At 35.9% G+C, this 72,089-nt stretch overlaps 4 protein-coding genes and 3 long non-coding RNA genes across 11 annotated transcripts in view; 4 read left to right on the forward strand and 3 right to left on the reverse strand.

The window, feature by feature from the left end:
* The window catches only part of LOC120082949 (cation-chloride cotransporter 1), a 16,336-nt gene extending 16,039 nt beyond the window's left edge, over positions 1-297 (forward strand). For both annotated transcript variants that reach the window (XM_039038387.1, XM_039038388.1), the window contains one exon: positions 1-297. This exon is cut by the window's left edge and continues 1,052 nt beyond it. In XM_039038387.1, coding sequence (XP_038894315.1) covers positions 1-36 — 36 coding nt within the window. In that variant the 3' untranslated portion in view covers positions 37-297.
* A 13,095-nt stretch (positions 298-13,392) lies between these two features.
* Positions 13,393-36,849, forward strand: LOC120082842. 3 transcript variants are annotated; one of them, XR_005483297.1, is made up of 5 exons: positions 13,393-13,726; positions 13,794-13,857; positions 21,623-21,732; positions 27,737-27,831; positions 34,360-36,849. It is a non-coding gene; the product is annotated as an uncharacterized LOC120082842 (long non-coding RNA). The 3 variants fall into 3 exon arrangements; XR_005483296.1 differs by lacking the exon at positions 34,360-36,849 and adding an exon at positions 14,075-14,147 and having other exon boundaries at positions 27,737-27,975; XR_005483295.1 differs by lacking the exon at positions 34,360-36,849 and having other exon boundaries at positions 27,737-27,975.
* Positions 36,850-37,251: 402 nt separating this feature from the next.
* Positions 37,252-39,347, reverse strand: LOC120083793 (peptidyl-prolyl cis-trans isomerase CYP26-2, chloroplastic). The gene is made up of 2 exons (XM_039039669.1): positions 38,178-39,347; positions 37,252-37,564 (listed from the first exon to the last, which is right to left on the reverse strand). The coding sequence occupies exons 1-2, from the start codon at positions 39,035-39,037 to the stop codon at positions 37,459-37,461; spliced, it is 966 nt and encodes a 321-aa protein (XP_038895597.1). The 5' UTR covers positions 39,038-39,347; the 3' UTR covers positions 37,252-37,458.
* A 121-nt stretch (positions 39,348-39,468) lies between these two features.
* LOC120083794 (single-stranded DNA-binding protein, mitochondrial-like) lies at positions 39,469-41,927 on the reverse strand. 2 transcript variants are annotated; one of them, XM_039039671.1, is made up of 5 exons: positions 41,546-41,927; positions 41,226-41,452; positions 40,731-40,831; positions 40,190-40,303; positions 39,469-39,648 (listed from the first exon to the last, which is right to left on the reverse strand). In XM_039039671.1, exons 1-4 carry the CDS (start codon positions 41,831-41,833, stop codon positions 40,221-40,223), a joined length of 699 nt encoding a protein of 232 aa, XP_038895599.1. In that variant the 5' UTR covers positions 41,834-41,927; the 3' UTR covers positions 39,469-39,648; positions 40,190-40,220. The 2 variants fall into 2 exon arrangements, with proteins under 2 accessions (XP_038895599.1, XP_038895598.1); XM_039039670.1 differs by lacking the exon at positions 39,469-39,648 and having other exon boundaries at positions 40,020-40,303.
* An 846-nt stretch (positions 41,928-42,773) lies between these two features.
* Positions 42,774-44,021, forward strand: LOC120084251. The gene is made up of 3 exons (XR_005483617.1): positions 42,774-43,481; positions 43,561-43,709; positions 43,787-44,021. It is a non-coding gene; the product is annotated as an uncharacterized LOC120084251 (long non-coding RNA).
* A 239-nt stretch (positions 44,022-44,260) lies between these two features.
* On the forward strand, positions 44,261-45,995 carry LOC120083845. The gene is made up of 5 exons (XR_005483551.1): positions 44,261-44,458; positions 44,536-44,861; positions 44,943-45,236; positions 45,312-45,407; positions 45,498-45,995. It is a non-coding gene; the product is annotated as an uncharacterized LOC120083845 (long non-coding RNA).
* Positions 45,996-47,000: 1,005 nt separating this feature from the next.
* On the reverse strand, positions 47,001-47,564 carry LOC120084035. The gene has a single exon (XM_039039937.1). It carries the CDS (start codon positions 47,562-47,564, stop codon positions 47,001-47,003), a length of 564 nt encoding a protein of 187 aa, XP_038895865.1.
* Between the last annotated feature and the right edge of the window lie 24,525 nt (positions 47,565-72,089).

Here is a 72,089-nt window from a genome sequence, read left to right on the forward strand (position 1 = left end):
GGATACCGTCGAGACGTTGTAACTTTGTTCACCTAGATTTCAGTTTCTTGCTTCCTTCAGTGGTAATTCCTTGATTACTGTTCATATTGACATTCCATTTTTTTTTTCCTTCTTCAAAGTCTTGTAGCATTTTAGATTACAATCATTCTTTGACTATCCATCACTAGGTCCTCTTTTTTTCTGTTTTGTATTACCATAACAGTCTCAGAAATTTTGATATTAAATAGGCCATTATTGGGGTGCAATTCAACTTTGATTAGACTTTTATGGTATTAGACATTAGCCATTGAATTTGTATTCTATGGTCTACTCTTCATTTGAATTAAACATTTTCATTTCTTAAGTTTGTTGCTCTATTATCTCCTACCAAATCCCCAAATTCAATTCAGTACCGTACATTTTTTGAGTTTTAAGGGCAAATCTAGACTTTATTTTATGTTTTCAGTCAAGTTCAACTAATATGTGTTTGATAGACAATTTGGATTTCATTTTAAAAATTATTTTGGATTTTAGTGATTCAAATAGTGTAAATTCTTAAATTGTTACATGTAGATTTCAAATTTCAAAATTTAAAACGCATAATTATATTAAATAAAAGTAAAATATTTAAAAACACATTATGTCAGGTATCATGTTTTTAAAATTAATATATCTTTCATGTAATGTATTATAAAATATATAATATTACAAAATAATAATTATACAATTTTTGTTTAATATAAAACATGTTTATAAATAATTTAATCAAAATTTATTGTCAACTAATATTTACTGAATAAGAAAACCTAGTAAAATGATTAATAAATATAGTATCAAGTATGTTTTAAATAAATGTTTAAATTAGAATCTACTTTCTAAATCTTCTACCAAATACATATCTAAAATAGTTTAATAAAAAATTCATTGAAGCCCTTGTTTTCAAATTTTTATTTTCGGATTCTCTACCAAGTCTTGAGTTTATTTGGGAATGATTGATATAATCAGTTTACTCTATTATCTCATACGTTATACCCATTATTAATTCAATTACAATTTTAAAAAATGAAAATAAATAGGAAATTATCAAATTTAGCTTTGAGCTCACTTTTGATTTCGTCATATCGCAATTTAATCTTTATTAAGTTGTTAATTCAATAACAATTTTAAAAATGAAAAGAAATAGGAAACTGTCAAATTTAGCTTTGATCTCACTTTTAGTTTCATCAAATTGCAATTTAATCTTCGTTAAATATTGCAACTTTCACGGTTAATTTTAATAAAGTGTAGCGATTCATTTAAAAATACCATCCATGAAAATATATTCAAAAGCATTTAATGAAAATAAAACACATCAAATAAGGAATATTTGGCAAGAACTTGATTCTTATCGAAGTTTGTGAGTTTTGGATAATTCATTCAATTCTCGATCTTGTGCATTTGACTAGACTGATTATTATTATTATTATTTTTTTGGGGAAACTTTAACTTTGCTTTTTATTTAAATATGAGGTAAACTGAAACAATATATTAGATTAAAAACCAAATCTATACTATATTAAAAAGGAGAATGTGGGAAGAATTTTTATTTTTCTTTTTTCTCTTATGTCTCTTAAAAATCCTATTTTATCCTCATTTAATATTTTCTATCTTATGTATGATATCACACCTTTTGAATTCTCTTGCATCACTCCATACAGATACATACATTTACAAAATTGCATACATATTCCTTCACATTATAACTGCAAAATTTTCAAATAATAAATAACAACTTTTCTACTTTTTATCTGGTCAAGTTTTCGTTCTATATTTCATGATGATCTTGATCCTCCTTTGTATCTTGGTTGCATTGGTTGTTTTTTTCAGCGGGTTTCTATTGTCACCAATACCCAAGGCTCTCACAGTGAAGTCTTCTCTTGATCAAGGTGAGTTTCTTCGTCTTTTTTTTTTTTTTTTCCTTCTTCTTCTTCTTCTTCTGGAAAGTAAGAGAACAAGGGAGGATGTTTAGTAAAAAAAAGACTAAAAAAATAAAATACACCAATCAATTAATATCAAGAAGTCATAGAATAGGTGAAGAGAAGTGATAGAATTTTATTATGGTGGATTTGCTTTGAGATTTACTTGGCCATTGAGATATGATATTAATGTTTATACATATAAATGGTCAGAATAAATATACTTTACTAAATATATAAGTTGTGAGTCTCTAAAACACATGTATTTGGTTAGATAGTTTTTTAAATCTTTCTTGATTTTTTCTTATTTCTTTCCCTAATATTTTTTCTTCTCTTTGTTTTTTTTTATTCTCGATTCATTCACACCGGACACATTCAACCACATCGATCTCCTCTCTTCCACTGTCATGTTGATGTTGATTTTATCCGTACAAAATTAATTAATGTGAAGCAGAAGGAGTTGCAGTTTCAAATTTTTTTGTAAGTATTATGTATAAATTTATTATTTTTTTTCATTTAATTTTACATTATTTTTTATGTGAAATGATTACTATTTTTTTCATCCCTCCATTTTGAAAGTTTTAGAAAAACTATATCTTTATAGAAACATACTAGCAAATTAAATATCTCTTTTGCAACATTCATCCTCATGGTTCAAATTCTCCACTCCTATTTGTACTAAAAAAAATCTCTTCTGCAAGCAAGGTAATGACCAATTTCTATAATATTTTGTCTTTTTATATGAATTTTAAGGACACGACTCAGAGAAATTACAATAAGTTTTTTTTTTTCCTTTTCAATTTGCTAAATGAGTTTTCTCCAAATTGGCCTATTATTTAATTTATAAAGTATAATTTAGATTGAAAAAGAAGAAGAAAAAATAAACAAGAACGGAGTCTTCTGAGAAGAAATGAAAATGAGTTTGAAAGGAGAAAAGAGGTTGAATAAGAGATGTGAAAGTAAAGAATAAGATTCAAGAGGGAGTGTTAACAATGATGATATTTTGTATTCATGAATATAATAGTTCAGAATTGGCCTCAAAACAACACTGTAGATGTAAACTCTAGACCTTATTTTACTAAGTAAGTATGTTTAAGTTAATGTATTGATGTATGGTTAATTCCATTGTAGGTATGTTGTATGTAGAAAAGGGTTTAGGGGTTTTTGAAGGAAAAATATTCTAAGTATGGGAAGCTTAGGCTCTCGAGTAAAGGGGAGCAATATGACACTTAGAAGAATAAGAGAGCCTGAGGTTGGTTGTGTTTCTCCCAAGCGTTCAAGGTTACAAAGAGGAAAAATAGCTAAGTGTGAGGCTTGCGTTGAGGACCATGACGAACTTAGTGAAGGCTAAGACATGTGGGATGCGTGTAACCAAACTTGCCTAAGAGAGCATATGTGAGGCGCCAAAGCAAGGGCTAGGCGGGTCGCAAGGCACAAGGTATGCTTTGACCGAGGGGCAAAGAGGTTAGGTTGACAAGTGATCAAAGGCCTAGGCATGGGCTTGTGAGGTGATGGCCAAGAAAGAGAGGCCTATGCGGCGAATACCAGCTAGTGCATTGGCAGGCCAATGGGATAAGTATCAACCTACGCGCTGATAGACAATCGATGCATTGAAATAAGGTAGAGGTGCTCAGCTTAATTATCAAGACTAATGGTTCAGGTGGTGTGTTTAGGGCCTAAGAAAAACTTAGTGGCTTAGTTGTCACCCTAATAAGCTATTTGGACATGCTTGCACTAGTATAAAAGGGAAGTCAAATAGAAGAGATTGGCTCGGTGTTTTCACATGTGCTAAGAGAGGAAGGTTGCTATCGAATTGAGGTTTGATCAGTGCTGAAGAGGAGCTGGGGCTGCCAAGAAGAATTTCCTATGAATTCGAGTTGAAGCTTAAAGACTTTCCTAAGTGTTACAAGCTTCCAGATTTCTCGGGCAGGTGAAGAAGATTGAGAAATTTTAAGCATGATAGGAGAAATTAAAGGCTCAAATTGTAAGGTAAGAAAGTTAAAATGTTTATGACCAAGTTCTTAGAAGGAAATTATGTGAGATAATGTATGGAATTTAAGTTATTAAGGCTAGAAGTTGAATATGGAAATTTGATGTTTGAACAAGCAGGCAGCTGCATATGAAGGATAAGCACATAGCTGAGGGTGAGGCTATGTGCGGTTGAGCGCAAGTGCTGGCTGTGGTGTGTGTGTGCAAAGTGGGCGCAAGATTGCGAGGGAAATATAGACATTGGTCGAGCGCGCTAAGGGCAACATTGACAAACGTTTAACACATAGGCACCGTGGACATGTCCTAGAGCCTAAGTGAGTGTTGTGAGTGCATTGTAACTTACGGGCTGAGCAAAAGGTAAATTGTCCAAATATCGTGTTGTGATGAAGTATGCTATGCGAAGAAGTATAATATATGATGAAAGTTGTGAAGGTTAACTAAGGGTGATGTTAAACTTAAATAAGTAAGTTAAGCTCAAGAGGGAGCTATTAGTTTTAACCAAGGGTATTTACTGATGTTACAGGGCAAACAAAAATAGAAGAAGCCTATCATCCTTTAAAGAAGTAACCTAAGATAGTGAGTGACAAAGTTTATGAATGTTTTCTCGTATGTGTTTTCAACGCATGATTTACTATTGAGCTAGTTTTCAAGATGTTTTCCTAATAATGTACCACGCATGAGCTTTCAGCTTTGCGATGAATTTTCTGAGTAAAACATGATTTCTTAAGCACTATTCTGACGCATGCTTTAGTATGTGCGGACGCATAGTCCAATATTTTCTGAGCATTGAGATTTATGAAGCATGTGTTAACTGGCTTTCCTTAACTTATGTTAGTCTTTCATGATAAATGCATTTAAGACTTGTTTGATTGGAATGCTTGATGTTCAAAGGTTGAGTTTTCTTATCCAAAAGAAGAGTTACGATGATATAATGAGGAAACCCAATACTGAAAGTATGAAGGTATCTGGTGAAGGAACTCTTATACAAGAGTACCTCTGAGCGGAAGCGGCTCTTTCTAAAGACATTGTGATAGAATTACCACATTTATATTCAAACAAATAGATATGTATCAAACTATAAAATTACCGGCATGCTTTTAACAAATAACCAACAAGAGAACGAATACATACTAGTTGAAGACTCTTTCTTCATAGGAAAGCTCGTTCACTCCAAGCGAACAGGCTCCTTTCGCTCTTGCTGGAACGTCAAGCCAATCGTTCACCAACATTTGGTCGTCTACTGACGAACGGTCTCCACATGAATAGAACAAATATGGGGATGACACCACCACTTGAAACCCTTGGTATTCTCAGTGTGAGAATCTAAAGAGTGGGCTCTGTTGGAATTTGGTAGAGGGGAGGAGGATATGAAGATTGTATACAACGATCAAGCAAGTGGGAGAAGAGTAGGGTCTATCGTATAGACAAAATGCTTGGTCGTTTAGAAGAAGTACACGATCGTGTAGGAAAAAGGCTGTGATCATTTAATAAATGCTCGGGCACTAGATGATCGTTTAGTAAAACGTAGGCGATCTTTTAGAAAGACACGTGCTTGTATATTATCGTGTAGCAACTTAGAGCTATCGTATAGTCTCTCGGTTAGTTAAGCGATGGGCAGTATACTCTATGCTTGAGCGAAGTACGTGGTCTTATGCAAAATGAAAACAATTTTCATTTTATACTTCAGTTACGAAAATTGATTGGAACTTCCCACTAACACACGGTTACAGAGAAAACGACATGCACAATTATCTCATAATTGTCAAATTAAAATAATAAATATAATCATATAATATTCATTAACCTATAGTTTAGTATCACATATAAACAATAGTGTTTTCTCCTCTACTAGATATAAATCATATTTATATCCAATTTCCTCCAATTAATATATCTCATACATAAAGTCAATCATATCAAATATAATTAACCAGTTCAATCATATCATATATAATCGAACTCCCTCTCGTCAATTTGAACTTTTCAAACTGACCCAAAAACTAATTCTCAACTTGAATCCATTGAGCTACGAAGGGGATCTTATGGATCTATGGCTCGAAGCTCCAACGATATGTGAATAGTTGACTAAAGTCTTTAGCCACGAGATCTACCATCTGTTAACTGCCAGACATTCTACTAAAGATCGACAATGAATTCTCCTTTCCACAGATATATTTCTATGTCCACTGGATATAATCAATCAATAGTACGATAACCCTTCACAGATGCTCATAAGTACAGTTGGACCAATTTACCGTTTTGCCCCTGTAGTTACATCTAACTTCTTAAGTACCATTGATCCCTTTAATGAACAATACAACATAGTCCTACTATGTGTGGACACTTCTCGGGCCATGAGAAGGTGTGTGGCACCACATCGTTCAAGCCCAGGGGTCAACCAGGGAGCAATCTATCTACTTACCCTACTTCGGAGAAGGAGTGAATTCCATCTTGTGTAGTTGAGTTCCCAGCTCCCAAATCAGAAGAATTCCAAAAGTGGTAGGTTTGAGTCGGCGACCTGACCAGTCGCACCCATGCAAATAAAAAAACTTCCCTCAAAGGCAGGAGTTCCCAACTCACCCAGGATTGAGGTTATGTTACTTATGGTCATCCTAGTGAAGTGAAGTCTCTATCATGAATGGTATATAACGAGACGTTAACACTTTGTGGTCAGGTCTTATACAAACTCTTTGTATAGGACGCCCTACTCGCACATCCTCACATGAATGATCAGGATCAGACTATCTGTAGCAAGATACATCACTTAGAACCATTCCATAAAGTGAACCGCATCCGTAGCGTTACCAGGATAAGGTTTCCTTCCTATATCCATATACTACAGACCATTTTGGTTATCATTTAAGACATGATCCACTTGTATGTCACTACATACATGCTTAAGTTACATAATGACAACAAAGGATTTTAGTTTATTGGTTTGCGGTAAAGCAAATAAAACATCCAATGTTCAAAGACAAGTAGTGAAGAAAATATCACATATTATACATCACAAGCATTCATACAAAACTGTGTTTACAAACTATAGGACACGAGAGTTTAGGGTATCATCCTCAACATCTGGGTCCCCTGATACCTAAGGTATGATAGTATTCAGGATATTACCACCTGCACGTAGGTACTATACTATTGACGATGATTGTATCAAGATTACTCTACATCAGCTAAGGATTGACGTTGAGGGATTGAACAAAAGGGCTCTCTCAACAAAGTGTGAATGATGAGAATTTCCAATAGAAATGTTAATGTTTGAGTTTTCAGGGTTTGAATATTTTACATGTTTTAAATATATATGAGTATATTTGTTTTAAGCCCTGAAGCTTTTAAGGAAGTTGATGTTTATTTGATGCTCAATATGTATGCTTTAAGGTAGTCAATCACTGGGCTAGTAGCTCACTCTTTCCAATGTTTTCTTTTTCTTAAGTAGCGGTCAACACTCTAGAGGATAGTTGTTCTGCTAGTCTGCCACTTAGAGTACAATGGTTGAGGTGAAGTGAAACTTAGATTGCTAAGTTGTTTTGTTAACGGTTGTCCTTCATGTACTATTAGGGATCTGGAATAGTTTGGAATTGGGATCATAGTCTGTGTATGAGTTTGTTTACTATTTTCATGTATGAGCTTGACATCTATTTAAATTGTCTTGGTTATTTATTTTGAGGAGATAAAAGTTTATAACTGCTTATTAGATGCTTAAGATTCTGTTGAACGGGTTGAGAGTGAAGGCATAGGCAGTTGATGTCATAAGAGGATTGGCATCAACTGTCTTTACATCTTCTCTTAGGATACAAAGAGATTTTGGGAAGGGGTGTGGCAGTAGAAGACATGAAACCTAAAAGATGCCACAAATTTATTCCTTACTTTAATTTTCAAGTTTTCGAATGGATCTTCTCCTAATTGGTAAATTATTTAGTCTATTTTGATTTTTTCTTTTCTTTTGTTAGTGCACAATTATATGAGTATTCTTTTCAACCATAAGAAAGATTCATATATTTGTCTCATTTTTAAATTATAATTTTAATGTTGAGCATGTAGTCTTTGTTAGTTCGTGAAATTTTATATTATTGTTATTTTATTATTTTTAGCTAGATCTTTGATTAAATTTCTAATTTATTAAAATCTTAAATATCTTATTAATATGTTTGAGCCAAAATATTTATTTGGTTTTCATGTGTTTGAACATAACATTTTTTTTATTCATTATGTTAGGAGAACTACCTATGACAACAATAGAGAACAATATAATCAAATTTGATAGATTCAAAAAATCTAAAATAAATGTACTAGTACATATCTCTAACTTTTTATCTTACTTTATTCTCAAATTTACTCTAATATTAAGAGTTGTACTATTTTTGTAGGAAGAAAATAACTTCGGTTGAATCATACAAACATACTAGCAAAACCAACAATCATCAAAATTTATGTTTCAAGCGTTCTACATATCCAAAAAAACGTGCAACTCATTTTATATTGTCGTGAATAACCTAAAATAAGATATATATAGTTCTGCCCATTATTTTATTTCTCATGTTAGATATTTGTTATTTATACTTAATAAAATCTAAGTTAATTTGTTCTTGACATTTCATAAACAAAATTGATGTTCTAAAAATTTTTAGCCATGTGCATCGCACGTGTTTTATAGCTAGTTAGCTAAAGCGAGGCATTTTCAAGATGTTTACACAAAACAAAACAAGTCAATTCTATTATCTAATTTACCCTTAAAATTGAAATGAACTTAGGTCACATATACCAATCTATAATGAAAATTGATGTAATTGTAAATCTAATTGGATTATTTTTTTTAATCACGTTTACTTAAATTATAAACCCTGCAATATTTACCATTATCATTACCATTTAGGGTCGAACAATAACAGTATTGGTAACAGTAACAATAAATGTGATAGATTCATATTTCTCATACTGTAACATTGTTGGGGTTGATGTCCTAAATCTCATAGGTCTTGTGGTTTATAATTGTAATGTACAAAAAATTTTATTTATTTAATAAAATATGAGATGTTTTATTCGACATTTAGTAGTATTAACTCGACATTTAGTAGTATTAACCCACAAATCACTAACATCCAAGCTTATCATTTGTAGCTTAAACATATATGTAGAGACATAGAAGTGGATCATGTTTAAGTGATAATCTAAATGGTCTACATAGATAGATAAGTCTGGATACCTTATCCTGGTGGCACTATGAGTACAACCCGCTTTGTAGATGTTTTAGTTGTTGTAAAGTATTACAAATGATTTGATCTTGATCATTCATGTAGAAACATGCGAGCAGAGCTATTTCATACAAAGAAGTTTGTATAAGACCAGACCATGAAATGACTAGTCTCAGTATATAACGCCGTTAATAATAGAGACTTACATTTCACCAGGATGACCATAGGTAACATGACTTGAACCCTGAGTGAGTTGTGAACTCCTGCTTATGAAGACAATTCTTTGATTTGTATGGGTGAGAGTAGCTAGATCGCCGACTCAATAAGCCTACCATTTTGGGGATTCGTCTGATTGGGGAGCTGGGAACATAGCTACATAAGACGGAATTCATGCCTTCCTTAATGTCGAGATAAGTAGATAAATTGCTCTGTTAAAAGTTGATTTCGGGGCTTGAACAATGTGGCGCCACACCTCTCTTGGCCCGAGAGGGGTTTGGTTATAGTTGGACTATGACTTATTGTTTATTAGAGGGATTAGTGGTACTTAAAAAGTTAGATGCAACTATAGGGACAAAACGATAATTTTGGCACAACTGTACTTAGGAGCAATTTGTGAAGGGTCAACACACTGTTGACTGTTATAGCCGATGGACACAGAAATATATCTGTAGTGCGAAGAGTGCAACTGTTGGTCTTTAATGAAGTGACTGACAGTTAATGAATGTTGAATAATTTAATTAAAATTTAATTAAAGGAGTTTAATTAATTATTCAAGTACCAATGGAGTTTCAATCTATAGGTTCATAAGATTCCAACAAGAATTATCGAGAATTAATTTTGGACTATTTTGAATTGTTCAAATTAATTGAGGGAATTAATTATATATGATATAATTAATATAATGTATTTGATACATTGTAATATAAAGAATCTCTTCCTCTCTCAAACTCTCTCCCGCTTCCCAAAATACACAGAGCCCACATCTCTTGTGATTCTCTTCCCCTACAAAGAATACAGAGGAAACTCTTGTGGTGGTGACTATTTTGGTTTGCTGCATTTTTTTTGGAGATCGTGTTTCTAAGAAGGTTTGTGACTATTTCGAGGGAATCTGTGAAGAAATTGTTCTTCAAGGGTGAGTCACCGTCCCATCCCTATTTCTCCTCTTTTTCTAAGCATGCTGTATTTTTGTGTTTATGCATAATCTTTATGTTCTATAAAGTTTTTTATTCTGTGTAAATCTAAAAATTGGGACGATTCCGCTTCCCCTGCAGAACTTCACAGCTCCTTCAACACATTACACTAACAGTAACAATAACTTAATTTTGAAATGCAAACAGACCGATCAACCTCGACTCATCAATTAGTTTGCATTTTTTTTTATTACAGATTGGACAGTGTGTCCCACATGTCAATAGAAGTACAGAACACAAGGAAAACAACAATAAAGGTAATTTGTTGGGATCACTTTTTATATTACCATTCATGTATTACTTTTACCCCAGAGTAAACATGGCTTTAATGATAATAAACACCTTTCAAAATTTGGAACTTGTAGTTTAAGACTCAATTTTTGATAAATTATTTTTTGCATAAATAATTATTTCAAACCAATTTACATAAAATTTATATTATTGACTTCGAGTTCATCAGTTCGATTTTCGCACTCGGTAAAAGGGTAATTCCACAAATGGATCAAAGTTTATGTATGGTGTCTTATTGACTGCTACTAGTTCTCTCTTAGGAAACTGCTGGCTGGTGTCTTATTGTTATTATTGTATGTATATCTCTTTGATTATTGCTATAATTCTTATCTGTTTTTTACATTAGGAAAAAAAAAAAGTGAACAATTTATTGCAGGTTGCTATTATTGTCAACATTGCCAGTGTTGATTTTCCAAACTTAAACAGTAAAATTCATGTGCAATACTAATTTTTCATGTATGGAAGTTAAAGGGTAATTCCACAAATGGATCAAAGTTTATGTATGATTTATCAAAAATGTCTACAATAACATTAATTTACAAATTTGTTGGCCAGTCCCAGATTACTAGTAGTTTCATTTTCCATTTTAAATAAAAGTTAAGGTTGGCCTTCACTCGTTAATTTCTACAACCGTTAATGTTAGAATTTTAAATGAGATAATAATTTTTTTAAAATGTTAAACGAAATTGTTTTAATATTGCATTAAAAAAACGAGTTTCCATAAAATGACGGTTAAACTTCTAATTTGGTGTGAATATTAAATATTCTTTCAAATATTTTTTTTTTCTAAACAATTTAAAGAAATCGGCTTTGAAAAAATTCCATGCATTGGCATCACTTTTATTTCATCATATCTATTTTCTTCATTTTCCACATTTTATTAACTTAGTTCATTTTGACATTAGATTTTAAAAAATGTGTTTGTTCTCATTTGGATGTTATTCATTATTTATTATTTTTTTAAAAAAATATCAATTTATATCCATAAACTTTAACAGTTCTATTAATTTAAATCATAAACTAATAATTATATCGATTTAATCCCTAAATTTTTGTAACCGTATCAATTTACTCTTACATTTCCTTTGGAAAAACCTAGTATGAAACATAATATTGTACCAATACTTTCATAAATGAATCAATTTAGACTTTTAAATATAATAGGCTATGAAAATGGTCTATGCATTTACTCTATATCCATTTGCTTAAACCGACATTTAAAGAAGTCTACACATATTTGAAAATTAATGCAGGAGTGATTTCAAAAGTAATTATAATGAAGGATCTAAATTGATTAACTTATGAAAATTTAGGGGTTTAATTAACTTAATTATTAGTTTCACACGATGTTGGTCGATCGAAATTTGAAGGATGGTGTAAATTGATGCACTTATGAAAGTTTAGGATTTAAATTGATATAGATTCATAATTTTAATTAACATGTAAACTGATATTTGTCCTTCATTATTTTTTGGGTCGTTTTTAGATATAGAAAAACAATTACAATCTAAAAAAAGTGAAATTGTTTAATAGTCCTAATTCTCTTGGAGTGACGAATCCCTTTAATTAAAATAAATAAGAATTAACTTTGAATTTATAAGAGTTTTTCTTGTCTTTGTATCGTTCCATTTAGTCTTTTAGGTCCCTATTTCACTTGATGGATATGCCACGATGTCTTTAAAACCTATATACAATAGATAGACTTTTAATCATGACATATTTGCTTATTTAAACATAATTTCATTTCTTTCCAAAAGAAAAATGAATGATTAATAACTAGACTTATTTTATGATTTAAAAATATTCTATCTAAGATATTTTTATTAACTTTATAAAATCGTGATCAATCTCTAAATTTGCTATATTTTTTTTGGATAAATATCAATTTACACCACTGAACTTTAAAGGTTGTATCAATTTAAATTTTAAATAATTGTATCAATTTAAACCCTCAATTTTAATAATTGTATCAATTTAAATCTCAAATTAAAATTGTATTAATTTATACCTATTAATCACAAATACTTCATGCGAGACAAAAAAATCCAAATCAGATTCATATCATATACCAATACTCCCAGATATTTTCCAGATACGCGATTTGACTTATCTTTTTTAGCGTTCATTTTTTTAAAGAAAAAAATAAAGGCAACTCATCTAATCTTTCTCAACCCAAAATTAACAACCTATTTAATAAGCTCGCTACCTTAGTCCAAAACTAAAATAAAAAAAATCAAACACTAGAATCATCTGATCTTAGTCCTCACGTTCGAGTTTCCCACAAAGTTCTACAAAATATAACCTACTTGAATATCTTTAACAATTTAATAAAAAAGTTCTTCCTTCCTCTTCAAACTTCTCACTCTAATCTTCTTCTTCTCTGATCAATCGAGTCCATTTTCTATTGCATTCAATTGACTATTATACTTCAATATCTCTAATATTGCTTTTTTGTATTGTATTTTGTACTATTGTCATTAACTTGACATTTTATGATTCATGGATTTTGTAACATCCCTGGATCTAGATAAATTTAAATTAGTTCATGAATTATTGGATTTTCTTTTTTATTCAAGACCAAAGCTTAGGCAGTTAAATGACTTGTTTGGTTCAATTTAAATTGGTCGTTGCTTTGAGAAGTTTTGTTAAAAGAAGATTTGGTGGTTTGAGTTTCGTTTTGGAAGAAGGAAAATAAGGGATAAAATATATATATATATATATATATATATATATATATATATTATGTATTTATATTTTTTATATAAAAGAAATTTGGGTTTAAGAGTTTTGTTTATTTAAATGTGAAGTCTCAGTCTGTGTGAAGTAAAGAAAAAAAAAAGGGAATTTAGAACAAAAAGGGACTTTTTCTCGTTCGTCGGCCGTTCGAGTCGCGCCCCAGTAGGTCATTCGCGCCGTGCACCGCTCTCGTCGCATCCCAATCACTCGCTCGCCCAACCGTCACCTAGTGTCACGCGTTTCTTGCCGAGTTTTCCAGTCATCGCGCCACCAGCCTAGGCCAAGCACCCGTTCACCGATCTGACGCGGACAGCCCCGTCTGTCGCTGGATCGTGGTCACTTTCCGTCAGATTCTGCTGTTTGGGGTAGATTTGGAACATTTTAGGTTTGTCCCTGGTTGTCTCGTTGTTGCCTAATAAATTCTCAGCCTGATTCTTGGTGTTATGTGTTAGATTCGAGTTGTGGAGATCGTGGGTTTGTTGTCCAGCAGTTGGAGGTTGCTTCAGAGGAGTTTTGGTGAGTATTAATCCTTGGAAGCTTCTTGGTAACGATGTTGGTTGATGGAATTGGGGTCTTTAATCCTTGGAATTAAATATTACTTAAGGATAGGTCTATTTTGACATTTGGTGGTTTTGGGGGTCGCTTTACGTTTTGGGTAGATGACTTGAGGAAATCGAAAAATAATTTTAAGTATGGATTTAAGCCTAATAGGTTCAATTGATTTTTGGTTCAGATAGTAGTGGTTGATTTAGGATCTCTCAAAGCTAAAAGGAGAAATTAAATTGCTTACGCTGGTTTAATTTGAGGTAAGTGATCTATTACCAGTTCGCCCACAAACCCAAGTATGTGTTAAGTTGTGGTTCTTGCGTTAACTTGGAATATTTTGATATCTTGTTAGTCAGTTGGAAACTTTTGAAAGTTTACGTTTATGACATGGAATTTCGATATTATGCGCCGTTGCGGTGTTCAGTGGATGGATTATTTGTAAACTGTTTTGAAACCTAAGCATGATTTAAGACTTTGATTGTATGTTTAAGGCTATATGAGACTAATAGTAACTGTTAGTACTTTTATCGGGCTATGCACATCGCATGTTGTGAACCTTCAGATCCACATCTTATGCTTATGTATAGTATTTCCTTGGGATCACCACCTATGTTTATGATTGTGCCCTTCGGGTTCACTACTTATAAAAGCACACCTTTGGGCTCACCCCTTATGCTTATGCTTATGCCTATGCCTACGATGTGGTTGTGCACTCGAGTCTCGACGGAAGGACTAATAATTCACCTAGTGGGCCCAGTAGTGGTTCGCTTACTGAGTATACTTATACACTCATCCTTTTCCTTTCATATTTTTCAAGTAAAGGTAGAGATAGACCGGTAAATGACTAGAGGGATTCGTGACCTCAACCATTTGGACATGTTGTCGCTTTGGCATTTAGGTTTCATCTGATAAGGTCTGATCTAGGAGTTTAGTATTTTAAAATTTATGGATATTCCTTTATCTCATTTGTTAAATTTTTTGATTGATATTTATTTAAGTTTTGGGTCAGGGGTACCCTAAACGGTGTTTTCAGGATTTATCTATTATTTAAGTTTATCTAATGAAATCAAAGTTTTAATTCTTTTATTTATTTTACTTCAAGGATTTCATTGTCAAACCTATGCATGCATTTAGTAGTGTCCTAAAAACATAATAGAAATTTGGGTTGTTATCGTTGGTATCAGAGCCTAAGTTTTAGGTTCTGTAAACTGACTTATATCGTGAGTCCAAAATGTTCCTATGGTCATAAATGGATCTCTCGTTATCGCTAGGTATGTCCCTTAAGTCCTCTAGGGAATTATGCATGAAACTTTTCCTATTGTATAGTCGTATTTGACGAGTTTCCCGACAAGCGTTTTGTTAAAGCGTTCCATGTGGTTATCAAGTATGGCACCACGAACTAGAGGAAGGGGCAGTTGAGGTAAGAATGTTATTGGGGAGCAGGACCCTGACGTATAAGACTCTGTGGTGCAAAGCCAAGAAATGCGAGACCTCCGGCCTCTTGAACCTTCTAGGTCAACTTGGCAAAAGGTTAGAGCAAGAAGCGGGCCTTAAAATTCGACCGTGCCTTTGTCAGGACATCAACCTCAGAGATTCCGGCAGAGTACACTGCCATGGTTGCAACTATTGGGAATGTCATCATGTGGTAGGGCAACTAAGGGATATTATGGCCGAGCATATAGCTCAACACGCACAGTCGCAGCAGGTGCCACCCCTACCGGTCCCAACACCACAAGTTCATAATCAAGATAGCGTACCGAATCAAACTATGGCAGGCCCTTCCTTGGAGGCCGAATATCTACGGGACTTCAAGAAGTATGACCCTTCGACGTTTAATGGGTTGCTGAAAGACCCCACTAAAGTAGAGTTGTGGTTGTCAATTGTGGAAGAGATTTTTCAGTACATGAAGTGCCCAGAAGAGTAGAAGTTGCAGTGTGTTGCCTTTGTTCTCGTTGATAATGCGAAGTACTGGTGGCGTTCAGCTGAAAGAATGATTGAAGCTAGTGGGGCCCAAGCGACGTGAGACCAATTCAAATAGCAGTTATATGAGAAATACTTCGTTGCTCACATAAGGTATAACAAGCAGGTTGAGTTTATGAATCTGAAGTAGGGGACCATGATAGTAGAGGAGTACGAAGAGGATTTTGATAGATTGTCTTGCTTCGCATCTGATCTAGTGTCTACTGAAGCAAATGAGGGCTGAAAGATTTGTGCAGGGACTTTGGGACGGGGTGCGAGGTATTGTGCAAGCTCTTGAGCCTTCCATCTTTGTAGCAGCATTGCAAGCGGCAACACGAGTGGGTTGTCCCTCAAGGATAGAGTTCCTGAAATCCTTGACGGAAGAACCTGCCCCAGGTCAGAAGAGGAAAGCTGAACAGAAAGCATCGGGACCTCCTTAGAAGGTTTAGAGCACAGACAGATCGCTAGGGCACATCAAACAGTAAGCTACTATTTTAGGAGGGGTCTGGATGGATAGGCTGATGTGTAAGTCATGTGGGAAGCATCATTGGGGACATTGTCTGATTGGCACATGGACTTGCTTCAGATGTAAGCAGGCAGGACACACGATTGACCAATGCCCTAGTAGTGGTTTTGAGACTGTAGGGGGTCAGCCCCTGAGTTCACATCAAGGCAGTTTAAGCCGACCACAGAAAAACAATCGGGTCTATGCCACCAACCGTCGAGAAGCTGAGCACTCGGGAACAGTAGTAATAGATACACTCCCAATCTTGGGGCACTATGTTTTGGTGTTATTTGACTCTGAATCATCCCATTCTTTCATTTCGTCATTGTTTGTAAAGCATGCTATGCTAGCTTTAGAGCCTTTGGGTTATGTTTTGTCAGTGTTGACTCCGTCAGGAGAAATTTTGATAGCAAGCGAAAGGATAAAAGCATGCCAGCTAGAAATAGCGAACCACACCCTTGATGTGATTCTGATAGTGTTTGATATGTGGGACTTTAATGTAATTTTAAGCATGGATTGGTTGGTTGCCAATCATGCCAGCATAGATTGTTCACGTAAGGAGGTGATTTTTAACCCTTATAGGGAAGCTAGTTTTAAGTTCAAAGGGGTCAGGACTATGGTCTTCCCCAAGGTGATTTCAGCTGTGAAGCCCAAGAGGTTGTTTAACCAAGGTACCTGGAGCATCTTGACTAGCGTAATTAACACCAGAGAAACTGAGGTTACCTTAACCACAGAACCAGTTGTGAGAGAATACCCAAATGTGTTTCCAGAGGAACTTCCAGGTTTGCCTCCACCCAGGGAGATTGATTTTGCGATCGAGTTAGAGCTAGACACTATTCCCATATCCAAAGCTCCATACAAAATGGCTCTGGCCGAATTGAAAGAACTTAAGGTCCAGTTACAAGAACTACTTGATAAAGGGTACATACGAACCAGTGTATCCCCTTGGGGTGCACCAGTATTGTTTGTAAAGAAAAATGATGGATCTTTACGCTTAGGCATAGACTACAGGGAGTTGAATAAAGTAACCATCAAGAATAAGTATCCGTTCCCAGGGATCGATCATCTGTTTGATCAGTTACAGGGAGCTACTGTATTTTCCAAGATTGACCTATGGTCAGGTTACCACCAACTGAGGATAAGGGATAAGGATATCCCGAAGACAACATTTCGATTTAGATACGAACATTACGAATTCATCGTAATGTCGTTTGGTTTGACCAATGCTCCGGCAGTGTTCATGGATTTGATGAACATAGTGTTCAAAAATTTCTTTGACACCTTTGTAATTGTTTTCATTGATGACATCTTGGTCTATTCTAAAATAGAGGCCGAACATGAGGAACATATTCGGAAAGTCCTAGGAATAAGCTATATGCAAAATTTTCAAATTGTGAATTCTAGCTACGTAAGGTGTTTTTTCTTGGGCACGTGGTGTCGAAGGATGAGGTTTCGATGGATCAAACAAAGATTGAAGCCATTATAAATTGGCCCCACCCCACAATAGTCAGCGAGGTGCACAGTTTCCTGAGGTTGGCCGGATATTATCGCAGGTTTGCAGAGAAATTCTTTAGCATAGCCTCACAGTTGACCCAGTTAACCAGAAAAAAGCTTCATTTATTTAGAGCAAAACTTGTGGGATAGTTTTCAAAACCTCAAGTAGAAGTTGGTTTCAGCACTGGTTCTTACAGTACCTGATGGCTTTGGGAGTTTTGTGATCTACAGTGATGCTTCTAAGAAGGGTTTGGGTTGTGTGCTTATGTAGCATGGTAGAGTGGTTGCCTACGCCTACTCATGACTTGGAACTGGCAACGGTGGTTTCCGCCCTGAAGATTTGGAGGCACTATTTGTATGGGGAAAGGATCCAAATTTTTACCGACCAGAAGAGTTTGAAATACTTCTTCACCCAGAAGGAGTTAAACATGAGACAACGCAGGTAGCTTGAGTTAGTAAAAGATATGATTATGAGATTTTCTACCACCTGAGGAAGGCAAATGTGGTGTCTGATGCTCTTAGTAGGAAGACTGCTCATTCAGCTGCCTTGATCATTAAGCAAGTTCGTCATGTGATGATTTGGAACAAGCAGAAATTGCAATGGCAGTGGGGAAAGTCACCTTGCAGCTAGCCCAGTTGATTATACAACCAACTTTGAGGTAGAGGAACATTGATGCGTAGTAGGATGATTTAGACCTTGTTCAGAAATTTCGTCAGGTTGAGTCAAACCAAGTTAGTGAATTTTCAATATCTGTGGACCAGGGCCTTCTGTATTAGGGACGGTTATGCGTACCTGCAGGTAATGGCCTGAAGGGCAAATTATTGGTAGAAGCTCACAATTCCCCATTCTTGATACATCTAGGCAATACCAAAATGTACCAAGATTTGAAGTGGTAATATGAAAAGGGAGATGGCCGACTATATCAGCAAATGTTTAGTTTGTCAATAGGTGAAGGCCCCAAGGCAGAAGCCAGCGGGCTTACTATAGCCATTGAATATGCCAGAATGGATGTGAGAGAGTGTATCCATGGATTTCATTGTGGGCTTCCCCAGTACGACACGAGGCTTCTCAGTAATATGGGTTGTAGTGGAAAGGCTCACTAAGGTGGCACATTTTGTTCCAGGGAAGTCCACGTATTTGGTGAGTAAGTGAGCTCAGTTGTACATGAAAGAGATAGTAAGGTTGCATGGCATGCCAGTGTCAATTGTGTCCAACAGGGACCCTCGTTTTACCGCCAGTTTTTGGAAAAGCCTCTAGGCAGCATTAGAAACACAGTCAAATTTTAGTACAGCCTTCCACCCTCAGGCTGACGGACAAATAGAACGCTTGAATCAGACGTTGGAGGATATGTTGCGCACTTGTGCATTGGAGTTTTCTGGGAGTTGGGACTCCCACTTGTATTTAGCAGAGTTTTTCTATAACAATAGTTATCATGCTACCATTGGCATGTCTCTATTTGAAGCTCTGTACGGTAGGGTTGCAGGTCTCCAGTTTTCTGGAGTGAAGTTGGTGAAAGAAAGTTGGTCGGAACTGAGTTAGTGAAGATGACGAATGAAGCCATGTAGAAGATTAGAACTCGAATGTTAGCAGCGCAGAGTAGACAAAAAAGTTACGTTGATGTTAGACGTAAAGATCTTGAATTCGAGGCAGAAGATAAAGTGTTCTTGAAATTAGCACCTATGAAAGGTGTTCTGAGGTTTGGGAGGAAGGGAAAGCTAAATCTGCGTTTCATTGGGCCATTCGAGATCTTAGATCGAGTGGGCCCTGTGGCTTATCGTTTGGCCTTGCCACATCTCTCTTTGTGGTCCATAAGGTCTTTCATGTTTCCATGCTGAGGAAGTACATAACGGACCCATCTCATGTGGTGGATTTTGAACCCTTGTAGCTGAATGAAAACTTAAGTTATGAAGAGAAGCCTGTACATATTATTGCAAGGGAAGTGAAAGTTTTACACAACAGAGAAGTGCCATTAGTGAAAGTTCTGTGGCAGAATCATTAGTTTGAAGAAGCAACTTGGGAGCGGGAGGACGAGATGAGAACACTGTATCCAAAGCTCTTCCAGGACTAGAACTTTCGAGGACGAAAGTTTCTTAAGGAGGAAAGATTGTAACATATCGGGATCTAGGTAAATTTAAATTAGTTCATGAAATTATTGGATTTTCTTTTTTATTCAAGGCCAAATTTTAAGCAATTAAATGATTTGTTTGGTTCAGTTTTAAATTGGTCATTGCTTGGAGAAGATTTGTTAAAATAAGATTTGATGGTTTTAGTTTTGTTTTGGAAAAAGGAAAATGGGGGATAGAATATATATATATATATTTATATAAAAGAATTTAGGGTTTAGGGGCTTTGTTTATTTAAATGGGGAGTCTCAGTTTACGTGAAGTAAAGAAAAAAAAAGGAATTTAGAAGAAAAAGGGCCTTCTTCTCGTGTGTCTTCGTCGTCTCCCTTCTCTCCCTCCTCTCACCGTCTGTGTGCACCGTCAAGTCCACACCGGAGGTGAAGCCGCACCACATTCGTTGGCTGTTCAAGTTGTGCCCCAGTAGGTCATCTGTGCCGTGCCGCTGCTTCCTCGTCGTGTCTCAGTCACTCGCTCGCCCAGCCGTTGCCCAGCGCCACGCGTTCCTTGTCGAGTTCACCAGTCATTCGCGCCGCCGCTCCCTCATCCATACGTTTTTGCTGTACCGCCAGCCTAGCCCAAGCGCCCATTCACCGATCTGACGTGGATAGCCTCATCTATCACTGAATCGTGGTCAGTTTTCGTCAGATTCTGTTGTTTGGGGTAAGAATTGGAACATTTTAGGTCTGTCCCTGGTTGTTTCATTATTGCCCAATAAATTCTCAGCCTGATTCTTGGTGTTATGTTGTTAGATTCGAGTTGTGGAGATCAGGGGCTTATTTTCCAGCTGTTGGAGATTGCTCCAAAGGAGTTTTGATGAGTAGTAATCCTTGGAGGCCTCTTGGTAACGATGTTGGTTGATGGAATTGGGATCTTTAATCCTTGAAATTAAATATCACCGAAGGATAGGTATTTTGACATTTGGTGGTTTTTGGGGGTCACTTTACGTTTTGGGTAGATGACTTGAGGACGTTTAAGATAATTTTAAGTATGGATTTAAGCCTAATAAGTTCAATTGGATTTTGGTTCAGGTATTAATGGTTGATTTAGGGTCTCTCAAAACTAAAAGAAGAAATTAAATTGCTTATGCTGGTTTAATTTTAGGTAAGTGATGTATTACCGGTTCGCCCATGAACCCAAGTATGTGTTAAGTTGTGGTTCCTGCATTAACTTAGAATATTTTGATATTTTGTTAGTCAGTTGGAAGTTTTTGAAAGTTTACGTTTATTACATGGAATTTCAATATTATGCGCCATTGTGGTGTTCGATGGATGGATTATTTATGAAACTGTTTTGAAACCTAAGCATGATTTACGACTTTGATTATATGTTTATGGCTATGTGAGATTAATAGTGACTGTTAGCACTTTTATTTGGCTATACACATTGCATGTTGTGAGCCTTCGGACCCATATTTTATGCTTATGTATGGTGTTTCCTTGGGATACTTTTGTTTATGATTGTGCCCTCCAGGGTCACTACTTATGAAAATGCGCCTTCGGGTTCGCCCCTTCTGCTTATGCCTATGCCTATGCCTACGATGCGGTTGTGCACTCTAGTCCTAATGGGAGGGCTAATAGTTCATCTAATGGGCCTAGTAATGGGCCGCTTACTGAGTATACTTATATATTCATCATTTTCCTTTCATGTTTTCAGGTAAAGGTAGAGATAGACCGGTGAATGACAAGAGGGATCCATGACCTCGGCCATTTGGACACGTTGTCGCTTCCACACTTAGGTTTCATCTGATAGGGTCTGATCTAGAGGTATAGTATTTTTGAAATTTATGGATATTCCTTTATCTCATTTGTTAAATTGTTTAATTGATATTTATTTAAGTTTTGGGTCAGGGGTACCTCGAACGGTGTTTTCAAGATTTATCTATTATTTAAGTTTATCTAATGAAATCAATGTTTTAATTCTTTTATTTAATTTTACTTCGAGGATTTCATCATCAAACTCATGCATGCACCTAGTAGCGTCCTAAAAACATAATAGAAATTTTGGTTGTTACAGATTTAGTGGATTATATTTGTTGAAAAAGCAGCTTGTAACCCTAGAGGTTTTTTAGTAATTATGTGTACCCTAGGGCTTCCCACTAGTCTATTTATTTGGCTTATTCTCTTGTACTTTGTGTATCAGAATTAATAATAAAAATCAGTTTCTATCTTGGTTTTTCTCCTTGTACTAGGGTAACTGTGTTGTTATTCTCTTCCATACTCTTTTATTTTTAACATGGTATAAGAGCAAGGGGACGAAACGCTAGTCATTATGGAAGAGAACCATCCACAGTCCCCTTCAGCTGGTGGATCTTCTAGTTTTGATATGAAAATTGCTATTCGAGCCGCGGTAAAGGAGTGTTTTCAAGCTGCCTTACCGGAATTAATTTCTGTCGTCTAGTTGCAGTCAACAGAAAGCCGCGTCAATAGGAGCCGTACATGGACAAATCTGAAGAACACACAAATAGAGCCGATCTACCTCGTCTCGCGTCGTCGTCGGTTGATCCCTCAGGTACGGCTCTGATCAGGTACGATCGTAGCAACCTCTCAGACCCATTGATCCCTCAGGTACGGCTCCGATCAGGTACGATCGCAGCAACCTCTCAGACCCATCGCGAGGTGGACCAGATCTGGCTCTGATCGGGGACGTTCGCATCCGCAGCAACCCTTCAGCAGACAGAGTTTCTTCCGATCGTGCCTTCGACCTGCAGCTTCCGATCGACGAACAGGGTGGGCTTTCGATCGCGCTTCAGACCTTCGACAGCTTCCGATTGCGCCTAGGGCTTCGGCTTTGACCTGCAAAAAACTCAACTGCGTTGGCGTATCCTAGGGTTTTCGCGTCAGATCCGGCGAACCCACTCGTCCGGAAAAGAGAACAAGACCTCTCCGATTTCTGCCCTAGGCACATTCGACCCAAACACAGGCCGAAAACCGCCTCTAGCCGGTGACTACCTTCCAGCCGTTAGTGGCTGCCCCGTTTCGAATCGGTTGGGGCTCGACCCAATACCCAGATGAAAGTCCGGTAAATTCTTTCCCTATTTTACCTACTACAAATTATCTTGCCTATGTTTCCCTCAGTTAACAGTACAACCAGCCTGAGTACGGTTGGAATCAGTACCATCGCCCAGTCAAGCAATATACAGTCTTTTGGTCTTATTAGTGTGAACGGTAAAAAACTTTGGATTGTTGACTCAGGGGCAACAGATCATCTTACTGGTACCTCTGATCAGTTTCTCTCATATTATCCAAGTGCTGGTAACGAACAAATTAGGATTGCAGATGGGTCGTTCGCACCTGTTGCAGGAAAAGGGGATTTATCTCCGTTTGAGGGTTTGGTTTTTGCTGGACGTTTTGCATGTTCCTAAAATTCATATAATTTGTTATCCATCAGTAAGATTATAAGATATTTGAATTTCAGACAGTTTTTTCACCCTACTCTATTTTATTTCAGGATCTAAGCTCGGGGACGACAATTGGCAACTGCTCGCACGATGGGGGACTCTACTTCCTAATTGATGTTGTTTCCTTCTAGAACGATTATAGGTCTAGCCTTGTCTCCTTAAATTTTCTATCTCTGAGAATGATTTTCTGTTATGGCATTACCGCTTAGGACATCCGAACTTTCAGTACATGAAACACTATTTCCGCATTTATTTCGCAGTATTAATGTGTCTTCTTTAAAGTGTGAAGTGTGTATTCGTGCCAAAACAGAGTCGTGTCTCCTTTCACTCCCAGTTTATAAACCATCCAAATCTTCACCTTAGTCCACAATGATGTTTGGGTCCCTCACCAACCACAATCTCCAGGGAAAGCTGGTTTGTCACTTTTTATAGACGACCACAACTCGGCTTACTTGGGTCTTTCTTCTCACTGATAAGTCTGAGGTGTTATCTGTATTCCAGCAATTTTATGCCGCTGTGGAAACCCAGTTTAATGCCAGGATTGGTATTTTGAGAAGTGACAATGGGCGGAAATTCTGTAACGCTTCCTTCCAGAGGTTTCTTACTTCCAAGGGGATTATCCACCAGAGTTCGTGTGCCTAGACTTCCCAACAAAATGGGGTAGCAGAGAGGAAAAATGTCATTTGGTGGAAAGTTGCTAGTCCTTAATGCTATCCACATCACTCCCATCTTACCTATGGGGTGATGCCATCCTTACTGCTGCTCACTTAATCAACTGAATGCCTTCCTGGGTCCTCAATTTTGCCCCGTAGACTGTTTAAAAGAGTCATACCCTACGACTTGTTTAGTCTTCGATGTACCACTTCGAGTTTTTGGGTGTGTTGCCTTTGTTCACTCCCATGGTCCAAATCGCACGAAATTTACCCCCCGTGTTCAAAAGTGTGTTTTTGTTGAATATCCACTCCATCAGCGCGGGTATAAATGTTACCACCTATCCTCTCGCAAATATTTTGTTTCTATGGATATTACCTTCCTTGAGGATCAGGCCTTCTTTCCTGTTAGCCATCTTCAGGGGGAGACCTCTAGTGAAGAGACTAATTGGTCCACATATACAATTCCCTTGGAGTCTGCCCTTATTCCCGAACATGTTGGTTCTGTCCTTCCTACCAATCAAGTCCCATGGATAACATACTATAGGAAAAATCTCAGGAAGAAAACAACGTCACCTGTTGCATCTCCGGCTCTGGTCCATGAGTCAAACCCGACATCAGGTACATGTATTCCTGAAATTAATGAGATTGATACTTGTACTAACGAGTGTAGAGAGGAAAAAGGAGGGAAAGGTGTTGATAGCACCACTATAGCAGATGGGAAGATGACAGTGAATGACGATTCAGACACAACTCTAGAAAATGTGAGTGATACTAAAGATAATGGTGAAAAAGGTGTGATTTCTGAAGATGAGAAACAGGAAGAGGAGACTAGTGATCACAATGGAAATTCTGACAGTTTGAAGGAATATGATGCTTCTCTTGATCTTCCAATAGCCCTGAGGAAAAGCATTCGGTCATGTACAAGGTCCCCATGCATAGTTACATGACATACAGTAACTTGTCATCAGAATTTAGGGCCTTTACTACTAGTTTAGATGCAGGGGTGATACCGAGTAACATACAGGAAGCAATGGGAATTAAAGTTTGGAAAGCTGCTGTTATAGAGGAGATGAGAGCTCTGGAGAAAAATGGAATGTGGGACCAGGTGATCCTACCTAAAGGGCATAAGACGGTTAGGTGCAAATGGGTTTTCACTATAAAGTACAAGTCAGATGGGACCGTTGATCGATACAAAGCCAGGTTAGTTGCCAAAGGGTTTACTCAAACCTTTGGGGTAGATTACTCCGAGACTTTCTCTCCTCTAGCTAAACTCAATACTATCTGAGTATTGCTATCAGTTGCAGTTAACAAAGATTGACCTTTGCATCAACTGGATGTAAACAATGTCTTTCTCAATGGAGAACTTGAGGAGGAAGTCTACATGAATCCTCCTTCCAGATTTGAAGATCAGTTCAAACAGCGAGTCTGTCGACTGAGAAAGCCGTTATATGGGTTGAAACAGTCTCCGAGAGCCTGTTTGACAGATTTGCCACTTTGTCAAAGGACAAGGGTATACCCAAAGGCACTCAGATCATACACTTTTTACAAAGAAGTCAACTTCAGGGAAGGTAGCAGTTCTCATTGTGTACGTTGACGATATTATGCTCTCCGGTGATGATGATGTTGAAATTGTGAAACTCAAAGCAAAAATGGCCAAAGAGTTGGAAATTAAAGACCTTGGTAAGTTAAGATACTTTCTCAGAATGGAAGTAGCCCAATCTAGGGACGGAATCTCAGTATCTCAATGGAAATACACGATTGATCTTCTAACGGAAACGGGAAAGACTGGGTGCAAACCTGTTGACACCCCAGTTGAATATAATTCACAGCTCAGCAATACTAGTAACGGTGTTCCAGTCAATAAAGAAAGGTATCGGCGGTTAGTTGGGAAATTGATATACTTATCTCATACGAGACCTGATATTTCATATGCAGTGAGTGTCGTCAGTCAGTTTATGCAGGCTCCTTATGAAGAACATATGATAGTAGTTGAATGCATCCTTTGATATCTGAAAGGTACACCAGGTAAGGGGTTAATGTTCAAGAAGTCTGATAAATGCTGCATTGAAGCCTACACTGATTTTGATTGGGCAGGGTCTGTTGTTGATAGAAAATCAACATCAGGGTATTGCACATTTGTTTGGGGTAATCTTGTGACCTGGAGGAGCAAGAAACAAGGAGTTGTGGCCAGAAGTAGTGCAGAAGCTGAGTATCGGGCCATGAGTTTAGGGATATGTGAAGAGATTTGATTGATGAAAGTGTTGTCAGATCTTCATCAAGACAATGAGCTCCCAATGAAATTGTTTTGTGATAATAAGGCAACAATAAGTATTGCAAATAATCCTGTTCAGCATGACAGAACAAAACACGTTGAGATCGACCGACACTTCATCAAGGAAAGACTTGACAACGGAAGTATATGCATTCCTTATGTTCCCTTAAATCAGCAAATTGCAGATGTGCTCACAAAAGGATTACTGAGACAAAGCTTTGATTACTGTGTCAGCAAGTTGGGTCTTATTGATATTTACGCCCCAACTTGAGGGGAGTGTCGAAAAACAGCTTATAACCCTAGGGTCTTTTTAGTAATTATGTGTACCCTAGGGCTTCCCACTAGTCTATTTATTTAGCCTATTCTCTTGTACTTTGTGTATCAGAATTAATAATAAAAATCAGTGTCTATCGTGGTTTTTCTCCTTGTACTAGGTTTCCACGTAACTGTGTTGTTATTCCTATCGTGGTTTTTCTCCCTGTACTAGGTTTCCACGTAACTGTGTTGTTATTCTCTTCCCCACTCTTTTATTTTTAACAATATTTAGTATTTTTATGTTAAAATTACCTATATCCTAGATTTTTTTGAAAGAAAAAATGTATCTTTAATGTATCAGTATCCTAATTTTTTAGAAATTAAGGTATCGTCGTATCCTATCGTATTCTATTACATTTCTGTATCTATGCCTATACTTCATAGATTTAAACCTTGAACATTCATAAGTATAATAGTTAAAACCCTTAAGTTTCATAAATGTATTAATTTAAACCCTCCATTATGTTTTATTTGGATATGCTTATGAAAGTTTAGGGTTTAAATTGATATACTTATGAAAGTTCAAGGTTTAATTGATATATTTATTAAAGTTTGAGGTTTAAATTGATACAATTATTAGTTTGAGGTTTAAATTAATACTATCCCTAATATTCAGGGTTTAAATTAAGATAACTATTAGTTTAAGGTTTAAATTGATATTTGTCCCTTTTTTTCAAGGGTAGATTTGCCTATAAAACATATATTTGAAAACAATCAGAAGGAATAAAAAATATAAGATAATTCTCTTGCCTTCAAATTTATATTGTGAGACCATCAACCAAAGCCACTCTCCAGTTCTTGTTTGCCAGTTTTGAAAATACTTTTTCCTAAAATAATTATTATTACTTTTTCATTTTAGAAAAAAAAGGGGGACAACTACTTAGTGTGGCAAAATTTTCCTACCTCTGATCTTTGCCACTAAGAAAATCAACAAAAAGGGAATTTTGAGAGCTGAAAGTACTGAATTTTGCAAACCAACTTTGAATATATTTTCCAATTTTAATGTGGCATTAAATGTTGGTGAGAAGAATATATCTAAATCAAATTATGTGTGTGTTTAAATACTATTTTAGTATTTGGAAAAAAAATACTTTAGTTTTTTTATTCATTTTAATTTCTATATTTTCAAGGAAAGAAGCAGGTTCAAAGTACGATCTAAACCCGTGCGTCGCAAACTGAAACAAAGAGTTTAGTTAAGATGTGGTTGACTGGCCATTCTTTTAAGGTAAATTCATCACAATGCCAATTTTTGTTTCTTGTACTTCTTAAAAAAATGCCATTTTAATCTTCATTTTTATTTTCGTTTCTAGGAGAAAAAATAATCACTACTTAAAAGTATGTGGATAAAAATGAATGAAAGTTAAAAGGATATGGACGGAAATCAATATTTAGAGAATACATGCATCAACAAATGAACCTTTTGAAAGTAGAACAAGATGAACAAAAATCGAAAGTATTTAAAGTACTTATATATATATATATATAACCGAAGCCAACATTCACACCTGTGAGTTTGAAATACCCAAAGGAACATTCTTCATACTCTTTGTTGAATGGTTTCAAATTTTTAGTAATAAAATCCCTTCATCATGAAAAAAAGAAAAAAAATAAAGCAATGAGTAGAAAAATCATTATTAAAAAAAAGATTATCATTTCTTAACCAATGTGCTTTTACCACCTTTTGAGAGATGAAATAAATTTAAATATCAATTGACGTGCATGTTTTAGTGGTTCTTCAAAAGAATTAGTTCCTCATTTATGTCCTTAAATCTAAAACGTTTCAATTTAGTTTTATATGTTTTTAACAATATTTAGTTACATCTTATCGTTGGAAAATATTAAAATTGACTTATGGTATACATAAAAATTAGGCCATCTACGCAAGAAAATTTTCTAATTCATAGTCCAAGATTTTGAAAAGTTTGGTGAAAATTTTAATAGAAACGTACTTTTTCCTCCAAATTTCTACCTATAATTATTATGTCATTTTTTTTTATGACAAGCCAATTTAAACTATTTTTAATGGTAACAAAAAATTTTTTTTAAAACATAAACAAGTACGATTCACATTTTATAACTCAAGTTCAACTAACATAAAATATATATTCTTGACCAAACAGTGTGATATTCAAAAGACCAATATATATTGAATTAGAAAATTTTGACAAGACTAAATTGAAAAAAAGACAAGTTACAAAAACTATCCTTAAAGTATAGTGGTAGTTGTGCACTATCGAACTTTCAATTGTAAAAAATGGGTTCACAAACTTCTATAAACGTTAAAATTGGATCTCATTAAACTAAAAAATGATGAATATTAAACTCTCAAACATATACAATTATTTTAATTTCTACGATTATGTAAGTTTGAGGGTCCATTTTAACACTTAAATATATTTGTAGACTCAACTTTTACCATTAAAAATTTGAGGGTATAATTACCGCTATCACCAAATTTAGAGATGATTTTTGTAATTTACCCTTAAAAAATTATCTAATTATTAAATATATATTTACCCTAGATGTTGTTAATATAAACTATAAAAAATTCACTTAATATATATGCGTGTGTTAGATTTCCACACCATTGACTTCTAATGAATATCCTTGTTTATTACTTATTAGAAGATGACAATTTTTTTTCTGATTGTTGTATGAAAAAAAAAAAATCAGTAGTACTTATTATCATACAAGAAATTTTAACCTTTTTTTTAAAAAAATAAAATAAAATAAAAGAAGTAAGACTTGCTTTTGTATGAGATCAAAAGAAATATCTTTAATTAACCATTTATTTCTACATCCAATATATTAAATGAGAATGAGATATGAGATATGATCAAAGTATTTACTAATAATTGTGTCAATTTAAATCTTGAACTATTATAAATATATCAATTTAAATCCTAAACTTTCATAATTTATCAACTTAAATCCTCCATTATGTTTTATTTAGATACACTTATGAAAGTTCATGATTTAAATTGATATACTTATGAAAGTTAAAGGTTTAAATTGATACAATTATTAGTTTGGGGTTTAAATTGATACAATTTTGAAAGTTTAAGGTTTAAATTGATACAACTTTCAAAGTTTAAGGTTTAAATTGATACAATCATTAGTTTAAAGTACAAAATGATATTTTTCCAAAAAATTAAAGCAAGTCGAAGTGGACCTTGGAATGGTGAAGCTATTGGGTATCATTCTAGAAATCTTAAATGAAAATGAGGTAATACTTAGAAAGAAATTAGAGTGTTAATGCTTTCTAAAATAAAAAAGAAATGGAGTGTTAATTCATTACTTGTTTCCATATTATTAATTTTTTTGTCTAACATGTCAATATTTTCATCGATATTTTACATTTTCATGAATTCGACATTAATATGAGGGGTGAATAAATATTTTCATTACATTGTATACAAATCCACGAAACATAAAAATAAGTAACAAAATATCACTGGTGTAAATATATTATAAATGATAGACATGTTAACTTATTTAAAAATCATCAAATAATTATTTATTAAATTAAATTTATTTCCTAAAAATTTTTCTTTGTTTTTATAGCTTTCCAGAAATGTTGATTAACACGAATCGACATTTTGTTGATATTTCTATCAATATTTCTATGAAATTAAACCTTTGGAAATTTTGTCGAGATCGACATTTCAAATTTTGCTTTATTTTTATTTTCATTATTATTAACCTATTACTTATTTTCCATATATAAAGAATTTATATTTCAACTTCACATCTTTGTTCCAAATAAATTTACCAAAGAGAGTAAAGTCTTAAATTGATTGAAATTTTAATTAATGTGATCCAAAATTTAATGATATAACAAATTTGTGGGGAAGAGTTAGAGAGAATATATGGACCTAGGGTTTTCTCTTCTCGAGTAGGCGACTGATGATCATTGCATGTAGACTTCCTTTGTCGTTTAGTCTGGACGTTTTGGTTGTGTGCTTGTTTTGTTTGGTTGTCTTGGGAGCTCGACAACATCTACGTTTAGGGGAGGCGTGGTGGCGGCAAACGTGGGCGTGAAGATGAATCAGAAAGATGCCTTTGAACCGGTGCTAAACCGGGTGCTTGTTGAGAACCGGGAATGGGGTGGACCGACGTCTGGGTTTGGGGAAGGGCCTGGGCCTGAGGATATGCTGGAGAGTGTTGGGTCTTGTAGGCCTTCTGGGTTTGAGGCCCAACTGGAGGAGGTGGTTGGTTTAAATGTGTTTGGGCTGAGTGGGCTGAGTGGGCAGTGTCAGTTGAGTGGGGTTGAGGGACCTCGATATGGGGATGGGTCAAAAGCTAGGCTTGGGCTTTTTGATGGGGAGGAAGGTGAGGCTCGCTTGGATGGTCGCGTGGGGGGACATGTGGAGCGGGTCATGCATGGAGTTTGGGTCTGAGAGAACGCAGGGCTCTGAGTTGGTTGTGTTAAACTGGGTTTTTGGGCCTGCAGATGGTTCGATTCAAGCGATGGAGGAGGTCGGACCTGGATCATCTGAAATGGCCGGCCGGTTAGGTTGTATAATAGCCATTTCTAGTGGACCGAATCGCGGTTCGTTGGGGGAAAAAATCGTGGAATGCACTATTTGGATCAAATTTGAAGGAAAGTTTGGAGTTTACCCCTCAATTGGTTGAGAATGATAGAGTTATTATTCAACTATGTGAGGAGGTACTTGATGCGAGTATTAGTATGTGGGAAAAGTGCCTGGGGTCAGTTTGTGGATGCGAAGCTCCCTTACTTGGTGATTTCTCGGCTTGTCTAAAGGATATGGGGTCGTGTGGAGATGCCTACTATTACACTTTTGGAGAATGACTTGATTACTTTTAAGTTCCCCAAAACGGAATCGTGTGACTGGGTATTAAATAATGGTCTGTGGCACCCGGGTGGTAAGCCTATATTACTTCGACAATGGTCTTCAGGTATTGTTCCTGAAACTTTTATTTTTGATTCTGTACCGGTATGGATTAAATTATAACGTGTACCACTGAAGTTGTGGATGGATAGGGGATTGGCAGTGGTTGCTAGTGTAGTAGGTAGACCTATATCTCTTGATGCTGTAACCCGAAAGAGGCGTCTTTTATCGTATGCTAGAGTTTTTTTGGAGGTGGATGGTGATTCGATGATACCACCTACGGTTACAGTTAGAATGCGAGGCCAAGAATTTATTGTTCCAATATTGTATGAGTGAAAACCTCGTAAGTGTGGTTATTGCAGTTCGTTTGGACATACTACTGTTATGTGTGAGAATCAGAATATGTTGAAGGTTAATGATTTTAGTATAGTGGTGGCTAGTGATGGTTGTTCTGAGGAGATGGGTGTTGATGAGGGTGGCTGTGCACCTGAGTGTGTAGGGGGTGGTGTAGGGAGGGTTGTTTATGATGTTAGCCCAATTTGTTTGAGTGGTAGGGTAGGATGTGCTGATGAGTTCACATTGGTTAGTCGTTGCCTACGTGATAGGGTGGTTAGTGGAGGTCCAGTTGTCATTAGAAGTGTTCTTCGGTCCCTAGGATCTTGCCTCCAGGTAGTAGAATAGTTTGTGGATCCCCAGGTATTTTGGGGTTTGTGAAGCATGTTGATGAGTATAATTAGTTGCTGGTTTTAGTGCAGGCTGACCCTGATCCGTTGCTTGTTATAGGAATGGATGTTGGGAGTTTAGGTAACAGGCTTGTGGGGGGTAGTAGAAGAGACTTCTTATTAGTATCATGATCTGGTGTTCATGGAATGTCCGGGGTTTGAATGACCCTGTTAAATGTAGAGCGGTGGCGGATTTTCTTTGTTCTTCTGCAGTAAGTTTTTGTTGTTTGCTTGAGACCAGGGTGCGTGCGGAGAATTTTGATTTGGTGTTTCGAATATTAGGAGAGTCTTGGACCTGTGTGTGTAGTTATATCCCTGGGGGCTATGAAGCACAGATACAGATACGACTACACGATATGGATACGATCAAATACAGTGATTTGTCAATTTCTAAAAAACTAAGATACGGATACGTCTAAGGATACGTCATCTTTTTATTAATTTTTAATATATATATAATTCAAAAAACGAGGATACTAATACATTGAAGACATTTTTAAAGAATCTAGGATATAGATAAATTTAGCATACAAGTTAATAACAATATCACAAAATAGAATACAAACACTGAAATTTCAATACAAAAAAACAACATTTAAGATGTTGAAGTACAATAGTTAATAAAATGTAATACAAGAGTGACTTATATTGCAAAGAAAAAGAAGAAGACTAGAGGGAGAAGTATGAAGATAAACAAAGAACTTCTTCATTGAATTGATGAAGATACCTAAATGGTTTATATTTTGGTAGACTTTATGAGGACTCAAATGTGAAGATGAAGATTAGATGATTCTAAGGTTTGGTATTTTATTTATTTTTTCCTTTTTAGTTTTGGTCTCGAGTAGTGAGATTTTTAAATAGATTGTTAGTTTTAGATTGGGAAAGATTAGATGAGTTGCTTGTCTTTTTTCTTTAAAAAAAAGTATGCGTAAAAATAGATGCGTTAAATCGAATGTCAGATACGTATCTGGGAAGTATCTGGAAATATCTGTATCTGATACGTGTCTGATATTGATTCTTTGCCTCACATAAAGTATCTATGTTTCATAGCCTGGGGGTGTGGGGCGTATCTGGGTTATGTGGAAGAAGAATCTGTATGACTTTTCTCCTTCGATTTTTGATGGTCAGTGTATTGTAGGTGTCTCAGAGAGTTGAGTTCTTCTGCTACTGTGAATGTCGCTGCTGTTTATGCTTCCAATAATGTGATTGAGAGGCGTGGCCTTTGGCGATCATTGGTTGATATTTGTTCTACTTGGAAAATCAGAGATGCAGTTATGGGTGATTTTAATGATATTCGTAATCCTTCATAGGCTTTTGGGGGGTAATCCCTGTAGGGGGAGATGGAGGATTTTGATAAAGTTATTTTTTAGGCTGATCTGGTGGAGTTGGAGGTTTAAGGAATTGGTTTATGTGGACGAGTAAGGTTAAGGGTGCTAGTATATTGTGCCGTTTAGATAGGTTCCTAGTGAATGAGTTGTGGACAACTTCGAGTCCATATACTGAGGTTAGAGTGAGGCCGTGGGGGATTTTTTACCATAGCCCCATTTTGGTTAACATTGATGTTTGTGTTGATCGTCTGGTTCCCATGTTTCGGTATTTTAATCATTGGGTTGATTTTGCTGATTTCTTGAGCATTGTTGTCTCTGTTTGGAAATCCTATCCCGGTGTGTTCTCTTTGGTTAGTTTGATGAGAAGTTTGAAGGCCTTAAAACCGGTATTGCATACTACTTTTAGTAAGCGTATTGAGGGTTTGAGGTGCTTGACGTGAGAGGCTAGAAGTAGGATGGAGTCAGCTCAGGTTGCTGCGGAGTATAACCCTTCTTTTGAGATTTTGATTGGGGAGGTTGCCTTATTGACTGATGATTTTTGAAGGTTAGCGATATTGGAGGAGGCTTCCCTTCGTCAGAAGTCTCATGTTCGGTGGTTGGAGTTGGGAGATCAAAACACATTGTTCTTTCATCGGTCTGTGCAGACGCGTTTAGTTAGGAATGGTTTTTTCTCGATGATTAATTCTGATGACATTTGTTAATCGACTTATAGTAGGGTGGCAAATATGGCTGTTAATTACTTTAGTGGGAGTTTGGGGTCGTAGAATATGGGATATTGAGACCTTACAACCTAGATAAATGATATTGTGCAGTTTCAGTGACCTAATGAATGTATTTGGGACTTTTGCAGACCTGATGCTAGGGATGAGGTGCGTAATGCCCTGTTATCTATGAAATCGGGTAAAGTTCCTGGTCCGGATGGTTTTCCAGTGGAGTTTTAGAAATCTTCTTGGAGTGTGGTGGGGGAATATTTCTACTCTGCCGTTCGTCACTTCTTTGATACATGTTATCTTCCCTATGGGGTAAATGCCACGACTCTTACCTTGATTCTTAAAAGATTTGGTGCTGATCGTATGGAGGATTTTCGCTCCATTGTTTGCTGTAATGTGGTGTATAAGTGTATCTCTAAGGTGATTGCTGACAGACTCCGTGTGTGTTTGCCTTGGTTTATTAGTGAGAATCAATAGGGGTTTATGTAAGGGTGGTGTATCACGGATAACATTTTATTGTGCCAAGAGCTTATTGAGGGTTATCAGCTTAATAAGGGTAAGCCTTGTTGTGTGTTAAAGGTGGATCTTTGAAAGGCTTATGACTCAGTTAATTGGGACTTTTTGTTTGGTGTTCTTTTGGCCATTGGAACTCCTTTGAAGTTTGTGAGCTGGATCTATGCTTGTGTTACTTCTCCTTTTTTCTCTATAATGATCAATGGCTCTCTTGGGGGTTACTTTCTATATAGGAAAGGGCTAAGGCAGGGGGATCCTTTGTCCTATTTTCTGTTTGTGATGGTCATGGAAGTATTATCTCGATTGTTGAATAGGCCTCCTCCCTTCTTTGTGTTTCATCATAGGTGTGAAAAGGTGAGATTGACTCACCTGTTGTTTGCTGATGACCTTATGATTTTTTGTGGGGTGGATTGTAGTTCGTTGAGTTTTGTGAGGCAGGTGTCACGTCAGTTTGTGAAGCTGTCTGGGCTGGTGGCTAATGTTAGTAAAAGTTCTATGTTTGTTATTGGTGTTTCTTCTAATGTGGCAAGGGATCTGGCTACTAGTATGGGATTTGTTCTCGGGTCTTTGCCTATTCGTTATCTTGGACTTCCTCTGTTGTTGGGTAAGCTAAAAGCTATTGATTGTGCCCCATTGATTCAGAAGATTACAGCTCGGGTTCGGAGTTGGGTTACAAGATCCCTCTCTTTTGCGGGACGCTTGCAATTAGTTAGGTCAGTGTTGTAGAGCTTCTAGGTGTTTTGGTCTAGTGTGTTTGTGTTGCCTACTTCTGTTGGCCATGAGGTTGATCGTATTCTACGGGTTTTTTTGTGGAGGGGATGGGTTGATGGCAAGGGGGTGTGTGTGTTGCTCGGGACGAGGTTTGTTTGAAGTTATTTGAAGGGAGTTTGGGTATCCATCACACTTCTTTCTGGAATGAGGCAACAATCTTGAAATTGTTATAGTTATTATTGGTGCGGTCTGGTTCCTTATGGTTACTTGGATGGAGGAGTATGTTCTTAGAGGATGGTCTTTATGGGTGGTTCGTGTCGAGGTTGGGCGATCGTGGTGTTTGAGGGCAATTTTATGCTGTCGAGATAGGATTAGGCCGTTGGTTAGGTTGCAGGTTGGTAATGGTAGGAGATGTTTTGTTTGATAGGATCCGTGGCTGCTTGTGGGGTCTATCTTGGAGAATTATGGGGAGCATGTGATTTTTGATGCTGATAGTTGTCGTGAGACTAGACTGTCAGGCTTCTTATTTATTGATGGTTATTGGCATTGGCCTTCGGTTTCTTGGGAACTTCTTGAATAATGGGGTTTGGTTTAGGGAGTGGTGCTGAAAGTGAGTGTGAAGGATAGTTGGGTTTGGGTTCTAAGTGGTAATGGTCTCTTCTCTATTGCTAATGCGTGGGAGAGTTTGCGTCCTAGGCGTCCTAAAGTGTCTTGGACTCGTCTGGTTTGGTCTGGGGGTAATGTCCCAAGGCATTCTTTTTGTGTCTGGCTTGCAGTGAAGGATAGATTAGGTACTCGGGATTGGTTGAGGAGGTGGAATCTCTGTCTGCTTTGTGTGGATAGGTAGAGTCTCGGAATCATTTGTTTTTTTACTATGTGTTTAGGAGGGAGATTTAGGAGGGTGTGGTGCGTCTGCTGAGTTCGTCTTATCGAGTTGTTGGGTGAGATGTAGAGTTGAGTTGGGTGTGTCGGATGGGGGCTGGTAAGGGTGTGCAAAGTCAGTTATTTCGAGTTTTCTGGTGTGCGTCAATTTACTTTATTTGGCAGGAGAGGAATCGTCGGCTGCATGGAGGGCGTCCGAGAATGGCGTATACCTTGTTTCAGTTTATCGTCTCTATGGTTTGTGCGCGTTCTACTTCTTGGCAGATTGATTTTCATGACTTTCTCTAGCTTCTTTCTCTTCGTTGCTTTTAGTTTTCTCTTGGTTACTTTGGTTTTTGTGTGCTCCCCGGCTTGTGGGATTTCTCTTCTGGTTGGTTTTGTTTGTTTTTCCTTTGGGAAGTCTTTTGATTATAGTTATGCTTGTGCGATGTTTATATAGGTGGCTTGAATGTTGTGGTGTCTTGATCCCAGGTTATGAGATCCCACTTATTGTTGTATAATAATATTACCTATTCAAAAATAAATAAATGATATAAATTCATTTTTATGTTTTTATCGACCATGAGATTTTCGTTTTGTCAAATTCTGTAAAACGAAATCACACAATCTTAATTTAGTCCTTAAAAAATAAAAGAAAATTCCCACACTTAAATTACAACCAACTTTTTATAATCATTTAAGGTGTATTTAGAATGCATTTTGAAATAATTTAAAAAATAAGTCTATTTTGAAAAAAGTTGGAGCATTTGGCAAACCCAATTTCCATGTTCCACAATTCTAACTTCATAGAGAGGAAACCAGAATATAACAATTCTTCATTAACCATATGCGTAGAATGAAATCACATGTTAAGTATGTGTTAGAAATTGTAATATACATCACAAACAAGGGGTCGAGGGATGCGGCAGGGAATTGAATCTATGAACTATAACAAGAAATACCATACAAGGTTATTATCCGATAAATTAAATTCAGAAGAATTTTTATATTAAAATATTGATATAGAATACCTCATTCATTTATAAGGATATAGTTACATTTAAACAATTCGACAAAACTGGGAGCATAATCATCTCATCTTAGTTAAAATAAGCATAATTCAATTGATGTAAAGATTGAAAAAAGAAGAAGTGTCATTGTTCTAGCAACCCACAGTTTGTGACGATCACTTTTGAATAAGGACGGTTGAATCCTCTTTCTGCAACAACAGCTCTTTTATCGCCTATTAGCTTTGCAACCCTGCTCATCAATCCAAACCTCATTGTCAATTCCTAATTCATTGACATACTCTAACTAAATCAATTATTAATAGGAAAATTAGATCAATCTTGATTCCAAACTTGTCAAGTTTAGAAAGATTGAGTGTTGGAATCTTAGCGCTAAACTCTAAAAGGACTCTAATCTTCTAATAAGTTTTCGTTTTAAATATCATTGAAAAAAGTTCAGCACTCAAAAGAATTATAAAACATAAGTATAAATATTTTGTTGAAATTATATGAGTTTTCGTAAAATTGTTCAATAGTTTGTGCAGTCCACTAATTTTTTTTTAGTTCTTTTTACTATATACTTAAAGAAAATGCATGAAGAATCAAGTATTACTCATAGTTAAATTTGTGCAGTTCCATTGAAAGTAGTGAGTTTAAGATGTTTACAATATTTTCTATTTAAATTAGTAGCCGAATTAACGAAAATTAAGTCGAGAGTAAAAATTGCAACATTTATTAAATTTTAGAGTTTGGACGAAAGTGAAAGTTTATGATTCAAATTGGTATAATCTAATTTGACGTTTGTTCCTAAATAACATGCTGTCATTAACCCATAATTTTATCTTAGAAAAAAACATAAACTTTACCTGAAGTAAGGAGAAGTAGTATTATCTTTCACAGTCTTCACTTGTGCAATCCTCTCCACAACTTCCATTCCTTCCAAAACTGTTCCAATCACCAGAGCTGAATCATCCAGCTCCGGCGAATCTTTAATGGATATCGTGAACTCCGTTCCGTTCGGGTCAGTACCGACCTGTTCCTGGTCAACCTCCAGCTTCCCTTTCCTAGCTACCAACTTCAACTTAGGAGGTGGTTTTAAAGGATCTCTCACAATGATTCCCACAGTTCCAGCCAAGTTCTTAGTCCCAGAACATTGCTCGTTCAGTCTCTCCCATTCATCCTTAAGAGTTTCAGATACTAATTCATTCCCATTCCTCTTTGCAAGCTCAAAATCCACACCATAAGATCTAACTCCACTGTGTTGGACATAATTTGAAGTGATCTTTACAAAATCTTTTCTTCTGTAAGAAATCCCAGCAGCTCCACTTACAAGATTACTAAATCTTGCAACTCCTGCAGGGGAATCATTGCCATAAAGGCCAATGATAATGCGACCGGCAGGCTCTCCATCAATGGAGATATCAAGAAATGCTCGCTTGGTGGGGCTCTTCCCTGTGCACAAAGGTCCGTCATCTTTGGTACTCCGTAATTCTTCTTCTTCAACCTCTGCTTTTGAGGACATGAAAAATGGGTCTTGAAGCTGAGAACCAAAGAGAAGAAGTAAGAGGGAATTGGTTCCCATGGTGAGATTCCGGCGAGAGATTGTGGAACATTGTTTGATGAGTGGAAATTTTGGGGAAATGGGGATGTTTTGCTTTTGAGTTTGAGAGGTTGAAGAAGGGTGTGGATAGTTTGGGGAATGAAGAAATTTGGGGCTTCGCAACATGTCCTGATTTGCAGTGTTGTTTTCTTGATTTGTTGATTTTCAATGGGAAATTCAAGTCTTTTGGGGAAGGAGATTTTGTGGATAAGTAATGTAGAAAATGATAACCACAGAAGATAGAATGCAGATTTTCTTGTGGTATATGAACATGTTTTATTATTTGCCTACCAATCGTCAGATTCGTAACAGAGTAATGTGGGCCAAACAATGTACACCGAACACAAAGCTAATCACTGTGTGGTTTCAACTTCAAGTTTGTATCCATTAATAATGATTTTGTTCTCCTGTTTTAAATTATAATTTTTTATTTTTTTTTGGTCTTAACTTCGGTTTAAGTGGAATTCTAAAAACAAAAACTTTCTTTTTAGTTTTTAAAATTTCACGGGATTTTTTTGAAAACGTTAGTAGAAGGTATATATCCAAAAAAAAAAAAAAAAAAAAACTCAAGAAGTATTATTTATAAATTTAATTTTCAGAATAAAAAATTCTCATCAAAGGCAAAGTTACTTTTTATAATCTAATCTAAAAGAGTTATGACACGCAACTTCGCTCGAGCAATCATCCTGGTCGCTATCCCATTGCTATATGTAGATTTATCACTTTTTTGTCCCTTTCTGCACCATTACAACGAAAGGCAACCTTGGCTTAAAACTCTGTTTTACTAGAAAATTCCACTTGAATTCATTATCGATTATTGAAAATACATGGCATCAATATACGAAAACCTATCATTCCCAATTAAGGCATATTTTATTTTATGTTATCAGTTATCACGTATTCATACTCATACATTATGTGGCTCCATTACTTATACATCTGCCTCTAGGTTTGAAAAATACTGATATTGTTTCACAGAAAGCCAGCATTCACTCTGTCTAACCGGAACTATGCCCATGACCACTGCAACTATACAGGCAAGCATAGAAAAAGCATCACAAAAGAACCAGTAAGTCGCAATAAGTTGCGATGAGAAAGCAAAATGAACTTGGGATTCCAATTCTCTCTCTCAATCAAATTCATTTGAATCATATAAATATCAAAGATATTTGTCACTTAACAAAGGGTGGGGGAAAAGGGAACTATCACAGAATGCCTTGTTACAACTAATTTGAAGTGAAATCACAGCATTTATAGAGATAAGTGGGTGATTCAGACCTTCAGATGACAAAACTGCAAACATCATCTCTTAGTAATAGCCAACACCTTTGAATTCTGATGGAGTGGACTGCTGACCATTAACTTCTCCCTTCCCCAAAAATACAAGGCGGCCTACATGATAACCAAACTTTATCAATGGAGATCATATGTGATCTTAGGGGCATTTAATTTCAACATGCATGAATGCCAAGTCGCACAAAAGCAATCAAATTCATTATAATCCCTCGGGTTTACAGAGGAACAGGCCATGAAAAGCCACGAAACAAGAAAAGGGAAATGGAAAAATCAGGAACCCAATATTAGTATTTGACCACCAGTCAAAACACAAGAAAATTAAATCTGTTTGTTTTAGTTAAAATACATATCACGTCCAAGAAAGGACATTTACATCGTAATGAGGCTGTACCTTCATCACAGTTGAAAACAAAATTTACCGAATATTTTTTATTAAACATGACACTGATGGTATGTAGTTTAAGTAGCAAGAATACATGAGGACCTATATGTTCATAAAACAGGGTGAGTGAAAAAAGTGTACCATTGCGACGAATTGCAACTTCTCTAATACTTCGAACGAGACCAGTGGTTGGATCAGTGAAGATTTTGGTCTCCAAATTCCCCTCCAAATACAAAATTGAACTGAAAAAGATAAATTTACACAGTAGATATGAAGCTGCAACAAAGAAATGAGGAAACTAAGACTAGTGAAATATCTTTTGTGAGCAACAGGATAACATGAACCCCTTTGTCGCTCCGATTCGTCCCTCAAACAAAAAAAAAAAAAAAAAAAAAAAAAAAAAAAAAAAAAAAAAAAAAAACAGGATAACATGAACCAGAAAACAAGATAACTACAAAGTCAATAACAGGGACAGTTTGGAATCGAATTTTAACTAAATGGAGCTTCGCACCACTTTATAATGTAACATAAGCTCGCAATTAAGAAACTCACGGCAATTGATGGCAGACTACAAACAAATTTCTATGGTATTATCTCCGTGCACCTCAGGTAAATGATCAAGACCGAAATGCTTACCCAGGCACAACATGCTTCATGACAATATTGCCCAGTCTCTGAGGATAAACCGAAACCCGATGCCATTGAACTGCGCACCGATTTGCATACTCTCTGGGTTCCTCGTTAGCCAAGGGTCTCCGATTATTACGAATACCGCCCGTTCCAACTGATAACAGCGTCACTGTTATCCCACTCTTCAGCCGCTTCTGCAGTGGACTTTGCCCCACCTGACCCACCAATATAGCCTTCACGCAAACAAGAAATGTCATTAAGATGAAAATGTAAGTAACCAAACATCGAGAACAAAAAGTCCCAAAACCCTCGTACTTCCAACCTACCTTATAAACACCAGCATCGAGGCCATTTTCCAGAGGTCGATTGTAGATCGTTCTCGACTGGGTAGATGATTGAGACGAGGAAGGTGAGAGAGAAGGTGGATTAGTTACTGAATGTGAGTCCGAGTCCAAGTCCGATTCAATACTGGACTCAGTGATGTCTGATACCGAGCGGAAGGAAAGGTTATTAGTGCAAGAGGTTACGGGGAGGATGTTATGGTGATGAGAAGCTTTTGAATTCGACAGGAGAGAGCGGCAAAGCCTTCTTGACAGTGCAGCCATGGAGGTCATCGTCTTGTGATTGACAATATACAGAGAGATTCAGAAATTCAGTGAATGGCTTAAACCCTAGAAAGCATGACCCGATTCCGAATTTGGACAGTGTTTCGGGGTTGGGTTTCGGTGGGAAATTTGTACGCATGATCAAAAAAATTAGGTCCAAAATGTCAAATGACTCATTTTTTAAAAATAATGTCAATTGATCCTCTACTGATATTTCGCCATACCAAATTACGTAAAATGCCCTTACTTCTTCGTTTTCTTACATTTTTACTGAGAACCCACCTTCTAAACTATTCTTCATTCAAATTTTCCAAGGCTAACGAATTCGTATCGCTCATAAACGAAAAAACTATTTTCGGCTTGCAAACGATTCTACTGTCGCCGGTAAATCGAATCTGATCGGTAAATCTTTCTATATGTGCCTGAAAATGTCTTACACTGATTGGTAATGGGGCTTTGTGGGTCGTTCTGGGTTTAGAAATACACTCATATGGTTTTTTTTGTTTGTTTTTTTGGCGATGTGTTCTGTGATTGAAGACGAGTAAAAAGAGTTTGTGAGCGAGATAAGTAAGAGTGAAATCGATAGAGCGACACCGGAGAGAGTGAATGTGAGCGAGATAAATGAACCTATGGTTTTTTTGTTTGTTTTTCTGGTTTTCGATGTGTTATGTGGTTGAAGACGAGTAAAAAGAGAGAATGTGAGGGAGATAAGTGAGAGCGACACCAGAGAGAGCAATACCAGAGAGAGCGATATCGAAGAGAGCGACATCGGAGAAAGCGATACTGGAGAGAGCGATACTTGAGAGAGCGATACTAGAGAGAGCGACACCAGCGAGAGTGATGCCAGCGAGAGCGAATCCAGCGAGATTTAAACAGAATGTTGTTTTACATTTTTTTTTTCTGAAGGAGTTTACTGATTGATTTTTTATTTCATGCAGGAGTGATTTAAGATGGCTACACATTTCAGAATAGCCAAAGCCGACCGATTTTCCGGTCAAGTAACCAGCTTGGCCCACATTGCTAATGCAAACAAGATTGTTAAAGAGAAGCTCACGCCAACGCAGTTGGACATGTTCAAGAGAACAGTTTTTGGGCCATTTGTAGATGTTGACATGGTGTTTAACAGCCCAATTGTCCATCACATGTTGCTTAGAGAAGTGAAGACTCAATGTCATTCTCTGTTTGTGGGAAGATTGTCACTTTTTCGAAGGATGACTTTTTGGTGATGATTGGTTTGTGGCAATCCCCAACACGAGTTGATCTGAACCAACAGTCCTCATATGAACTTGCTATCAAGTATTTTGGTAATTGAGTGACGAAGGACAGTTTACACCTCCGTCAACTTGAAGAGAAATACAAGGACTTAGAGTTTGAAAATGATGATGATGCTGTGAAGATCAACCTAGTTTACTATACTGAGGTCACAGTGATGGGGAAAAACAAACAGAAAAATGCAATCGACCTCAAACATTTCAAGGACGTTCAAAACTTGGAGTACTACAATAGTCTTGATTGGGATACCATTATTTGGGAGAGGACATTGGATGCTCTAAAGACCGCGTTGAATGATAAGAGCAGTTTGTACAAGACGAGGGTCAAAGCAAATAAAAACTACATTGTGAAGTACTCTTTATGTGGATTTCCACAAGCGTTCCAGGTAAATTTGATTAGCATAATAATCGTGTTGTTTGATCTAATATTACTATTGTTCTTAATATATTTTAATTTTTATTTAGGTATGGATGTACAAGATCCTAACTTCATCGATAGTTAGGAACATTATGGAGCGAAAGAGTAAGGTGGCTTTGCCCCGCATATTATGATGGTCATGCTCCCACTCAGTGTCCTTCAAGTACTCGAGAGAGAGATATTCGAGTCTAACAATGTACGTTTACTCTATGCATAATATGTTTATCTGGTTGTTAAATTGACACTAACCAGTTTACTGGGTTGTTAATGCAGATAAAGGTTAAAAAGGGCACTGTCATGTCAGATGCTGAAAGGGAGTTTCGGGATACCCCAGTGGAACGACAACCTATATTTGAGCTAGGTGCGGATGATCATAGTTCTGAAAGTGGCAATAGGTCGACGAGTGAGGGGGGTAGTCCTGAAAGTGAAAGTGACGATGATGATCATCGTGGAGATGACAATGATGAGGTTGTCAGGGTGGAGGGAGGGGAAAAACCCGAGCATTCTGAGCACGAGGATGTTGAATATGGAAGGGTGGAAGGAGGGACATACACACCTAGTGATGATATGCTGTCTCTTATACACATCTAGATGTGTATAAGAGACAGGTGCTGCATGCCGCAGGGAGGGAGCCAATCCCGACGAGTCTATTTATTCGTACCTGCGGACCATTGACAACTCACTATCGAGGCTGTCTCTTATACACATCTAGATGTGTATAAGAGACAGGATGAGGAGTGTCCTGAGTGTGCTGCCCGCCGCAGGGAGGGAGCCAATGCCGACGAGTCTATTTATTCGTACCTACGGTCCATTGACAACTCACTATCGAGGTTGGATGGCTGTATATCGGGTTTAGATAGTTGTGTATCCAGTATGGAGGAAAACATGACTGACATGAAAGGGCAATTGTCGGCCATCCTGTCATTGTTGCAGTCTATGTGCAAGGTTTGCATCATTTTATGTCTTTATATGTTTAGTTTTTACGTGTTTGTGAACTCACCATTTTACTTTACTAATTGAAGGGTTCCACGGTGAATGAGGAGATGACCAGGTCACTCATCTCATCTCGGGATCCCGATACGACTACGACTGCCTCTGACACTCCCATCCTCATCCCCCCTTTACAGCCCGATACCACCACTTCACCTACTCCTACCCCCCTGTACAGCCCGATACCACCACTGCCATGACATCACCAATTGACGTCAAACCTATACAGGCCGACGTCTCACAAACAAAGTCCGACATGTCTACCTTACTCACCATGCCACATACAGAGGCTGACATGTCTGGCATCCCAGAGGCCGATGCTTCTGGGATTGTTACGACCACAGAAGAAGTTCCACTGGTGAGTAATTTATTGATCAGTAATCTTTGTTTATATTTTTATATTTCTTGATGAGTAACCTTTTGTTATCTGTTTATGTAGAAATCTCGAAGAATTAGTCATAAGAGAAAACTGGTTGGTAAATATACACCCCCAGCCCAAATAAAGAAGAAAAGTGTGGTTGAACATCCTTTCCCAGGTGTAGCTACGTCAATATCCAGATCGATCGTCACATATAACGTAGCACACGATGTTCCACACAATATCCTGATAGAAATGATGGGATGGATCTCGAACGACAATACAGACAACGAGGTTTGAGAGAACTCCTTTAAACCACTCGCGAAGCAATTCTTTAAGGAATTGATTACCCCGAATTCGTTGGTCGAGTGCGATGTAAGTATCCTAGTCTTTACGTCTTTACATGTTGGCTATCTTGTACTTTTATTAACATATTAATTTTTCATGCAGACCATAAATACTTTATTTTATTTTATGAAAGATAAATTTTATACCCGACCCGACATATGCATGCACAAGTTCACCATTTTGCCAATTGGTGTAACGGTAATTTTTGATATTTTGTTTCTTAACTTCTCATTTCATTAAGTTTCCTGATCTTTACTTCTTTACTTAACTTCTCATTTTATTTAACAGAGTCACCTTAATGCTCATGGCGGGGTATTTAAATGAATAAAGAATAAGTCACTTCTGGAGGCTGCCCTATTATAGGAAGATAAAGACACGTATAAGGACTACGTCACTGGTAAATTCGATGTCAAATGGGCAGATGTGGATTTTGTTTATACGGCGATGAATATCAGTGACCACTGGATGGTCCTTGCAATGGACATTAACAGAGGCCACATTCGTGTTCGATTCACTTCTGTCATACACACCAATGACAAAGCTGGTGAATTGGCTGGAGCCATTGATGGTCCCTACTTCACTAATGTGATGTGGATCGATCGAAGCCGGACCTGTCCACAGCCCCTTGGAAAATCTCGTGACCTATGGACATCGACAAACAACACGGGTCGCTTGATTGTGGCATCTTCGCAATCAAACTATTGGAACACCTGGTGACTGGTGCTGATCCATCCTAATCACTCAGGAGAAGATAAATGAATATAGGATGCAATTAGCGTGTCAACTATGAGCAAACACTCCATAATTTTTATATGTATAGAACATGTATTTTTTATTGTATTTTTTATGTATGTAAAAACATTCATTTATTTTTTATGTATGTAAAAATATTCATTGTATAATTGAACATATATTTTTTATGAAAGTTCAAAGTTCAAAGTTAAATATCAGAATTTTATCAGAACATGCATTTTTTTTATGTATAATGGAGCTACTGCTCTTTTCATTGTATAATTGAACATGTATTTTTTATGTAAGTTCAAAGTTCAAAGTTCAATATCATAATTTTATCAGAACATGCATAATTGAGCTTAGAACATTATATGGTTCAAGGTTCAAAGTTCAAAGATTGACAAAGCGAGATGTTGAGAGAGAGCGAGATTATGCATGAAGATTGAACGAGATTATCCATTTTTGTTGCAAGTATGAAGATTGAGAGAGTATGAAGTTATTGTTTTTTGTTACAAGTATGAAGATTGAGAGAGTATGAAGTTATTCATTTTTGTTACAAGTATGAAGACTGAGAGAGGTAATGAAGATGAGAGAGTATGAAGATTGAGAGAGTATGAAATTGGGCTATTATATAAATACTCCAGCTTGTTATTGTTTTTTGTTTACAAGATGAAAGTATGAAGTATGAAGTGTTACAAGTATGAAGTATGAAAAAGTATGAAGTATGTTACAAGTATGAAAAAGTATGACGCATGTTACAAGTATACAAAAGTATGAAGTATGTTACAAGTATGACGTATGAAAAAATGATCAATGGTATTTATAACTAAATTGGATGAGGGGCGTTTGTGTCTCGGTCTCTGGAATTTTTGGCACGTCGTACGGTTGTAAGCGGTCCAATACAATTTTGGTCGTTATGTCCATATTTTCCACACCGACCACATTTCATTTGTCTGCGAAATTCTCCTCTAGATGGTATTCTTCTCACAATCCGTCGCCCAGCTTTGGCACAAACTTCGGAGGAAGGATAATCTTTTCTACGTATCCAGAAGGTCTTTTTCATTCAGATATGTGGCCAAGTGGATTTATAGGCTCCGCATACGCAGTCATTAGAGAGTCCACTATATAAAATCGATTGCAAAGTCTGTGGATGGGTATATTTCTTTCCTTGGCAACAACAATTGCATGGGAACACGGGATACCAAGTGAGTCGAATTCCTTACAAGTGCATTCCTTCGTGTGAAGATTGACAATATCGTCCAATCGATTATCTCGCACGTGTACTTGATAACAATCAATAGGCTCCACCTGATATCGTCTGCCCTTATCGGCTTCACTTGCCAATCGGGTTTCACAGTAGTCAGAGTGCAATATCGTACGAGATGCCCAGTAATTCCTCCGTTCGTAGAACCACGATTGGAGCATTCCTCTAACATGTTCAATAAAGCATACTATGGGCATTAGTCGATACTCTTTAGTTAAGGAATTGAAACACTCTACACTGTTGGATGTCATGTTATCATATCTTCGTTCTATTTGATAAACCCGTGCCCACCTTTGAAGACTGATGTCTTCCAAATATTTCGTGACAGCACCGTCTCTAAAACTGGGAGTTCGTCTCATTTTGTCTGGAACTCTGTCATGCGAAATGCCCTTGCTGCATCTCTAAATATCCTGACAACTGTGCTATCCTTAAAGTTTGTAACCAGATCCTGTTTTATATGCCATGTGCACAATCCATGAAATGTTTTGGGAAAAAATGCACGAATAGTATTGTTGATAGATACCATTCGATCAGACACAAACACCAGATTATCGGGTTCTTCGATACTACATTTCAAGTTTGACATAAACCATTTCCATGATCGATCAGTTTCATTGTCCACTATTGCATATGTTAGTGGGTATAATTGATTGTTCTCGTCCATAGAAACCGCAACCAACATGGTGCCTTTGTATTTTTCTTTCAAATGCGATCCATCAACAATAATACAAGGCTGATAGCTTGCAAAACCTCTAATATAAGGCCCTAATGCCATAAACATATACTTGAAATGCACCTCATCTTCAAGTTCGATATCAAAGACTGTACCCAGATTCTCTATTTTTAGCGCTTCTCCATAAACATGTAGTATGGAGTATGAGTATTCTGGAGTACCTTTAGTGAGATCATACGCGGCTTCCCTTGCATGCCACGCTTTATCATAACTTATGTTCACGCCATAATCTCTCCTCATATCCTCAACGATATGACAAGGTTTATAAATACGTCCTATACCCGTGAACTTATCTTTGATGAGTTGACCAACAACCGTAATAGTTTCTTGTCTATGGTCGTGATTCAAAATTCCTATGGAACATATGTGCGAACTGCAGTACTTTGTAATCTTGAATATATCAGACCCCTCCATTTTGACTACATGAAGGCTCCACAAACATGTCTCCCCAATGCATTTGACAGTGAACAGAGATTTGGTTGATTTCCTGATCTTAAATTCAAAATTTATGTTGATGGACAAAATAGATAATCTCATTTTCAAGTTCTTTTTGCTAAAAAATAGTTGACTAACTTCAACGTCCTCTGTCCCAGATGAAGAGGTTCTAGGCATAATCAACTCTGTTCTATGACTTGAAGACACAGATGGTGGAACCACTGAAGCTGCTGTAGAACAATGCACATCTCCATGATCATGATCCATTTCATTCAATCCTGCTGGTTGCTCATTCACATCTACATCCACTGAAGAACCACAATCCCTATAATCGAATGTTGATGGTACAATGTTGGTAAACAATGGAATATCAGTGTTGGTAGACAATAGAATATCATCATCTTCTTGACGAAATTGGTATAATTCCTCGTATCATTTGTCCACAACCGTATCATCAGAACTCACATTTCCAAACCCCATTCCAACCTCTTCGTCCTGTTTAGATTTCAACGTTATAGTTATCTGAAGTCTATTAAGCTCTTCTCGCAAAAGAAGAATGAACATCATCATCATCCATTATGCATTGTGGAGGGGCTTCAAATTCAAGATTATATTTAACTTTTAGGATAAGATTAAACTCTGAAGAACTGACTTTTGTAGCCCTGTAAATGCGAGATTTAAGTTCTTCATAATTCACTGTAGGGGGCACAACGATTTTCAACTGTCCCCCAATATACGAACTTTCATTTTCATCTTAATCACCTCCAAATCGAATAAATAGACACTTTTTTGTCATCATACAAAGCAAGAGAACATTTGTCATTAAGTTGTACAAGCAATTGAAGTGTACTCTCGCTCTCTCTCAAAATCTTGCTCTCGCTCTCGCTCTTAAAATCTTGTTCTCTCTCAAAATCTCGCTCTCTCTCGTAATCTCGCTCTCTCTCTCATAATCTCGCTCTTTCTCTTACTCTTCCTCTTTCTTACTCTCTCCCAATACAAAATTTTGTAATGCTACCTTTCCAGAAATAACACATAAAAAATAATTAAATAGACTCAAATAATTCACCTTTCTGAAAAAGTTGTTCCTTTCTGAGAAAGCCTCGTCTTGGAAATCCCGGTTCGAAAAATCTCTGTTCAACAAAATGCCGTCGAAAACCAGAGAAGTAATTACCTTTGAAATGGAGTTTAAGTTTAAAGAAATCACCATTGTATTGTGTTTAGGTATTATTGATTTGATTTGAGGCTTCCATCCTGACATTTTGTCAAATCAACAGTACACTAACGAGCAATCACATCAAACCAAGGAATTTCAAGCAAGAGCGAGAGCGAGAGCATTTAATTAAATGAGAGCGAGATTTACCTCGTGAGGCCGGTGTAAGGGCAATTTACATAATTTGGTATGGTAATGATGTCAGTAGAGGGTCAATTGACATTATTTTTTTAAAAATGGGTCATTTGAAATTTTGGGCCCAATTTTTGGGTCATCCGTACAAATTTCTTGGTTTCGATCGGACCATGTGTTCTATTTTGGAAAATTGATAAAAATGACCTATTTGGAGTATGATTTTGTATTTTTTACCTAATTTTGAAACACAAGTTTTTTTTTTTACCCCTTTGATGATGAAAGTGATGTAAGCATGGAAAATATTGGTTGTACAATTACTCTTATGCCCCTTAGTAAATTCTCACCTTCCATTTCAACCACCAACCTACCAAATTAATTCCTAAAAAATTCTCCACCTCAAATAAACTCTAAATTTATTCACAAAAAAATATTTTATCCAAAAATATTTGACAAAAAACTTTTCACATTCCAATACTAAAAATTCCTCCACCAAATTTAATTTGTTTACAACCCCACAAAAAGTTCTTTTCACCAAATTATTTCCATAATGATATTTTATAGAAAAAAACATGAAAAAATTGTTAGACGATCATATAGCAATGTGAAAAAAAGTTAGACGAATATTCACTGAAGCTTCCCATGTGAAGAAATAGTTAAGCAATCGTTTAGTTTTGGACGTTACACGATGTGAAGAAAAGTTAGACGATTGTTTAGCTTTGTCATAGGAACTAAATGATCGTGTACCTGCGAGAGCTTTAGCGTAGGAGTAGGTGGTGCCCGGTCGAGTATTGAACCAGGTAGGGGGAGGGCAGCAGGTAGAGAGCTGTCTCTTATACACATCTAGATGTGTATAAGAGACAGGGTAGAGAGGGGGCGTGATACATTGCTTTAGCGTAGGAGGAACTAAACGATACGTTGGATTTGCTAAACGATGGCACTACACGATCGTATAGCTACAACGGGCGCTAAGCGATGCAATGAAGTGCTGCGCGATAGAACTGAGTGATCGTTTAGATGTAGAACTAAGCGATTGTGGCGTAGGCATTGTATTTTCTAAACAATAGAACTACACGACCGTTTAGCTACGACGTGCGCTAAGCGATGAAGTGCTATGCGATAGTGCTAAGTGATCGTTTAGATGTAGAGCTAAGCGATCATGGCGTAGGAACTAAACGATACGTTGGATTTTCTAAACGATGGCACTACACGATCGTTTAGCTATGACGTGCGCTAAGAATGCGATGAAGTGCTACGCGATAAAACTGAGCGATCGTTTAGATGTAGAGCTAAGCGATCGTGGCGTAAGAACTAAACGATACGTTGGATTTTCTAAACAATAGCCGTGTAGGAGGAGGGGAATCGGGTAGAGGGGGGCGAGCCATGTAGGGGATGCTTCTGGAATTTGGCCCGACCCAGCTCGACCGGGTATTGGATCGGGTAGGGGTATTCTGTTTTTTCACCCGGCCCTGTACCTGGTCGGGTATGGAACATGCCATTTATTTATTTATTTATATTTATATATAATTTTTTTTAAGTATGCATTGATGATCATGATATATTGTCTTCTAATTTATCTATTTCATGAAAAATGTAGGTTATAATGGAACTAGATATGAAGGTACATCTTAATGACCATTGTCCTGCGGCCCTTTCATGTTGTTCCCACATAGGAAAGACTATCCCTAAAATTAAGAAAAACTATCTCCGGCACAATTAGCCATGTTTAGACAAACATGTTTTGGTCATTTCCTTGACACAAACATCATATTCAATGGACCACTAATTCATTATATTTTTCTTCGGGAGGTAAAGGAACCTAGGAGAGATGTTATTAGCATTAATCTTATGGGGAATAAAGTATCCTTCAGCCAAGTAGAGTTTAACCTTATCACAGGACTAAAACATCAAACTAGAAATGTGAGGGGAGAAAATTCTTTTGTTAAACTTAGAGCCAAGTATCTGAATGATAATGAGGGCATAAAGGCATACGAGTTGGACTCTATTTTTCCAAGTCTTGAGTTTGAAAATGATTTTGATGCAGTGAAAATTGCATTGTTTATTTTATTCAGTTTGCTATGATGGGTAGAGAGAGGAAAAAGCAAATGGATTTTGAAAATTTAGCCATCATAGACGATTGGAATAGATTTTATAATGAGGATTGGAGCAAGAAAATTTTGCCAATACAATTAAATGATTAAAAAAAAATACATACAATTAACAAAGCAACCATAACTCAAACTCCAAAAATCAACCTCCAAAAATTTATAAATAAATATTAAATGTAGGGCATTGTCAATTTTTCTAATAATTAGTGTACTATTGAGAATATATATAAAAATGAAATACATACCTTCTTATGACAGAGTGTACAAAATTACAGCTTCGTGAGATACAAGTTTTGGACATTTTAATGAAGAGAACTTCTTAGTGGAGAATTTGATGAAGAGAACTTTTTGTGGGATTGTGAAGAAAAAATTGGTGGAGAATTTTTTAATTTTTGGTGAGAAAAGTTTTTGGTTAATGGTTTCTGGACAAATTAATTTTAGGTGGAATATGAATTAATTTGGTAGGTTGGTGGTTGAAATTGAAAGTGGGCATTTAATAAGGGGCATAAACCGCTCCAAAAACCCTTTGAGGCTGAATTAGATTGCACCTTGAGAAAATCGGTCACTTAGCTCCATCGTTTAAAAAATCCAACGTATCGTTTAATTCCCACGCCACGATTGCTTAGCTCTACATCTAAACGATTGCATCGCTTAACGTGCGTCGTAGCTAAACGATCGTGTAGTGCTATCTTTTTGAAAATCCAACGTATCTTTTAGTTCCCATGCCACGATCGCTTAGCTCTACATCTAAACAATCGCATCGCTTAGCGCACATCGTAGCTAAATGATTGTGTAGTGCTATCGTTTAGAAAATTCAACGTATCGTTTAGTTCCCATGTCACGATCGCTTAGCTCTACATCTAAACAATCTCATCGCTCGGCTCGCGTCGTACCTAAATGATCGTGCAGTGCCATCATTTAGAAAATCCAACGTATCGTTTAGTTCCTACGCCACGATCGCTTAGCTCTAATCTAAACGATCGCCTAGTTCTATCGCGTAGCACTTCATCGCATTGCTTAGTGCGCATCGTAGCTAAATGATTGTGTAGTGCCATCATTTAGAAAATCCAACGTATCGTTTAGTTCCTACGCCACGATCGCTTAACTCTACATCTAAACGATCACTCAGTTCTATCGCGTAGCACTTCATCACATCGCTTAGTGCGCGTCGTAGATAAACGATCGTGTAGTGCCATCGTTTAGAAAATCCAACATATCATTTAGTTCCCACACCACGATCGCTTAGCTCTACATCTAAACGATCACTCAGCGCTATTGCGTAGCACTTCATCACATCGGTTAGTGCGTGTCGTAGCTAAACGATCGTATAGTGTTATACCCCTCGTCCTTTCCTCTCTTTCCCGCCCATACCTGATCAAAATACACATACGGCCCGACTGGTCTACCACTGGGCATAATCTCTCTTCCCCAAATCTATCCCCAAGCAACCTCAAACTTGCCCGTCTAGTCACATACCCGGTCACAATGGTATGAAGCCCAGCTGGGTAAGACCGATTTCTGGAGACGCATTTTAGGCTCAAACTTATTCAGAAAATGCCGAACATGATATTTTTAGGGAAAAAAAAACATTCAACATAGATCTAACATAGATTTCAAATATTCACACAAGAACACCTAACATAAACTAGCACATTGAGTGAAAAAAAATGAAAATCCATACCTTAGTTGAAAAATCCCAATGATCTTTAATGAAAAGGAGAACGACAAGGAAATGTAGAATTGGAAGAATGAAATGGATTGAGATTGAGGACTTTTGAAATGGAGAATAGTGAAAATGGAAAAGAAAAGTGAGGGTTTGGAGGGTTTGAGTGAGTTTTGAAATGTGAAGGGTATTAGGGTAATTTTCATTCATCTTCAAAATTGTGGGGTCAAAAAAACATACTTTTTAAAAATGGTCCAAAAATCAAAATAAAAACTTGGAAAATGTCATTTTTGTCAATTACCCTTCTATTTTCAATGTATTTTTATTTTCGATACTTTTTAAAAAAGGTCCAAAAATCAAAATATATATTTATAGAGATTGAGAAGATGGAACCTTTAACATATAAGTGCATGTAAATCACTATTGAGCTAAGTTCCCTTTGATGTATTAGATATCTTATTTGTTGATCACTCATGCTTGAATTTGATTGATATTATTGGCTAAATGATGATTAGATTAGACACTAATCAAAATATAACTTGTAATTAGTTCCCTAATCAAGCATCCAACCATAAACTTAAGGTAGTCAAGTGTGTTTTGTTCATTAAGTTATGTATATTCAAATTTAACTTAAATATAAATATGTTAACAAAAGGTTAAATTATAAAATTAGTGTTTGAACTTTGAGGTTTGCAACCAATAGATTCATGCGTTGAGTTCTAAGAAGTGTTTAATAAGCCTTTTGAAATTTCAATTTTGAATATATCTATTAAACTTTTGAACTTTAAAATTGTTTAAGATATCTTAAACTTTCTATTTTTTTTTTATCAAAGTGTTATAAACATACTCTATACCTTTTTAATTAATGAATCTAATACCATAAAATCGAATCTGTCCAATAAGAATTTTCACTTTTAGTTTTGTATCGAATATGTTGGGAATGCGACCAAAGTCCCATATTAACTAGATAAAAGGACAACTATGTTTATTGGTACGAGACATTTTGGGATCAAACCAAAAGCAAAGTTACGAGGGTTTATGTCCAAAGTGGACAATATCATACCAAGGAGATCTCTGGATGATCATTGTGTCTAACAAGTGGTATCATAATCATGCCTCTAACTTAGCCAGGTAGAATCCTCGTGTGCCGAATAATGATAAAGTATAGTGAAGCCTCAAAAGTAGTCATGGGGTGATCCATGGTTGAACTCTTTTGAATAGGTGGTGTGTTAGGGTACTTCAAATCTCTTGGGTCCTGTAGTTTGTAATTGTTAAGTACAAATAATTTATTTATTTAATAAAATCTGAGGTATTTTATTTGACATTTAGTAGCATTAACCCACAAAACCAATAAACGAACATCCAAGGTTATTTTCTGTAGCTTAAACATATATGTAGAGACATACAGGTGGATCATGTTTAAGTGATAACCTAGATGGTCTGTAGTAGATGGATAAGGTTGGGTACCTTATCCTAGTGATACTACAAATACGACATACTTTGTAGATTTTACAATTGTTATAAAGTTCTATAAATGATCTGATCCTAATTATTCATGTAGAGAAATGTGAGTAGGAGTGTTTTATATAAAAAGATTTGTATAAGACCGGACCACAAAATGAATAGTCTCATTATATAACACCGTTAATAATAGAGACTTACATTTCACTAGGATGACTATAGATGACATGACCTGAATCTTGAGTGAGTTGTGAACTCCTTTCTATGAAGGTGGTCCTTTGATTTGCATGGGTCGGAGTGACTAGATCATTGACTCAATATGCATACCATTTTAGGGATTCGTCTGATTGGGAAGCTGGGAACATAGCTACACAAGATAGAATTCACTTCTTCCCTAATGTTGGGGTAAGTAGATAAATTACTCTCTTAAGAACTGATTCCAAGGCTTAAATAATGTGGCGCCACAACCTCTCTTGGCCTGAGAGAAGTTTGGTCATAGTTGGACTATGACTTATTGTTCATTAGAGGGTTAGTGGTACTTAAGGAGTTATATGTAACTATAAGGACAAAACGGTAATTTTGGCCTAACTGTACTTACGGGTAATTTGTAAATGGTTATTACACTAATGACTAGTTATATCCAATGGACACAGAAAAATATATATAGTACTAAAAGTGTAGTTGTCGGTCTTTAGTGGAGTGACTGACAGTTAATGGAAGTTGATCAATTTAATTAAAGGGGTTTAATTAATTGATCAAGTATCATTGGAGCTTCAATCTATGGGTTCATAAGGTCCCCTTGGTAGTTCAACTGGGATAATTGAGAATCAAATTAATTTTGGGTTAACTTGAATTGTTGAAACTAATTGAGAGAATTAATTATATATGATATAATTTATTTAAATTTAATTATATATATGATATAATTAATATAATGTATTTGATACATTATAATATAAAGTTTATTTGAGAGGAAATAATTATTTGAATATGATTTAAATATTAATTATATGAATTTGATTCATATAATTAACTTTTTTTATATAAATTTAGTTTATATTAAATAATTTATTATTGAGAGATAATAAACCATATACTATTTTATATGTGATATTATAATAATCTATAGGTTATATATGTTATATTTTGATATAACATAAGATTAGTTATGTATATATTAATTATACATACATACATACATACATACATACATACATACATACATATATATATATAATTCATATATTTTTATTAAAATAGGGAGGGAGGTATGTAACTCCTTCCACAAATCTCTCTTATAAAAAACGTGTGAGTGGGTTGGTTTTAGGGAGTGATCTTCTTCTTCCCCAAAAATCACAGAAGGCTTTGGCTTCTTCCATGAATTTTCTCTATAGACAAAATACTCTCTCTCTCTTCCCAAATATTAACACAGAGTCCACAAAACTCTTGTGGATTCTTAACCAAAGGAGAATACCAACATTTCGTTACGGTGGTGGCCATTTTGGTGGAGTTGTTGTTTTCTGTGATAAATTACCATTGAAGAGTTCGTGACCGGATAGAGAGGAATTTTGTAAAGATCTCTAGACTTCAAGGGTTAGTGTAATCCAAACCTAATTCATTTTCTTTACTGTTTTAAAAACATGCTATAAAATTATTTTTTTCCCTTTAGAATGTATAAACTAGGGGTCTGTAATTTTAATTCTCTGTGAGATTTGAAATCGGGACACGATCCCCACTTCCGCATTGGACCTCAAAGTCCTTCAATTGGTATCAGAACCAAGTTTTTGGTTCCCAATTTTAATTTTCCATAATTAAAATTCAGTTTATGGTGGGATTTGCATTATTATATGATGTTCTTGTTGATGAATGATTATGGGTTTTGTAATTATGGATGTTTTTGGGATTGGTCTTTAGAATTTACGACTTGATTTTCCAATTTGGTTTGTAAGGGCTCGTTGTTTTGGACATTAATTTGTGATCGAGTCTGTATTTGTTAATATTCGTGTTGTTCGTGAGTTTTTTTGACAACGTTCTAGAGAAATTGAGGTCCAAATCAAAGCAGAAATGATGGAGATCGCCGTTGTACAATAGGCGACTATATAGCAGCATTGCAACACTGTGCCCTAGTGTTGCAATGGTGCAAAGAGACTAGAGATGTCCAATTTCTCCACCAGAGGGAGGAGGGGGCGAGATTTCTCGATTAAGTAGGGAATGGAAGAGGGATTTCTCGATTAGGTAAGGACAGGGACGGGGAATGCATTCCCCGTTCTCGCCCCCGCCTCTGTTCCCGCCCCGATTAGCTTCTATATATTTATTTAGTATAATTATCTAATGCTATGTTATTATTATTATTATATAAATATTACATTTAAATTTAAATTTTGATTATGTATTATGAAAGATAATGAATATGTTTAAATTGAATATTTAATGTTAGATTATATATGCGAATAACTTGATTTATATTTATTTCTTTCTACTAAGATTATATATGTGAATAACTTGATTTATATTTATTTCTTTCTACTAAAAAATTAATTAGTTTTTTTATGCCAAAATTTGAGTAATTTATCTTTAAATTAAAATTGTCATATAAAACTAACCATAATAACCACCTTAGTGATAAAGTTAATTATTTAATTACAATTTGCTTATATTAGTGATTTAAATTAATTGACTTTTTTAAAAAAAAAAAAAAAAGTAACGGAGAAAAATTCCCCGTGGGGAATCCCAATCCCGATCTCCGTGAAAAATTTCACGGAGATGGGGAATGAAATGGGGAGTGGGGATGGGGATGGGGAATGGCATCCCCGGCCCCATCTCGCCCTGTAGACATCTCTAAAAGAGACAAAAGGAATTTTTTTCCGTAGCTTTGCAATGCTAGATCACATCATTGCAACGCTCCGAGACGGAAAAATGGTGTGGTTCGCGAGCAGTCTGGTTCGTGGTTCAGCCAGTTCGTGTCCAGTTCGCTTGGTTTGAGCGATTTACAACTTAGTTCGAGCTTTGGTCTGGTGTTTTGAAGCTATTTTTTTTGTAATAGTTAGTTTTTTTAATTAATTAAAGTAATATAAATGTTATGTTAATTTAATTAATTGTTTAGGAGTCCAATCTTGGTCCATATATTTTTCTTTAAATTATGCATTTGGTGTTTGATTTAATTTTATCTAATATATGTCATAATGTATGCCATATAGAAAATCTCACCATAGGTTATGCATTTATCCATGCATCATGAATATTATAAATGTTATAATCTAGTGGCATGATTTAATTTTATAGCATACTCGTGCATCATATAATATAAATGTTATAATATATGTTTGCATGCATTAATGACATTATCATTCATCATTATATTATAATTGTTATAATATATAGTTAGCATGTTTGGATGAATGTCATTATGAATTTCATTACTTTACACTACAAGAATTTTGGTTTTTTCCTACAAAATATTATCCGAGTAGGCAAAAGTGTTGGGAGATTTCATTTTTGTCAACGTTAACTTGAAGCGTCGGGAGAAAAACTAATCTCAGCGGAAAATTGACTAGCGTCAGGATAAATGGGCTATCTCCACGCGTTTCTCTTCAACCGTCGGCATCAACTGACCACTCCCGATGCTTTCGTTGTAGTTGGGAGATATTACCAATCCCAACGGTATAGACGAGTCATCCAGGTTTAAAGGAAGGTTGAAAAATTTTCATTAGAGTTAACTCGACGGTAATTAAATTTACTGTCAGAATAGCATGGCTATCCTGACCATTTTTTAGCATCGGGACAGTTAATAAGTTAAAAAAGTTTTTAGAAAAATGGTATTAGCGTATCTTGATGGTGGGCGAAAACACCATCGGGATAACATTATTTCTCCCGACGGTTATGTTGTAAATATAAATAAAAAAACTAGTATTTTTTTTGTAAAGATATCTCAATGGTTTAGAAAGCACCGTCGGGATAATTAATTGAAGAAAATAGGGTTTTGAAATTTTTGTTAGAACTATCCCGATGGTGACCCAAATTACCGTCGGGATAATGCTATTTCGCCCGAAGGTTATAAATAAAAAAAGTATCAAAATTTTAAACTTTTTTCGACTGTATGTAAACCAACCGTCGGGATAATGTATTTCGTTGAGGATTTTTTCGTAGAGTTATCCCGATAGTTTAGAAAGCACCGTTGGGAGAGCTAGAAAAAGTCGACGGTTATGCCATGGTCAGGAGATGGTGTATTTAAGAAAATAGGGTTTTATTAGAGCTATCCCGATGGTGACCAAAATCACCATCGGGAGAAGCAACTTAGCCCAACGGTGTCCAAACAACCGTTGGAAAGCTTCTTTGCTTCCACGATTTTGTGAGCGTCGGGATAGCTAGGTTCGTTTAAAACCATCCGCCACCCATAATTTCTTTCTTCTTCTTTCTTCCACTTTATTCTCCTTCGTTTTTCTTCCACATATTCTTTGCCGATTCCCGTCGTCTGCAGCTTCTTCGATTCTCGTTGTCCATTGTCGTCTGCAACCAGGTTCGTCATTGTCATCTGTCATCGTCCGGTGTGTTTTTTTTTTCCAATTTTTTCTTTTTCGTCTGTCTATTTCGCCCGATTTTCTAGTTTAATTTTTCTTTTTTCTTTTTTTAGTTTAATTTTTTCCCCAGTTTTCCAGTTAAAATTTTCAACGTTTTTCCAGTTTGAGGTGTCATTGAAGTTATTTTCAGATTAATCTCCTTTGAACGAAGTGTTTAATTTTGACAAGGGTATGTAGATTCCTTAAATTCTTCTAAATACTTTCCATTGTGTTTAAGCTCAACGAATTAATACAAATTCTTGATTTTTGATACCATCTATACCACTTTTCACAGAATACACTCTGTTGGTATTTCAACTTCAAAATTTTCCCTTGATTAGTAAAAGAAGAGACAATCGGCCATTTATTACAAGTGTTCTAGGTGGTTATTTTCTTTGATGTAATTTAAAGTTGCTATTACAAGTGCTTTTAAGTAGTTATTTTCTTTGTCAATGTGCATGAAAAGTGGATGAAGAAGCAATGTAGAGGCTGTAAGTTGAATGACATTTTACTTTTTATTTATTCTCAAGTAAAAGCATACTTTCATCAAAATTTCAAGTTTGAAATGCAATTGTTTGTTATTATTTTTTCTACTTCTTTTTCCATTAGGCACTGAACTACTCAACATGATCTGACCACTGGATATTGAGACCATATTACTTTACATTGTCTATCTCTATTTGCATGCATTCTAAAGTGTTAATATAGGATGGCAAGACGATCCCAGGGGTTGGGTTTAATGGGTAAAAATCCACTTAATTTGTCCAAACCAAATGGATATTAGGACGTATTGCCTTGGGTATTGGGGTTATCTTTGATACAAATATTTAATGATATTATTTTATTTGACAAAAAAATGTGCTATTGACCAATGTACCCCCCTTCCCTCATAAGCTTAATGGGACCAATGTTCGAGTAATTTAAATGCGAGTGTGTATCTCCAAAATTTTTTATATGGTAACTATATGATCCTCCAAGCTTAATGGGACCAATGTTCCAGTAATATCATTATACGTACGTCAATGGGTACTTGATCACTTCAAGACTACTTGCTATTTGGATATTTGGATAGTTAGCAAATTGTCTTTGATATGTAGGTGTTATTAGTTAGCAAACAATTTTTTTATACTTGAGATGTTGTTGGTTATCCAAATAGTTACTCACATGTGGTGTCACCTTATATGCATGACTGATTGTGATGCTGTTCATAAATGGATATACATATCATGGGTATTAGGATGTTGTTAGGTATTTGGATATACGTATCATGGTTATTAGGATTTAGGTATTTGGATATACATATCATAGTTATCATGTTGTTTCTACATCAACAACAAGAGGTCAATCCTTGTATATACCTTTAGGAAATCCATTTATGATCCATAACACATCCCAGTCTTTAGCAACATCAATAAATGATATTGGAACTATTTAAATCATTTCTATACAGAGATAATTTTGAAATTCTACTACTAGAATCAGAGTGAGTAGATGACTAATTGCTCCAAACATCTCTTTAAATGTTGAATTGCGACAACTATGTGTTCTAATATAACTAATTGTCTAAATCATATAGGTTTAACTTATTGTTGGAATATAAAGAACACATGCAATAGCGAAGCGAAGATCGATAACGTTCTAATTACATAAAAACAAGAATAAGCATGCATAAAGGGTTAGAAATTATAACTTTTGTAGAATCCACTGCAATCTTCCTCTACCAAGCTTGATCGACACCATCAACGATAAATCCTCACTATTCTCCGGTTGAAGAACACGGTTGTGGAATCGTTTTGTTAGTGAACTAAAGGGAAAATCACTTTAGAAAGATGGAGAGTAATGGAGATTTTGTGGAAGAATTTAGGTCAAAGTCCAAAGAAGCATTAATTTTTACAAAAATAAAAAACCAAATCATTTATAAACAAATTACATGCAAAATCCTATCTTGCATGTCTTCCACCTCAAACTCCACTAGCATGTAATCTTTAGGTGTCAAGTTTTGGAAGTGTCATTTCAAGGTCCACTTAGTTAGTGGGATCATCCAACAATTGACTTTTTCCACTAACTAATTTAAAAAATAAATAAATCAATTTTTATGAAAACTATTTTTCATAATTTAAAAAATATTTAAAAAAATAAATTTAATATCACATATTAAATTGTTTTTGACACCTAACTTTGATTAATCATACTAGTCAAGTTTAAAAAAACACTTTCATGCTAGTGTTCAAAAATACTCTAAAAAAAAATAATTAATTATTTAATTATTTAATTGTAAATTATATCTCTTATAAAATACCATTTTTCCTAAGGCCCAAATTTGAACATTTCAAAATCTTACTTCACCTAGTTCTTCAATTTTGTCCGTAGTAAGCTAGTAAGGAGACCTGATGGACCTACAGATCATGGGCTCTAGCATTCTGAGACTAACCAATCAAACTCTTTAACCTAGTTAATCAACATTTGTTAACTAACAAGACTATCCACTATAGCTTGTAGTTATACTCCCCTCACTATAGATATATTATGTGTCCATTTGATATAACCGTCATCGATAAGTTGATTCTTCATAGGTTGTTTGTAACCACAGCTAGGCCAAATGACAAAATACCCCTAAGTTAAATATTTTCTCCTTAAGTACCACTGTCCTTCTAATGAACAATTGATTTAGGATCTTAATCCCTAAATCTATTTCCTCTCAAGCCAACGAGAGGATGAAGCCCCTTGTTCAAGACCTAGGATCAACCCTTAAGGGAACAACTTTTCTACTGTCCTGATAACGGGTAGAAATACACGTTATAGCGCAAATAAGTAAAACAATGAGAGAATGCAGCGATAAAAATAAACAATATCATGTCCAAAAGCGTTAAACTGAAGAAATTGCGATCGTATGCGCCCATCGCATAAAAGCAGTTAATTTACTTATTTTGTGCAGGAAAAATGCGTTGGCGCAAGTAAAATTGCGATCCAAGGAATTAGGCGTCAGCGTGCTTGAATGATTGCAATCGCAATCGTATGTGATCATGAGAAGTTGCTCAAGAAGGTGACCACATAAAGACTGCGCATCAAGGTGACAACATAATAAATCATGATGGGACGAAAAGCTGATGATGGTCGAATTTGAATTTAGTTGACAAGCCGTTAAAGCCACACTGTAGCAAGTACACTCAACTTTCAGTGACCATTAATCGGCGCATCAGAGTAGGAGATTTAATGACCGCCCATCATTGCAATCATTAGAGGGAGAGGTTGTTTCACCTTGAGCTCTATAAATACTGAAGGTCACCATTGTAACGGGGATCGCCATATATACAAGTTAGAGAGTCGTTAGTCTGTTCACTTACATACTTAGATTTAGAGGATGGAGACGAGCTAGGAGACGAAGAAGCCGAGAGATCATTATCGGACAGATCGAAAAACTACCGGAAAGCGCTACACGGAGAGAAGGCCAACACTTGCGAGAGCAAGAATATTCATCTGGACAAAGTTGGAGTGAAAAAGACAGTGTAAAAGGCCACGAGAAGCAAGACATTGCTTATCGAACTTCTTATCTCTAAATTCCATTGTTGTTTTGTATTCAACACTTTATTTATAGAAAATGGAACTCTCATTTCAATCTATTTTCAATCTCTCCATACTTCGCGAGTAGCTAAATTCCCGAATGGGTTGAAAAGTATTTAGCTAGCATGACCTAAGATTTACATTCTATGCGATCATCTTGTCTTATGTATGCGTCATTCACCCTTTAGAGATACTTGAGAGTGTGGTCTAAAGATATAATCTAGACTTGAGAGAGCCAGATTAGAATCTAGGCTTGAGAGAGTCAGATTAGAACCACATAAGCAAGAAATAGAAACTTAGACAAGTTCTATCGCTATTTACACATCGCATGCACCCTAGAAATAGGATATGATAGTATGCGATCACCTTGTTTTATGTGTGCATCATGCATCATCGGATAGACAAGAATAGAGGCTTAGACATAAGTCCTATCGACCTTTTCGTATACATTGCATGTGTCCTAGAAATAGGAATTATGACATTTGCATTAAGAGATGATATGTTGTTGTTTGTGGTAGCATGATCGCATAGCCTGTATGTAATCTTATGAAGTGTTAGCTAAACCCCTTCTCAATCCTCTAACTCTTTGTTCGAACTCCGTCGCATAGGAAATATTCTTTATCAAAACACCATCCAACTTATTGGTTTTCACCACCACAAGAGAATCAAAGTAGCTATCGCATATTTACTCAGTAGTCCCTGTGTTCGGCCCTGGCCTTACCAGGAAATCTAGTAAGGCTTATACTTGGGTCCTATTAGGAAAACTTGCATGTGCAATGCATAACACATCAATGAAAACTCATACCATAATCGCATCACATTTACAACGCATCATATCCCTAAAATGGGTAGGAGTGAATTCCATCTTGCAAATTCTATATCCCCAGCTATCTATCCGGTCTTATCCTTGAAATGGGAGGCATATTGAGCAGCGATGTTGAGCTTACCCTATGCAGATCAAGGGAAAATCCCGAATAAACAGGAAGATCAAGGGACAATTGCGAATAAACAAGGGTTCATAGACAACTCAAGATTCAAATCAAGTTATCTAGGTCATCGAAAAGTGAAATTAATCAGTGTTAACAATAAACAGTGTTAATACATCACCGTGATTATTTTGTGGTTTGTCTTACACAATCTCATCGTGTAGAACACCCTCACTCACATGTCTTTACATGAACAAACTGATCACATTGTTTATGACACTTCACAACATTTAACAATCATAAAGTGAGCCGTATTCAATAGTATCTCCAGAAATAGGTACTCAACCTAATCTATGTACTGTAGACTGTTTAGGCTATTTTACTCGAACTTGATCTAGTTTATGTCTCCACATAAAGTCCAAGTATTAATGACAATAGCCAAAGGTTCGTAGTTTATTGAATTTATAATTATTAAACAATCAACAACACTTATTTGAATAAATTTCATATATGTTTACTGTTTACAAAACTACGAGTTTTAGGACATACAACCCAACACTTATCACATATATTATTAAAAATGGATAAAGAGTGGATTAAGATTAGGAACAAGTTATGAACTGAGTATGCAAAAGGAGTATACCGATCCCTTGAAGTTGCTAAACTTCATGTTAACAACTCAGGAAAACAAGATGTCCATGAAGAAAATGTATAAATTCAATGTGGGAGCCAATAGATGAAGTTGAACAACATTTATTCATTAATGGAATTTTCCATCGTATCATCAATGTGTATATCATGGAGAACTAGTTGATTTTCTAGGGGATACAAGAGTCACACATCTTAATCGATACATGATGATGGATTAAGTACAACAGAGATGATTGTTATAGATGAAGAAAATGAAATTTTGAATATTATAAATGATCTCGAATGTCGAATTACCAATGTAAATGAAGAAGATAACGAGAATGAGATGCACACCAATACCCAAGAAAGAGATAATAATTCAAGCTTATTTGAAGACTTAATAAATGAAGCACGCAACCAGTTGTACCCTGGTTGTACAAAATTCTCTCCATTATTGTTCTTGGTGAAGTTTATGCATATAAGGTTCTTAGTGGTTAGACTAACAAGTCATTTGATTTGTTACTTGAATTGTTAAAAGAAGCATTTCCTATTGGAGCATCTATACCTAGTTCATTTTGTGAAGCTAAAAGAAAATTACATGACTTAGGACTAGGTTATTAGTCTATTCATGCTTACAAATACGATTGCATCCTATTTGGAAAGAATTTGTCGATTTGCAACAATGCCCAATATGTGGTGAATCTCGGTACAAAGTTGAAGATGGAAAAAGTAAAAAGATTCCACATAAAATTTTATGACATGTTCCTTTAATACCAAGATTGAAGCGATTATTTGCATCTAAATATATTGCACCTGAAATGAGGTGCCATAGATATAAATATGTTGAAACTAATGCAGTTTACGACATCCAGCTGATGCTAAAGGGTAAAGCATTTTCATCGTGAGTTTCCTCAGTTTTCTTCATACCCACGAAATGTTCGTTTAGGACTAGCTTTAGATTGCTTCAATTCATTCGGGAACATGAGTACTTCGTATAGTATGTGGCCAGTGGTGCTCATTCTTTATAATTTGCCACCTTAGAAATGCATGAAAGAGACAAATTTCATTGTCTCCCTTCTTATACCTGGACTGAAATCTCCTGGAAAATAAATTGATATTTATTACAGCCATTGATTGAAGAGTTAAAGTAGTTATGGAATGATGGTGTGCACACTTATGATTGTGTTAGCAATGAATACTTTCAACTATGTGCAAGCTTATTATGGACTATTAATGACTTTCCTGCGTATGGTGACCTATCTGGATGGAGTACTAAAGGTTACTAAGCATGCCCTATTTTTAAAGATGATACATCATCATTGAGGCTAAGAGAAAATCAATGTTTTATGGGGCATCAACGTTATGTTCTAGATCATCCCAGCTAGCGCAAGAGCAAACAATATGATGCAAAAATGGAATGTAGACCTCTTCTAGTTTTCATGGATGGAGAAGATATCTTACGAGAGGTGAACTTGTTAAACTGTTATGTGCTTAGTAAACATCTGGAGAAACATGATAAAAAACAGAAACGAAGTTTAAATTCGAATAAAAAAAGTATATTTTCCAATTTCCATATTGGTCGAAACTTTTATTGAGACATAAGTTGGATATTATGCATATCAAAAAGAATATTTGTGATAATTTGGTAGGCACGTTGTTAAATATTGAGGGAAAGAATAAGGAAACAACTAATGCTCGTTTGAATTTAGAAGATCTAAATATACGAAAAGAACTAAGCCTGCAAAAGGTAGGAGATAAAATTGTAAAGCCATACGCTGCATACGCATTGACTACTAGTGACAAAGTTGCATTCTGTAAGTGGATGAAATCAGTCAAATTTTCTGATGGGATTATATCAAATATATCAAGATGTATGAGTGAGAAAGATGAAAAGCTATGGGGGCTAAAAACTCACGACTCACATGTTCTGCTTCAAAGGCTTCCTCCAATCAGTGTTCGAGCATACTTAAAAAAAGATGTCTCCATTGTTGTCGTTGAGTTATGCAAATTTTTCTCTGTGATCTATGTGCAAAAACAATATCTATAAGGAATTTGGATCGGTTATAAAGAGACATTATAATCATACTTTGTAAGTTAGAAAAAATATTTCCACGGGCATTTTTTGACGTAATGGTACACCTAGCAGTCCATTTTCCCTATGAAACAAAATTTTTAGGTCCAGTTAGTTATAGTTGGATGTACCTTATCAAAAGAAGCTTACGGACATTGAAACAATATGTAAGAAACAAAGCACGTCCTAAGGTATCTATAGCAGAAGTATATATAATAAATGAATTGTTGGTATTTTGTTTTTTTGTACATAACTGGAATTGAAACGAGGTTCAATAGAGATGAAAAAAAATGATGATAGACTTCCAGAGAATCAGATATGTGGTGAATTTTCAATGTTCAGACAAAATGCACGACCATTAAGAGCACCAAAAGTAAGGACATTATCGAGAGAAGAGAAATGTAGTGCACATTGGTACATCTTGAACAATTGCATGAAAATAAAAGCTTATCGAAAGTATGTTTTGAACATTCTATTGTAATTGATTATTTTGATTCAAAGTGTGAAATAGAAAATTGAGACATGTCTCTTTCTTATATGCAATATTTGAGAATAATTCGACATGAAACTAAAAGTCAGGATGATTTATATAGAAAGCACCAACGAGGTTTTCCTGATTGATTCAAATCTCATGTAAGTATGGATATAAAAGACAAGTAAAAATTCAATTGAATTAATGTGAGTGATTAGATTTTAAGATCGATTGTGTTATACTGAATAACAGGTTCTTTCATTGTGTGAAAATGCTGACATGTCTGATGATATATATTCACTAGCAATGGAGCCAGCTTCAGAAGTGCGCTCATACAGTGGATGTATTGTTAATTAGGAGTGTACATAGGTTGGGTTGGGTTGGGTTGTGGTATACTTTTTGACCAACTTAGAAATTTGGGTTGGTCAAGTTGGCAACCCTAATGACCCAAACATGTTCTCCAACCCAACCCAATCCAATCCTCAGAACTTGGGTTGGTTTGGGTTGGGTTGTCGGGTTATTGCTTGTTTTCTTCTTAATTTAAAATACTTAAATTTTATCTACAACACATTTCTAATAACTAAAATCTCACAAAACTCAATTCTATCCAATAATTAAAATCTCATAAAACTCAATTCTTACATACCAAATATCTATAACATCTATTACGAAGTTTATAAAAAAAAATAAATATTTTTAAAAGAAAAACATAAAGAATTCACAAATTTATCAATTCTAAAAGAAATATATATTTTTATTAGTATATATGTAACTCGGGTTGGGTTGAGTCAACCCAAAAAAATTTATTCAACCCTAGACCCAACCCAACCCAACAAAAATAGGAAAAAATCAAACCAACCCAACCCAAAAACAAAACTAACCCAATTCAACCCTTATAGTTTGGGTTGGGTAGTTTAGATTGTTCGGGTTTTTGGGTCATTTGAAAACCTGTATTGTTAATGGAGTACACTATCATAGTATTGAGCATGATAATTGTCGGAGTACACAAAATAGCGGTATCATGGTGTCTTAAAAAAGTGAAGGTAGAGAAGATCTCCATAATTTCTATGGTGTTGTCAATGAAGTATTATACTTCTAGTATGCCAAGAGAAGACGTGTAATTATTTTTAAGTGTACCTGGTTCGATACAGACCCTAAAAAGACCAATAGAGTACACATGGATTGAGGGTATATGTAAATTAATATAGCTCGTCATTGGTTTGTTAATGAGCCTTTTGTATTTGCCAGTCAAGCTAAGCATTTACTTTACATCAACAATTCCAAATATGGTAATAATTGGAAAGTGGTGTAAGTAGTTCAAAACAAGTATGTGTGGGACATGCCAAAAGTGGAAGAACATGATAATGACCAACCTGAGTTATTAGAAGTTGTGAATAGTATTACTTGTACAATCAATGAATCAATGAATGATATCAGTTTATGTAGAGTTGATGTTGATCCTATAGTCATAGAAGAATAGATAATTCAGCGAGTTGATGATGACTTCATAAATGACGAGGAAGAGGATGTAAAATCATTTTCTAATATGAATTTGAGTTTCGATGAACATCACATTTTAATGATACGGAATAAGCATGTAAATATATATCTTCCTTTTCGTTTCATAACTTATGTATTGTTATATATGAAGGAACTCGTATGAGGAGAACCTTGAGCGGAAGCGAATCGACCAAATTCCATTAATTATCGAATACAAAGTTTACAGTAAACATACAAATACATATGCATTTAAATTAAACAACAACATGGTTTTTAAACGAAAATGGGTTTCAAGAAACCTCACATTTAAAGAACCTTTCTTCGCATTTCTCCCTCGAACAGTCACGAACAACTTGAAGACCTTCTTCAAGATTTTCTCGAACCAAAACCCGGCCACAACCACAATGAAACCTCGGTATTCTCTAGGTGAGAACCCAGGAGTGGTGGGCTCTGACTATTTTGGTTTAGAGGGGAAATTAATGTGGAGGAGGAAGAAGATTGAGAACTCTCAAGATAGACTCACAGAACTTTTCTGTAAAAATTCTTTCTCTCAATCATTCAACACCCTTGCAAAAAACATAGAGGAAGAAGAAAAACAAATTTTCTTTTATTCCTCTTGTCATAATTAACCACCACCCATTAATGTGTATGGAGAGAAAAGATGGGGAAGGGAGTTATAACTCTATTCCTTATTATTCAAAATAATAATAATAATATAATATAAATAAATATGATAACTAACTGGAATTATTATATTTATATTAAATTATATGTTATATCAAATATAACATATAACATATAGTTTTAATATTGCATCACACATAATATAAACTATAGTTTCTTTTCTCTATTATATGACATTTAATATAAGTCTTATTTATATTAAATTTAACAACTATCAATCCCATTCATAGAAAATATATTTGAATCTCATTCGAATATTTATTTCCTCCGATTAAGCTATAATGTATCAAATATATTATGACAATTATATCATATATAATTGAAATAATTTAATTATATTATATATAATTAAATCCCTCTATTAATTTGAACAATTCAAATTAATCCAAAAACTGATTCTCAAACAAATCCTACTGAGCTACCAAGGGGACCTTATGGACCTGTAGCTTGAAGCTCCGACGGTACATGAATAATTAATTAAACTCTTTAATTACATTATTCACCATCTATTAACTGTCGGACACTTGACTAAAGATCTACAGCTGCACTCTTCGCTCTACAGATATATTTCTATGTCCATTCGATATAACTAATCAATAGTACGATAACCCTTCACAAATTGCTCGTAAGTACAGTTAGGCCAAAATATCATTTTGTCCCTGTAGTTACATATAACTCCTTAAGTACCACTAATCCCTCTAATGAACAATAGATCATAGTCCTACTATGACTAAACTCCTCTCAAGCCAAGAGAGGGTGTGGCACCACATTGTTCAAGACCCGGATTCAGCCCTTAAGGGAGCAATTTATCTACTTACCCCCTGCCCCAGGGAAGGAGTGAATTTCTTCTTATGTAGTTGTGTTCCCCAGCTCCCCAATCAGACGAATCCCCAAAATGGTAGGCTTGTTGAGTTGGTGACCTGGCCACTCTCACTTATACAAATCAAAGAACTGCCCTCATAGGCAGGAGTTCACAACTCACTCAAGATTTAGGTCATATTATCTATGGTCATCCTAATGAAATATAAGTCTCTATTATGAATGATGTTATATAATGAGACTAAATATTTCATGGTCTGGTCTTATACAAACTTCTTTGTATAGAATATCCCTGCTCGCATGTCTAATACATGAATTATCAGGACCAAATCATTTGTACCACTTTACAATAATTGTAACACCTACAAAGTGGTTATACTCGTAGTGTTACCAGGATAAGGTACCCAACCTTATCCATCTATTACAAATCATTTAAATTATCACTTAAACATGATCCACTCATATATCTCCACATACATGTTTAAGTTACAAAGATAAGCTTGGATGTTAGTTTATTGGTTTGTGGTTAATGCGACCAGAATATCATATATTTTATAGACAATGAATAAAATATCACATATTTCCTTAAATACATAATGAGTTTGTTCATACAATGTTTACAAACTATAGGACCCTACGAGATTAGGGCATCAACCTCAACAGTATAACAATATATTGTTGTTTTCACAGGAACAATGGTAGGTCACACTGATGAGGAGGTAGTAATGGAGTATTGATAACGGGCAGAAATGCACGTTATTATAGCGCAAAGTTATAAAAAAATGTAGGATTGCATTGATAAAAATATATAATATTGCGTCCAAATGCATTAAGTTCACAACATCGCGGTCGCATGCGTCAATCACATTAAAATAGTTAACTTATGTAATTTTGTGCAGGATATGCATTGACGCAAGGCGGAAAATGCGATCCAAAGAAATCAACGGCCAAGCGCATCAAGAGTTTGCCTTAACGCAAGGCTATATCTGCCCATTAAGAGATTGCGTTAACGCAAGGCTATTCGGTCATTTGTGCTCACAAGTATCTACTCAATAAGGTTGCTGCATAGAGCCAGAAACTTGGTGGGCGCATTTGGGTGAAAAACATAATAAATCACGATGGGATAGAAAGCTGATGACGGTCGATTTCGAATTAAGTTGATAAGCCGTAACGATCAACTGTAGCAAGTACACTCAACTTTTCGGTGACAAATATTCGGCGCTTCAGACAGAGAATTAATCTCATCCTATCAGTGCAATCATAAGAGAGAAGAAGCCTTTCACCTCGAAGCTTTATAAATACTAGAGGCCACTTTCGTGAAGGAGTTAGACAGTTAGATAATTTTCTTAGCCTTGTCCATAGTTTTTCTTTTACTTAGAAGGCGGAGCGAGAGAATGGAAGAGATGTTGGAAGATTGCCCTGGTCAACTCGAGAGAGAACCCAAGAGGCATGGAAAGACAGAGAGAGGGTCGACTCTTGCGAGAGCAAGATTATCTTTTGAGCAGAGTAGAGAAGAACAGTGTAAAAAGCCTTGGGAAGCAAGGGATTGCTACCTAGCTCTTTATTTTTATTCCGCATTTTTATTCTGTATTTCAATTCTATATCTATAAAATGGAACTTGCTTATCTACATCTGTTCACTCTTTTAAAAGCACGCATGAATAGCTAAATTTATCGAATGAGTTGATTAGAACTTAGCTAACATGACCTAGGATTTTCATGGCATGCGATCATCCTGTCTTATGTTGCGCCCAACACCCCTTTAGTGCTACTCGAGAGAGAGTCTAAAGAAAGAACCTAAGACTTGAGAGAGCTAGATTAGAATCTAGACTCGAGAGAGCAAGATTAAATCTGCATGAGCAAGAGATAGGGACTAGAGATAAGCTCTGTTTGCCAACATGCATTGCATTCACTCTAGAGATAG

The sequence above is a fragment of the Benincasa hispida genome, chromosome 8 (genome assembly GCF_009727055.1).
Source record: "Benincasa hispida cultivar B227 chromosome 8, ASM972705v1, whole genome shotgun sequence".
In the NCBI taxonomy this organism is placed as follows: domain Eukaryota; kingdom Viridiplantae; phylum Streptophyta; class Magnoliopsida; order Cucurbitales; family Cucurbitaceae; genus Benincasa; species Benincasa hispida.

Coding starts and splice junctions, on each gene's coding strand:
- LOC120083793 (XM_039039669.1), bottom strand. CDS start 39,037: ATGTTGCGAAGCCCCAAATTTCTTCATTCCCCAAACTATCCACACCCT. Junction 37,565..38,177: donor ACTACTTCTCCTTACTTCAG/GTAAAGTTTATG, acceptor ATTGATGAGCAG/GGTTGCAAAGCTAATAGGCG.
- LOC120083794 (XM_039039671.1), bottom strand. CDS start 41,833: ATGACCTCCATGGCTGCACTGTCAAGAAGGCTTTGCCGCTCTCTCCTG. Junction 41,453..41,545: donor TCGATGCTGGTGTTTATAAG/GTAGGTTGGAAG, acceptor GTTTGCGTGAAG/GCTATATTGGTGGGTCAGGT. Junction 40,832..41,225: donor ATGAAGCATGTTGTGCCTGG/GTAAGCATTTCG, acceptor TATCTTTTTCAG/TTCAATTTTGTATTTGGAGG.
- LOC120084035 (XM_039039937.1), bottom strand. CDS start 47,564: ATGAGACGAACTCCCAGTTTTAGAGACGGTGCTGTCACGAAATATTTG.